At 44.2% G+C, this 72089-nt stretch overlaps 4 non-coding genes across 4 annotated transcripts; 3 read left to right on the forward strand and 1 right to left on the reverse strand.

Annotated features, from left to right (window-relative positions):
- The first annotated feature begins 6131 nt into the window (after nt 1-6131).
- TRNAA-AGC (transfer RNA alanine (anticodon AGC)) lies at nt 6132-6204 on the forward strand. Its single transcript has one exon. It is a non-coding gene; the product is annotated as a tRNA-Ala (tRNA).
- A 6088-nt stretch (nt 6205-12292) lies between these two features.
- Nucleotides 12293-12366, reverse strand: TRNAT-AGU (transfer RNA threonine (anticodon AGU)). The gene has a single exon. It is a non-coding gene; the product is annotated as a tRNA-Thr (tRNA).
- An 18509-nt stretch (nt 12367-30875) lies between these two features.
- Nucleotides 30876-30967, forward strand: TRNAC-GCA (transfer RNA cysteine (anticodon GCA)). The gene is given in 2 exon segments: nt 30876-30912; nt 30932-30967. It is a non-coding gene; the product is annotated as a tRNA-Cys (tRNA).
- A 23179-nt stretch (nt 30968-54146) lies between these two features.
- On the forward strand, nt 54147-54219 carry TRNAA-AGC (transfer RNA alanine (anticodon AGC)). The gene has a single exon. It is a non-coding gene; the product is annotated as a tRNA-Ala (tRNA).
- The last annotated feature ends 17870 nt before the right edge of the window (nt 54220-72089 follow it).

A 72089-nucleotide genomic window follows, 5' to 3' on the forward strand; every position in this document is an offset into this window, starting at 1 on the left:
TAGGCAGTGTGGCGTAAGAAGTTTTCCAAAATTTGTAATGCAGTCTTCGAGTCCGTGAATATATAATATATAATATAATATATAATATAATATAATATATATATAACATATAATATATATTATATAATATAATATATATATATTATATTATATATATATATATATATATATATATATATATATATATATATATATATATATATATATATATATATTATATCATATATTATTATATTATATTATATTAATATATATATAATATATATATTATATTATATATGATTTATATATGAAGCGTCAATATATACTGCCACCCTAAGTAGCACTAAGCGTTCTTTCTCCCCCGTCCAGTCCTCCTTTGTACTAATGATGTGGCTTGTGAGGTTGCTTGATTATGACCGACCATCCAGCTCTATGCTTCAGTTCGTAGAATAAAGCATTTCTTTTACGCTTAATTATTGTTTCTAAGTAGGCTGTTAATGCAAGCATGCTATCAGTGGTTGTACAGGAAAGGGATAGAACGGTCAGCTGCAGCGGCTATTCTCCCCACTAAAGCAAAATGGCCCTACGAGCTCTGAAAACAATATTCAAGTAAAATACAAGACTTGTTACCAGCGTATGACACAGTAGATATTTCCCGCTGATGCCATGCACCTTCGAGCTCGCTGTATATTAAGCAACGTGTATCCGAGTCACCAGGGGCATGTTCAGGATCTTCACTTTCATTTTGAAAGACAGGAAAATTGCCTCCCGAACAGGAGCGACTAAGAGCGTTGCATGCGGTACTTGCAATTTACTTTTTGTCGTCATTGTACCATTACCATGGGTGTACTATCATAATTGCGGTTGCGTTTACAGAACAAGCCGCACAACGAACTATGACCGGCTTTACAACATTCACCACGACTGCATGGAGCAGGGTAGGGGGACACAGCTATAGAAGTATGCACAAAATGTGGGACAACGGAAGGCGGCATGGAAGCCTCGAAAACAACTGCAATCTTGATACAACTTAACTAACCATTTCTCGTGCTCGCTTGTGATCTCCTGTGAAATATGGGACTTTTCCCATCTCTGTATAATCTGTTTAACTGATAGGAGTAAGTGCTTACACTTTGTGTGATGGAGAATGAGGGATTATCAACACATAATTAACACTTGGACAAATCTGATGAACGTTGGGGTTTGCAGCAAACATATAATTTAGAATTTGGAAGAGGCCGGAAACATTGTGCTTACCTTTTAGGCCTTTTAGACTCATCCGTTTGCGCCTGTGCAACGGTTACCTGTCTGCGGTCGCGTTTTCTGGGCAGGTCTCCTTTCCGTCGCTATATTTGGCCGCGGCTTGCAAGAGTTTCGCTGTTCTTGAATTGTTTTTGCAAGCGGCTCCTCGTTGTGAGCAACAGCCGTTTTGTCTCCGTCTCTCGCGCTCTGTGCATACTTGAGGTACTTATGTCAGGCAAGACGCAGGGAAACGCTGGTATTGTCGATTCCCGCTGCGTCGACACTATCCATTGATTTCGACGGCTCGTCCAATGGATGGTTTCGGTTTCCTTTCGACGACTTCTCTGCAACTTCTCGACATTCCCAACGGCGCCTCTACTGTACACTTCGGACTTCCAGCCACCTCGTCATCTTATCTTGCAGACTGCGCAAACAAGAGTATCGAACCTGAACCGGAACCGAACCGAAAACACATATACACAACTTTTGAAAAACTTTTTTTCAGGGCTTTTCATTTTTGATCTTACACTTTCCGCAACCATGAGGCCAAACTACAACACCATATGGCAACACTGGGAAGAACCAATAAAAGCAAATGCTTCCCCTGTGGCCATGTGAATGGTCATTTTTGAAATTCTCCTTAGCAAAACAGTGCACAGGGTGACGGAACAGAGTCACGAAGACACAAACACCGACCTCACTAGCAACTGAATAAATTTATTGCTTGCAGGCAAGACATACTGCATGCTGCTTCACTAAGAGACATGTACCAACCGGCCAGGCTACTTTCAGTGATGCATTTTGGAAAGGCTCTTGTGCCAATGGCACTTAGGATACACATTTAGGTGTCTGTTCCAAGGAGCAGCCATCACAATACTTATATTCTGATAGTGAGGCAAAAGTTCCGGCATTGCACAACTTTGACCTGCAGCTATATTACGCATCGAGTATTTCATCAAGGTATCAAGGTATGAATGCAGTAAGGTATGAAGTAGAGCAGCTTCCAATGTCGAGAGCATACCAGAGAAGAAAAAGAGGTTCATATTCTTGATGTGCAAGATTCGACACCTACTCCTTGCTGCCAAGTATACTAACCCGGATAGCACTTTTGGAGCCACATAGACGGTAGGCAGCACTAAATGCAAGCAATGGTCACTCCAAATGCAGCAAGGTGCCAGTGACCACTTCACTTGGAGGTTGGATGAATGATAGGGGCAGGTCTACAGTAGAGGCTGAAGGATAATAGAAAACGTGGCTTCTATCACTGTCAACAATGTCTAGAAGTTTTCACAATTAGGAATCTGTGTTCTTGTCACCCTGAAAGACGGATAGAAATTTAAATCAACACATGTGATCTGAGGAGATGGCCACCAGTTACAAAGATACAGTTAAAGTTTCTTGTGGAAGCACGAACAAAGAAACAAAAGAAAGAGCTTGTGAGCAGAGTTGTATCCTCACAGCTGCTACTTTAATGGCGTCCAACCTAAGATTGGTGATGTTATCAAAAGACACATGTGGAATTTCCTGGAGTGTGTATAGCAGCGAGACTTCCGTCAGAAAAACAGTTTACGTGGCAGTTTTTATCGGTCACTTATCTAGACAGAGATCTTCCGTTTAGTAAGCTTGTTTCAGAGAGGGCCACAATCTGGACCACAGGTTTTTTTCAAGAATATTTTCAGTTCAGGTTTGTCCCAGCGCAGCTGCACTGCATTACAACTGGCACATTTCGCTGATTTTGAGTTCTGCAAAGTTCACCAGATCATATGCAGCCCAAAAAGCATTGCTTTCAAAGTGCTAATTAATATATACAAGAATAGCACAGCTGTAGGGAATTAGTTAAGGTGCCAGGTAATATCGCTGGAGATATGAACACCGGGCTTCGAACAAAATATAAAGAAAGGAAGGACAGAGCTTCATTTCTCAGCTCCCTAATTTGCACACCATAATCCCTTACAACGTCGATAAAAGATGCTGACTGGGGCACACACTAGGCTACAGCAGATTGTTTGCATGCCACTTATGACGTCTTGCAGTGGCCTGGTCCCTAGAACACGAACGTTTTTGCTATAGCAGTTTGAACTTGTTTGCACTTAGGGGACAGTAGAGACTGGATCAAATGCAGTTGGTCGAAAACATGGACATACTTTGCAGATGCAGAAAAACATCCATCTTGAACACACAGGTCATGCACACGGTCGACACGGCACGGTTAGATTTTGGGACTAGCAGCAAGGAACTTTAAATGGTGTAGTCGCAGCCAGTAGGAGCAGCTGTAGAAACCAGCTGGATAAAACAGCTGGTTTCGACAGCTGGCATAAAGTCCATTTTCCAAGTTTTTAGATCATGGATGAAACCACACAACGTGCAGCAATGATTCTTGGTACGAAACTTTGTCTAAGACATTTTGCATCTAAGGCAACGGGAAAGCATTTCAGCAAGCTCGATGGCTGCATGTTCTTTGAACCCGCAGTCAAAATTTCTGTGGCATATGCTGTTATGGCAGATGTCAGGACAACACAGTAGAACAGTGCACAAACCCTTCGTAGCAGTCAGTGAGCAAGGTCATACTTCATGTATCATGTCACACCTTGATAACACATCTCCTCTTATGTGGCTTGCAGAAACCAGGCTTTCACTGTGATGTTGGCAATATGAGATGAGAAAAATGCGACTTGCTCTTCTGTACGAACATTCATATGCAAGCCCTTGCATTGAAAATCAGCTGCGAGTCGGTGCTGATCCCAGTACTAGTACTATGGGCTCATAAGGAACATGATGAAGCTTTGCCTTTTGAAAATGATGCCTTTCTCCGTTGGAAAACGTGTCACCGAAATCCGTGCCATTCATTGCTTCAGAATCTTATTGTCCACATTGCTATACCAGCCACTATCTTGTCACTTCTCGTATCGCTGAGTGATGTGGCCGCGCTGGATTGTTGGTCATTCTCATGGTCTGGCAGCTCCATGAACCCACGACCGATTCCTTAGCACTGGCCTCCTTTCGTTGTCACTAGCCCCTTAGAAATGTTCGTGCTGGAGCAGCCATATCTTTCCCATAGGGACAGCACAGCCTTGAAGATGTGGCCGTATTGTAAGTCTGCAAATAATACAATAAAATGGCAATTATTTATGGTTTACCCATGTTTTTGCGTCCCTACTTTGCTACCTGAGACGAAAATCAGAAGGTGCACATTCCAAATAATATTTAGCGTGGTGTGGCGAATTTCATTTTCATTATCAACTGCGCTTGCCATGTGCGGGTTCAAGTCAGTGGGAAAAAAAAGAGCAGGGGGGGGGGGGGTGGTAAAAACACGTTTCATCCACTTTGTTGCGTCAGCAGACCTTGCGGCAAGGGACAGGGGAACGCGCGTGCTAGGGATGTACTCCGCGTAGTCCCCCCCCCCCCCCCCCCTCCTTTTTTTCCGATACTGCGGTCGGAGCCCAGGCAAGCCATGCTCTGAAAAAAAATCGACAAGCTTGCGCAAACTCTCTGACAAGCCACGCCATCGACAGTTGACCAATATTATATAATTCGAGGGGTTGTACGCAGCGCTCGACCGCAATTATAGTGAACGTTGCCGTAAAATTTCGTTGCCATTCCTCCTCATATTACCGCTCGAGCTCTCAAGTGTGCTTACGCACTCACGCGGCACGATCAGTTGACTGGCGAGAGAACAGTGAGCGGCTTTCAAGGTCGTTACTCGTAACGATGACTCTCTGAGAAAGTATACAACAGCAGTTAAAACATTGAATCCTTGACGGTGTATAAACTTCGACAGACTTGCTGACCACAAGCGTGGTCATTGGCACAACTTTCACTGCTCAGTCAGTCACGATACTTACGTCTTTGATCGTTTTTCGCAGAGCGCCTGGCATCGTTGCACCGCGTTGCTGCGTAGCCGCCGTTGCTTGTAGCCTACGGATACATGAGCTACTAATGAACGCTCGAAGGCGTCTGGAGTGAAGTGCGCCGAGCACGCACGCCGATTCGGTTCTTTCTCAATGCCCAGAGCATCTAACCACATTCTTTTTCGTTCATTATGGGAAGGAAATCTGTGGTATGACACTCCTCCAGCACCTTTGCTGCACGAGCAGCCTGGGACTGCGCACAGTTTCTTCATGACAGCACGAAATATAACCAGGCTTCACCGGCGAAAACCGATCGGTCTAGGCAGGACAGCCTACTAGGAAACGAAGAACCACCTACAACAAATCACGAGGTATAGTCAAACGTTAAACCACATGAGGCAAACACATGGCCAAACAGCAGATATATACCTTGGCAGCTACAGGAGCAGCTATTTCTACTAGAGGGACGCAAAATTCTTGGATTCGGAAAAATCGATAGAGCCTCTAGCGTTTTTTTTTTTTTTTGTAACATTTTATTTGAAGTGCTTTGATCTAAAATAAATATGTTGGTTTTGTAAGTGTATTAGAAAACGCAAGAACATGACAGAGCGTATTATTATTCATGAGTTCATTTAGCCGTGAATTTATTGTTCGTCCAATTATCAAATCGGACCCAATGTCGTCATATCTGCTGCTAAAAAATGGCCACTGTGTGCCGGCATCATCAGTAGTCCGAACTCGCTTTCATGAACAAATTAAAATATTAAATACTGGATAATACACAAAACAACCACCGTTTATAGTGTCACTATAACTCAAACTACGTAAACAAAAGGCATAACAATGTGCTTAAAAATCGTTTCGGGGCTCCTTTTAGTCCAATTTCCCACAATTTCAGTCTAAGGTCTAAACGCTCATACAATTAGGTTTCAACGGTACTCAAGTTTCGGGTGCAACCAGTTTCACTGAGCTGCTTCAGTTGATGTCATTCGACCTAAATCTTTTACCCAATCTAATTCCCTCTCTAGACGTGATCTCGTTACCATGCCGAGAGTGTATGGGGGTGTAGCTCAGATGGTAGAGCGCTCGCTTAGCATGCGAGAGGTACTGGGATCGATACCCAGCACCTCCATGGATCTTTTCTTTTTTCCGTCACATCTCCGGCAATAAGCTGTTTTTCTGACTTCAAGACTTCGATACACGTGTGTACTACTTCCACTGAAAATTAAAAAACTGTCGTGTATTTAACTTCCTACGGTGGTTTATGTAAATAGTGCGTACATACACCGCCATCCCCCGCAGCACAAAACGTTTATCCTCTGCAGTCCCGTTCTTTTTTGAACTAATTAAGTCATTTGTGAGGTTGCATGTTTATGACCAACCGACCAGCTTTCGTTCGCAGAATAAAAGATTTCTTTCGACGCTGCACTGTTAATTCTAAAAAGGCTGTTACGGTAAGCGTGCTATCAGTGGTTGTACAAGAAAGGGATAGAAATGACATTTGCAACGGTAATTCTCCCCACTATAGTAAAATGACCTGACAAGGTCTGAAAATGCTATGCAAGCAAAATATACGCTTTGATGCCAGCATATGACGCGGCTGATATGTTTCCGATGATGCCATGCGTTTTTGAACTCGCTGTCAATAAATCACTGTTAAGCTGAGTCAACAAGACCATGTTAAGGATCTCCGCTCTCATTTTGAAAGACGCGCAAATTGCCTTCCGGATGCTGGCGCGACTACGAGCGCTATTTACGATACCTGCCGTTTACATTTGTCATTACATGTACTGATACTATGTGTGTATCATTATAATTGCGACTACTTTTACAAAATGAACCGCATTCTCCACAATCAGTACGACAATCACGGCCATCGCAGAGGCAGAGTGGGGAGACACAGCTACAGAGAGAAAGAGGAATATAAGAATAGAAAGATAGAGTTTAATTAGGCGATGCCCAGCCGGCTACTCTGCTCGTACGGAAGAGAACAAAGGGAGAAAAAGGAAACAAAGAGCAACAAGGAAAGGAGCTTACCGCATGCCTGTCTATAGAAGTCTGTGGTTAAAGGGGGTAGAGGGCGCGCACGTAATGTCTAGAAGTCTACCCCGTGTCCAATAATAAATTAGGGAGCACCTTAACTTCTTTCCTTTCGAATGATGGTGTCGTCCATTAGCTCTTGTAAGAGGGCGAGAGCCCAAGCGGCGGGGCGTAGGAGCCAGAAAGGCACGCTCTCGTTCAAGCTGCGGGCAGTCACAAATTATGTGCGCAATTGTTTCATCACACCCGCAATACTCCCATGCGCTGTGCGAAATCAAAAAATAAAAATGTAGGACAGAACAAGCCGGCGTGGTAGCTGTAAAAAAGAACTTCAGTGCATTAGTAGCCATTTCGCGCGATTTTTGTGATCTCTTATCTTATACAGCATTTTCCCATATGTGCATAAATTCTCAAACAAATGGGAGTCAATGAACACTTTGTGAGATTGAGGGTCATGACTTAGCAAGAAATAATTCATACTTGGACAGATCTGACGAACATTGTGGTTGATAGCAATCATATTATAGAAATCAGAAGGGGCAGGAAACAACTACTGCCTTGCGCCTAGAAAGGCGATAGCGGCTGCGTTTGCGCCGGTAGAACGGGTGGACGATCGTACCACTTCGGCGGTGGCGGTTCGCCAGCAGATCTACTTTCTGTCGCAAGTTTGGCCGCGGCTTGTATGATGGTCGCCATGCCAGGTGTGCAGCGGCCTGGTCTCCATCGTTCCCGGCCTGTGGGTGCGTGCGTTTCGTCGCGAAGGGCGCACTGGATGCGCTGTCGTTGTCCATTCGTGTTACGGCAACGCTATCCATTATTGTCTGCGACTCGTCTAGCGTTAGACTTTCATTCTCCTTCGACGACTTCTCTGCCGTCCCAAGTGAGGCTCTTGCTGTAGGCTGGATATCCGGGCTTTCAGCCTCTCGCCGTCTTTTCTTGTAGGATCAGAAGAACCCTTCTTTGCTGCTTGTCCTTCCACCCTTTGCAATACTCGGGCACCCTTGACAGCTTCCCCAGCCTCTTCCACTTCCATCATTAGATCTGCTGGCTCGGTCCGTACCATGGATCCTGTCGCCACTGCATAGGTACTCACGCAGCCGGCGTCAGCATGCCCGAATTGTCTGCATTGCGAACACCGAGGGACCTTGCATTTCATTTCCTTCCGATGTGGCCAATGCCGCGGCAGTCAAAGTATTGCATTGGTCTGCCGGGTACAACAACGATGGAGGGCTACTTATCACGCGACCCGTTTCTTTAGAAGCAGGTCGTCCACTTCCATGGCTGTATTCGGCTATAAGAGTGCAATTAAAGTCGTTGACCCTGTTCAGAGGACACCCTGATCTCGCCAACGCTCTCGAGTAGCCTCGGTAACTTTACCTAAAGCTGCGAAGTCCGTCTTTGTGCCTTCGTCTACCACGCCAAGCAACATCTAATGCAGACTTATCTTCAGCTGATGGTACTCCCGATCAACAACGATGCTTCGACGGGCTTCTACTTTTAGTTCCTATGAAACAAGTGGACGCTTGATTGCCTCCGCGCTAATGAAGGTAGCTTCCCAGACGGAATTGATTAGTACGCCCCCAATGCCATCACGTCTGGCAGAGTACCAGTCTTGGCAAGACCGTCTCAAAAATCTTCGAACCTCGCATGTTACCATGAATAAAAACTTTGTTGCAAATACGTCCGGTGGGCAGCTGTAGCAAAATAATGTGGTATTCACATTTTATTCATCTTCAGCACCTAGCCTGTTTCCGTGGCTTGCACTGGCCGCTGTCGCCGCTCCTTTGGAGCCCATGATTCTACGTTTGTTTCAGACCGGTGGCCGGAACTTGAAAAAATATCTAAACTACACCTCCAATTTATTCCTTTACTGCCTGCTTCTTCATGAAAGCAGTACAACCGGCGAAGAACGCAAGGACGTGCCACTGCCACTGTTCACGAGTAATGACATTTTGCTTCGTTTTCCATCTGAGCTACACCCGCACCAGGTGACGAGAATATCGAAGCATCACATTGTGCCGCCAAAGTTGCGCAACCTTGGACGTTCCCAAGGACGCCTGAAGAGAAATATAACCCCCTTTCAATCTCTATAACCTCATTGGTGCTCGTTTTCGCTTTTTGACGTAAGCGCCTCGCTTATCCAGTGTGCGTTTCAGATCAGACTGACGCAGCAGCTAGACATTCATTCACGGCCGCCCTGTCCTCACTCAGTCCCCTCCTCATTCATATGTCGATTTTCAAGATAGAATGAAAGAGCACTTAAGAAGGGTTGCGAACTGAGGTTGCCTCTAAACCCTTGTTCAGCGCTCTTTCGTACTGTGTAGAAATCTGCTTTCTCTTATTCTATGCTAGATACTAAGCAATATCGATACATTTTTCGCATAAAGATATAACTGACATAATTTAATCCTGAACACTTCGTGCTGAAGTGATATTAAGTTGCTGAATATTCGTATCAGAAATAGAGAGCGACAGTAGTTCCAGCTTAGATAAACAAATCATGGGTAAAGGAAATTACCAGAGGGAATTTCCTGTGTTTGGCGCCATTTTGTGTCTTGAGCACACGCGCAGACCTATAGGAGCAGTCATCTCGTCGTCATAGTGCATTACATGCGGCCCTGGCATCCTTCTTGGGGAGCATATCTTGTAACACATACTCAGTGTTTTTCAAGTGGTTATATTTCGAAAGAGGCGGAGATGAAAACTTTTGTAATCTTTGTTTTCAATACGGTACAGTTCTGCTAAGCATGACCTATCATAAAACATCAACAATTGATGATGACATTTTGTAGCAAGGTTATGTAATAACGAAGTAACGATTAGCCTTTTATACCCCAGGCGCGTGCGGCGCCTGACCAAAGCCGTTGTATAATATGCATTCCAGCAGGTGCTCAGATCTCCTAATCCGAGACTGCCGCTCCTCTATCTTATAGATAGCAAACCTTTAGGCAATTATATAGTTTCCTCCAACTACCCCAATACGCTTATTGGAGTTTCTTCACGTATGAGACCCTATCCCATTAGTATTAGAAAGACTGATGATGCATATGGAGCATTCTACAACGAAGCTTTGTTCACATTACATTTCCACTGTTTCACGACTATCGGCGATTGATTCCGTTTGCCGCTGCTTACAAGAAATGTTCACGTTTTGGGAGAAAGCAGTGCACACAGTGGGATCCACTTTTTAGATCATCCTCTTTCTTTACCAGTTGAATGCCGCTCATATGCCAAGAAACAATTTTAGTGCAAAGCTTAATGCACGCTTTTAAGGAACAGGGAAAAAGCCTTGCATATTGAAGTTGTAGAAAAGACCAGCCATGAGCAGCAGACTGACCTTTCAATCAATAAAAGAAACTACACCCCCAAAATATTCCCACTTTCGACCGGACGATGACGCCATGCAGGGGTTGAACTAGTTTACAGTGGAGCGAGAGAGAAACACACAGCATTCCTTAACGTATACGCCTCCAGAACACATTGCCAGAGGCCACTCGGCGGGAAGTGAGCGTTCCGTCGATAGCTAGTTGGTAGAGCGGTGGACTGTAGAGGTTCTCTCACTGCGGACATCCATAGGTCGCTGGTTCGAATCGGGCTCGACGGAGAATGTTTTTATTCGAGTGAATGAACAAGCATATCTTTTAGTGTTTGCCATTCTGGATTTGCGGGCGCACAACGGAAAAAAATATTACGCCGTTTTAAACATTGCTCACTCAGGAGTTGCGTAAGCTTTAAAATTACTCTTCTGCACAACGGAAATACAAGCAACTCACGCCATTTACTCATACATTTCCGATGAAGGCTATTTACTCAAAAAAATAAGAATTGTCTCAAGCCTTTTCCTTCTAATTCTACTCGAGCAGCGCTCGAAGTGACAAATTTGTCGAGGCATTCTCGGCAAAAAACACTCTCATATGCTGCGTTGTCGCAAAGCCTTAGATATGGATATTTTATATATTCTAATGTCTCTAACATGCAGTAAGCGTAGCGTGACCGAAGATAAGGCGGACGATTATTGCCAGAAGCTATTTCACATTTTATGTTCAAGTTATGTCTACCCAGTCGCTAGTAGGAGTGATAGCGACGATAGCTAAGGGAAAACATTTACCTTTATCTAAAAATAAATAATAAAGTATAGGTTAATTGAAGCAGTTCTTCGCAGACAGTTAGGAAGCCTGTTAGTTTTGTGACGGATGGACAAGTTGTAATCAAAACTGAAAACACGGCAAACAGTTCTGACCCTTCTCTTGCATTTTAAAAGCATCTCCCAAGATCCATTGTGAAGACTGAATGTACTCTGCAGTTTTGCATTGGACCAATAAATATTGAGTGTTTTAAACATTATTAACCTATCGTCGCCCATGTCAGTGTTCGCGCACCTCATTTCCGCTGAGAATATTTTGCATTTGGTAAATTTAATTTCATTTGTCTTCGCTCTTATCGCTCGTCAGTTGACATCATTATAGCTCGAAAGTACTGAGCAGTAAGCACAATCTAAACATATCCTATAGCTTTTTCTATATTCTAGTGCAAAACAAAAGGAACAGCAACTTTTCCACTCATTAAGTAAACGTTTTTTATTTGAGGAAATTGACATTGCAGTTGTACTTGCGAACCTTTACACGCTTCATACAGCGTTGTTTTTTATTTCAGGTACAGTATAATTAGTGAATCCACTAACGTTGATTGTTGACTCGGCAAGTGTCGTTGGATGAATTTCGGTGCGTCACAACTTCGGCCGCATACGCCTGAATGTACACACGGCACTTTTCTTAGCAGAGCAAAACTGCAAAACTGTGGCCTTGACTCACATCAAAGATGAATGGAGGACAGCGCTACAGCATCGCCTCGCAACACATTCTCGCTATCGGCACTGCAGTCCATATCACCTCACATACGGCCAACGACAAAGTTGTTCAGGCGGAGCTTGGCATAGAGATATGCAGTTGCAGTTACTAGAGAAGAAACAGATTATAATTATACTACAGGAACAAAACAGTGAAGTCCATTGTCATATCGGATGGCACGAAAGATGTAAAGAACTCTACACGGATGCTCTGTACGTCATCCGTGTAGTCGGTACTGCAGCAGTCATATGTACTCTTGTTTTGGTACGGCTAGTCCGACACAGGAGCGCAAAATCGAGCCACCATGTGCAGAACAAAAAGAGTAAAACATTGAGGCACCGGCGAGATTCGAACTCACGATCTCCTGTTTACTAGACAGGCGCTTTAACCAACTAAGCCACGGCGCCGACGGAAGCACTGGGAACACTTCCAATTTTCGCGAGCTCGTTCTCAGCTAAGGCTCAAATACATCTGAAAAGCGAAAAAAAACACAGACTTTCCCAACGATGTAACTGGTTCTGTGCAACATTTCGCAAGAGGAAGGACTCAGGAAAGATACCGTAGAAACCCCCCACGGCAAGCTCATTTGATATGGAAGACATGCACTTAGATCGCCTGATATTGACGGCAAGAAACTTTGCTATTGAATATTTGTCACGAAATCGGCGCACAATTTCATCAAGCCGACACGGCGCGAGGCCCGCGCGGCGTCGCGTGGAAAGCATGTATAGAAAAACCCCATTCCCCGCGCGGGAGAGCGCGTAGCTTTGTACGCGTTGCCGTCACCCTCTTTCCCCTTGCCCGGGGAGGACGGTGGTTTATCGGCCTGGAATGTGCCCGGCCTTTCGAGAACGTTCTATGGGGCCTGGCCAATGACGACGCGCGGTTCAACGGGAGGAGAAGAGCGCGCTATAACCAGCGAAGCTAAGTGTGTGTGCGCGCTAGCTTTGACGCGTGTAACAAACAGACGCGGCGCGCCCTATTTAAAGAGACCGCGCCGCTTGATTAGTCAGTCAGTCAGTCAGTCAGTCAGTCAGTTCGTCAAGTGTTTTGCGACGTGCTCGCCTGTGTTTCGGCTGGACTCCCGGGGATCACCCGCTGCTGGCAAGCCCACGGACTTTCAAGGGAGCGGCGCTCGTCTCGTATGGCGGCCACATCGTGACTCTTGAGGCGTCGGATTGCAACAGTGCCCGGTGAACAATTTGGTGTTTGTTTATGTAACTCTCTCGTGTTTGATCTGTTGTAAAGCCTCTCTGTTATTGAATCATACTGTAGTTGCATGCTTAGCGTTTGTATTCTGTGAACCTCTCGTCTGTGTATTTCAAGCGATCTTGTGTATTCCTTTGTATCGTCTCTTGCTGTGCATAAATTGTGTTTTGTTTCTTACTTCTGACTCCGATCCTTACTCCGGTTTGAACCGGCGACAGCTGGGCACCAAACGACCACCCCCTTCTGTCACTACAAGGTAGTTGGATTCCGGCTGAGCTTGCCACGCAGGTCGAGGGCATCTCCTTTGCGACCGGAACAGCTACCCCCACTCACTCAAAGTGTGTCTGGGAGTGTGCGCACCGTTAAGGGCGCATCGTTAATAATACCCCCTTAATTATTAACGGGTGACAATATTAACACCCAACACTGGTAGCAGTACCAAAAATTTCATGCTATAGTCTGGACGCTCAGCATTCACAAACCACTACTGGTGTTTTCATAAAAGCATTATTGCCTTGAGACGTTTGCTCTGGTGAGTACAATAATCGCTTTGGCACCTCAAAAGTTAAATGCTGGATAATAATAATAATAATAATAATAATAATAATAATAATAATAATAATAATAATAATAATAATAACAATAATATAACAATAATAATCAACCAATCAATCTTTATTTATTGTGCGTATGAACAACCACGCGGTCTTCGTGCTGCAGCACAAATAAAAAAAAGGAAAAAAAGGAAAATGCACACACAGGTTTTACACGCAGAGATAGAACTAAAAAGAAGAAATAAATAACACATGAAATGAAACTGAGATGAAAGGAGTCCCGAAAATAAAGAAATCAATGAGTAGCATGCGTTATATACACAGCGAGAGAATTGTTGAGCACATCACGAAAGAAACAAAGAAAAGATAAATAGATAGAGAGAAAAAAAAACAAATAACTAACATTGATTAAACTAATATAGAAATATGCATAAAATAATCAGGTATTCCAGGCGCAACAAATGCGTGGTACTTAAAACACAGGCTAGAACTACAGGAAAATACTATAAAGAAATAAAATTGAACGTGGGACCGTAAGATTGATATCTAAAGTATAATGTTAAAATATAAATAAGAAACAGATAAAAAGTAGTTCAAGATACAGACAGCATTTAACTGGAGAAAAGGCAATAAGGGAAGTGAATACAATATTTTAGGCTAGGAAGTTGGAGTTATATGTGATAAAGTTATATTTACAATACAACGTTAGGAACATCCGATATAAATGAACAGAGCGAGTTTTAGAAGATGTCAAGGTGAGGACCAAAAGAGTTAAATAACCACTGCATTCTGTCCAGATGGGAATGGGAATGAAGAGACGGAGAAACTTGAAATGGTCTGAATTCCCTCAAGCTCTTTCGCGGAATGCGCAGAAGGATCTGTTTTAAGAGCTGAGGGCACATAATGTGGCCATGAAGGAGCTTGTACAGAAAACTTATATCTACTCTGACACGACGGCAGTTAAGAGAAGGAAGATTCAGTGGCGTACTCTTGGTGGAGCGAGAGGAGGAAGTTGAGCAAGGAAAGCGATATCGAAATATCCGTAAACATTTTTGCTGTACTCTGTCAACCTTGTCCAAGTTCGATTTGCAAGTGCCATTCGAAACAACCGAAGCGTACTCCAAGAGCGGCAAGCATATCGACAGCTACAGTTTTAAGAACGGAAGTGGAGTACGGAACTCTCTCAAAAGTCTGCAAACGAATCCGAGTGTGCGCATAGCCCGCTGAGCAATGCGTTTAGTATGAAAGGAGAAGCTGAGTGTGCGGTCAAAAAGTACACCAAGGTCATAATTTCATCAACCCTGTCAAACAGCACAGAATGCACGGAATAATGGTAGAGAAAGCTGTTCGTTTTGCGAGTAAAAGAGACAACCCTAGTTTTGGAAGAATTAAGGGTAAGACGATTCTTCGCACACCAATTATGAAAAGCAGATATTTCCGATTACAACAACAAGCAATCTTGAAAAGAATCTATGACCTTGAATATTTTTATATCATCAGCATAAGAAGAAACGAGAAGTTCTTGATGACGGAGCAAACATCATTAATAAAAACGGAGAAGAGACGCGGGCCTAATACAGAACTTTGAGGAACTCCACTCGTTGCAGGATAAACGAAGGAAGTCTGTCCATTGACACTCACAAAGCAGGAGTGATCAAGGAGATAGTTACGTAGGAGGGCTACGATTGAGGCTTCGACATCAGAAAGTAGAAGCTTTTCAAGTAGTAATGAGTGTGTAACAACGTCGGTACATTTGCTCAAATCACAGTACGCAGTGTCAACCTGACCTCTCTGAAGGACAGCTCCAGAGGCATATGTCATAAACGTGACTAGGTTGGTTGAAGTAGAGCGACCCGATATGAAGCCATGTTGATTCGGTGTGATGACATGTTTGAGATGGAAGGAAAGTACGGGGTGCAAAGCTAATTCGAAATGCTGAGAGGTTTCGCATAGAAGAGAAATCGGACGATAATTAGAAACTGAGATATTTTTCCAGACTTGAAGAAAGGAAACACACGTGCTATATTGCCCACGCGAGTAAAGGCAGCATTTTACAAACAGTTATTAAATATAGCAGTCAGTACTGGTACAAAGATACAACTGAAGGCTTTTATTATGGCGCCTGGAATGCCATCAGGTCCAGGAGACAAAGATGGTCTCTGACGCTTAAGACTCGCAGTTATTAACTTCTCGTCAAAGCGAAAAGAGTTATATGGTGCACCAGATGGGAGGCCTACGGAATCGCAGTGTGGAGGTTTGCATACGGAGGAAAAATGTTGGACAAAACTGTCGGCAACATCCCGAATTTCCGACCCCTGAGAGTCAACTAAGCTGATAATGGAATCCGATTTAATGGAACGCTTGCGAACGTATCGCCAGAACTGATCAGGACGATTACTGGTACTCCTCTCTAAAGACTCAAGATAAGAGTCGTGGTCCTGCTTGTATAAGCGTTTGCAAAGAGGACGCAAGCGGCGAAACGCATCTGCCCAACTGTCAAACCCAGGCCGTTTCGCTTCTGATAGGCCCGTTCCTTGAGTTTTAACGCCCTTCTCAGTTCTCTGGAAAACCAGAAAGAAAACTTCCTACGAGTAGGAGTATGCCGAGGTATGTACTGATGCATACCATCAAGAACTACTTCAGTGAAGCGACTGACTTGTCCGTCGGAACACTAATGTCATTTAAAAGGGATCAGTCGACAGAAGAGAAGAAATTGAAGAGACTGACATAGTCACCACGTGCATACGCGAAACGGGGCGAATTCCCCGCCGGATCTGAATTAGTAGAGGGTGAGGCAGAGACAGAAGTAGTCACAAGAAGTCGAGGGTGAAATTTGTCACAGCGAATAAGTGGTATGTCGGAATTCGAAACTCGAACACTTTCTAAATTTAATAGACAGATATCAAGAATGTTACCACAGCTGTTTTCAATGAAATTGTATTGCGGCAAAGAGTTGAAAACTACAAAATCAAATAGCATGCTACATTTACTTAATATATAATGATTATTGTGAGAAGAAGTAAATGAGTTCCAGTTGATACCTGGAGTATTAAAATCGCATAAAATGAAAAGTTTGTGTTTGCTCTGGCGAATTACAACATGCTCGATTGAGAGCAGAACATCATCATAGGCTGGAGGAGGAAGACTCGGAGGAATGCAGAAAGCTGCAAGTAAAAGCTTTTCATGTCGATTTAAAGTGAGCTGAAGCCACACACATTCTTCAACAGTTTCCAGATCGCAACGTCGAACACACTGCAGAGAACTGTCAATAGCAATGAGCACTCCCTCTCTTCTTTGTTTGGGCCCTGTTTCAGGGTGGTCGCTTCTAAAAACAGAGCAATTATTACGAACGAATACACTGGAAAGAATATCGCTTGACATCCAGGTTTCGGTAACTACAACAGCGGTGTAACAACTGGCCAAAACGCTAGAAAAGAATTCAGATCCCTTAGCCCGAAGACCTCGGGCGTTTTGTTAACAGGTGTCCAAAATAGGGGTCACTGCCCCTAATGTCTAAGTAAGGAGCCAATAATAATAATCAATCAATCAATCAATCTTTATTTATTGTGCGCAGGAACAACCATGTGGTCTTCGTCCTGCAGCACAAATAAAAAAATAAAAAATGAAAATGCACAGACAAGTTTACACACACAGAGAGAACACAAAAGAAGAAATAAATAACGCATGAAATGAAACTGAGACGAAAAGTGTCAGAGAGCAATCAATGAGTAGCATCTCTTATATACAAAGTGAGAGAATTGTTAAGCACATCACGAAAGAAGAAAAAAATGAAAGGTAGATAGAGAGAAAAAAAACAAATAACAGAGATTGATTATAGTAATATAAAAATTTACATAAAATAAACAACCATTCCAGGCTCAACACGTGCGTGGTACCTAAAACACAAGTTACAAATGCAGGAAAATACAATAAAGAATTAGAATTGAACGCGGGACAATAAGATTCGAATATAAAGTTTAAAGTTAAAATATAAGTAAGAAACTGATAAAAAGCAATTCAAGATACAGACAGCATTCAACAGGAGAAAAAGCAAAAAGTGAAGTAAATACAATATTTTAGGCTAGAAAGTGGGAGATTATATTTGATAAAGTACTATTTAGAATACAACGCTACGAACATCCAATATAAATGAACAGAACGAGTTTAATAATAATAATAATAATAATAATAATAATAATAATAATAATAATAATAATAATAATAATAATAATAATAATAATAATAATAATAATAATAATAATAATAATAATAATAATAATTCGCAAACAATGTGGTAGATAACAATCAACGAGCCCGTTCAAGCGCACATGCTTGTGAACGGAGCTGAGCAGCAGTTTCGTGCGTACGTTCCGAGCTTTGCACAAAATTAGCAGAATATTCAAAGCACCATTGATAAAAATACATGAATTGGAAAAAAAACCTGAAAAACGACAACCAGTTACCCATCAGATAAAAAAAATATATAATTTACCGCATTTTCTAGAGGGTGATAAAAACGATGTAAATCTTCTCTACAAAACAAATTGGCATACAATATTTCTTACGAACATATTTTTCAGAATTAGGAACCTCAAGTGAACCATAAACATTATGCATATTGCTCAAATGACCGAATGGACTGCCTAATTCTTTCGGAAAGAGACGTGTTAAGTATTGATTTCAAGCTTATTGAAGCTGCAAGGTACATAAAAAGTACGGAATTTTTTTCCCGTAGTTATAATGCACACGAGGAACTAATATTATTTTTTGCATGACGTAGAGGCAGCGTTTCCTATATTCTTACGTTTGAAAGCAACAGAAAAGCCGTTTTCTTTTTTAATTTCAAATAACTTTTTTTTCTATGGTTAATATGTTGATATGAGTCAGATTAAGTGCTATGTTTCTACTGTGAAGCTTCGTACAATAGCACAGACTACAGGCAGTTATTATTAATACACTGTTAATACTATCTAATTTTTAAATCGAAGCGGACGCCTATACGTTGAGACCATAGCGTAGTATCGACGCATCTAAGCTCTTGTAAACCACTTTCCTTGTACGTGCATCACATGGCGAGTTAAGGGAGCATATATATCCACATATCGTTCTTAATTCTTCGGCTACCTCCTCGATATGATTATATCATGATAATGTGTTATCTAATGTCATGCCTAAGTATTTTATGCTGTCAACTGGCAGAGTGGGGTAGTTGAACAATTTCTATAGCAAGTATTATGCAAGAAAATTTGTTCCGAAGCGTGTGTGACTTTATATGGCATGTGGAGGAATAAAAGATTTTTTTTCTTTCATTAATAAATAGCTTCTTGCGTTCAAATTAAGAAACAAAAAGCGTTTTGTATTTGTTTGCAGTATGCGTCCGAAATCGTTATACGATGCTGCAGGCAGTACAAGTGCAGTGCCGCCTTTATACAAGCATTGTTTGGATTGAAGTGGCATAGTGGCTGACTCCTTAATGTGGTTATCAAATAAAAGAAATAAAAGCAGTTTCAGAGCCGACCTTTGAAATGCACCAGATTTATTATCCAATAACTTACCATACCATTCACCATTTCTTTACACATCTTTGTCTGTTTGTGAAATAAATGTAAAAAAACGTTTTCGGGCGGCTCTCTGCAGCCAACTATACCTCTATTTTATCTAGCATAACTTGATCATTAATTGCTTCAAACGCCTTCTCAAGGTTAATAAACCGAGTTAGGACCACACTTTATGTACCAAATTCAAATCAAACGAGTTCATTAAAATGATTCTAAATGGTGAACACTCCTCTGGCCTGAATTCAAACCGTATAAAACGCAGTTTAATAAGCACCATTTTTATCAGACTGCTACCACATGACGTTGAACAGCTTTTTTTTTTTTTTTTTCAAGAATGCTTGTTTTTGAAGAATGGATCGCTACTGCTCTGCTGTTATTGTAAGTTTTACACGATTCATTCTTGAGAATGGGACTTACTAAACTAGTTTTCAGTGTATCATGAATCAGGCCTGTTTTGAGGGTTTCATTAATGATGTAAAGGAGAAGTTATTTTCATTTATCAAAATGTACAATAATATCCGCGTCTCTGATGCCAACGTAACCAGGTGACCTTGTGATGCGTATCGTTTTCGCGATATTCCAGAGTCCCGTTTCCAAGATAGAATTCAAATTACCTTTATTAATTCAAGGCACATAATAACTAGCGCTAAAGACAAGGGCAGAAGAGAGACGAACACAACGAACGCGAGACATCAGCTTGGCATTATTCCAGACAGACGCATTCAACATATAGGCAAACCATAAACAAAGCATCACGCCTTAAAGCCATGTGCGATGGCACCTACCGGTTCACGAATTACTAATTATTTGGATGATAAAGATAAGGATGGCTTGCTTACGCGCATGACTGTCGTTCCATGTAAATGAGAAAGGATTCTAGTATTTCAAGCTCCTTCTGGCCTGAACTTGAAAACATGACCCGTGTCTGATTGTATATCGGAGCACAATTGTCCTCACAACGTTTGCAATGTGCCGCCAAGTCCCGAGCCTGATCGTGCCTGGTTGTGCGCAGTTTATGAGCGCAAATACTCGTATTTATCGCATTTAACCCCGTCGCACGCCCTCCAGAAAAAAAAAGGCGTTCACACTGTCACCCAACTTATTCCGTGAGAAGATTTCAACTCATCTGCTGCATGCAGTTTGCTAAACTTACACAACCTGGCAACATATAATATCGCCTTCCTAATTTGTCAAATAGAATAGCTAAGCAACTCGGGGGATGAACTGCAAATAATGATTGATGACCTAGACAGAAAAAGTAGAAAGGTAGGCTTGAAAATCAATATGCAGAAGACTAAGGTAATGTTCAACAGCCTCGGGAACGAACAGCAGTTTAAATTAGGTAGCGAAATACTGGAAATAGTAGGCGAATATGTCTACTTAGGACAGATAGTAACCGCAGATCCGGACCATGAAAAGAAAATATCAAGAAGAATAAGATTGGGATGGAGCGCATTTGGCAAGCACTCGCAGATTATGACTAGCAGCTTACCGGTATCGCTCAAGAGGAAAGTATACAACAGTTGCATCTTGCCTGTACTCACCTATGGGGCTGAAACGTGGAGGCTAACCAAGAGAGTTTTACTTAAGTTGAGGACAACCCAGAGGGCTATGGAACGAAAAATGGTAGGGGTAACATTAAAAGATAGAAAGCGTGCAGAGTGGGTCAGAGAAATAACTCAAGTTACCGACATTCTAGTGGAAAATAAGAAGAAATGGACATGGGCAGGACATGTAGTGCGAAGAGAGGATAACCGATGATCGCTTAGGGTAACAAACTGGATTCCAAGGGAAGGAAAGCGTAGCAGGGGGAGGCAGAAAGTTAGGTGGGCGGATGAGATTAAGAAGTTCGCAGGGGTCAAGTGGATGCAGCTAGCACAGAACCGGGTTAAGTGGAGAAATATGGGAGTGGCCTATGATGAATTTGTCAAATCATTACCAACGCATTATATCTCCAACTACCTCTTCATTATTTGCCACGCACCCCACACAGCCTCAGCTCCTTCTTCCAATTATACTCGCCTATTACGGCGAAAAAACGCTATAATTCATGGGAACCACCTCTTGGAATAATCATGATTGCATTGCAAAATATTTCTCTTGTTTCGCGCATTTCAGGGACAGTTAAAACTTATCTGACCCTAGCTAAAATGTTGTTGCGTTTTGGTTCGCTCGCTGGGTATAAACTAACGTGTTTACTTAATTTATCCACCTTTCCCCAGTAAGACATTATGCTCTCGTGGAAGAAAAACTGTTTTAGTGTGTACGGATTGGAACCCTTAAATATTTTATTTAGTACCTGAAAATACATCCCTGTGTATTCGTTATTTTTGTTAATAAGCTGAACTTTCACACTTTCTACCGGACCTTTTCCATTCAAGACTTCATTCCAATTTCCAGCAATTTCAAGCGAAATGGTAAACACTCATTGAATTGCGTTTGAACGCTACTCAATATTCCGGTCGCAACCAGTTTCTCCGAGCTGCGTCAGTTGGTGTCATTCGACCTAAATCTTTTACCCAGTCTAATTCCCGCTCTTGGCGTGGTCTCGTTAGCATGCCGAGAGTGTCTGGGGGTGTAGCTCAGAGCAATAAAAAAAAGGGGGGGCGGGGGATGTAGCTCAGATGGTAGAGCGCTCGCTTCGCATGCGAGAGGTACTGGGATCGATACCCAACACCTCCACGAATCTTTTCTTTTTCCGTCACACGTCTGGCAAGCAGATGTTTCTCTCAGTTCATGACTTCCGATCAATCTGTATACAGGTGTGTTCTACTTCCACTGAAAATGGAAAACGTGTCGTGTATTTAACTTCCTACGGTGGTTTATGTACACAGTGCGTACATGCGTCGCCGTCCCCCGTAGCTCAAAACGTTTATCCTCCGCCATCCCGTCCTTCTTTCAACTGATGAAGTCATATGTGAGGTTTTTGATAACGACCAACTTTCCAGCTCTATGCTTTAGAATAAAAAATTTCTTTTGACCTTTTTAATTCTAGGAAGGCTGTTACGCTAAGCGTGCTAGCAGTGGTTGTACAGGAAAGGGATAGAAATGACAACTGCAACGGTCATTCTCCCCTCAATAGTAAAATGACTTCACGACCTTTGAAAACACTATGCAAGCAAAATATAGGCTTTGGTGCCAGCATATGAAACGCTGAAATGTCCCGATGATGTCATGCATTTTTGATCTCGCTGTCAATAAATCACTGTTAAACTGAGTCAACAAGAACATGTTCAGTATCTCCGCTATCATTTTGAAAGGCACACAAATTGCCTCCCGGATGCTGGCGCGACTACGAGTGCCATTTACGATACCTGCCTTTTACATTTGTCATTAGTTGTACTGATACCCCGCCGGGGTAGCGCAGTGGTTACGGCGCTCGACTACTGTTCCCAAAGACGCGGGATTGAATCCCGGCCTCGGCGGTCGCTTTTCGCTGGAGGCGAAATGCAGGGCACCCGTGTGCTGCGCGATGTCAGTGCACGTTAAAGAAACCCAGGTGGTCGAAATATCAGGAGTCCTCCACTACGGCGTCTCTCATAGCCTGAGTTGATTTAGGACGTTAAACCCCACAAACCAAACCAAACCAAAACTTGTACTGATACTATGTGCATACCATTACAATTGCGACTACTTTTACAGAATTAACCGCATTCACCACAATCATTACGACAATCACCGCCATCTCAGGAGCAGAGTGGGGAGACACAGCTACGGAGAGAAATATAAGAATACAAAGACAGAGAGGTTAACTAGGCGATGCCCAGCAGGCTACCCTGCACGTACGGAGGAGAACAAAGGGAAAAAAAGGAAAGAAAGAGCAACAAGGAAAGGAGCTTACCACATGCCTAGAGGTCTGTCTTAAAAGGGTGTAGAGGGCGCACGCTTAAAGTCTAGAAGTCCATTCGTGACCATTAATAAATTAAGGAGCACCTTAAACTGCTTTCCTTTCTAATGATGGTGTCGTCCAAAGGATCAGAATCTTAGCTTATGTAAGAGGGCGAGAGCTCACGTGGTGGAGCGTAGAAGCCAGGAAGGCACGCTCTCGTTCAAGCTGCGGGCAGTCACAAAGTATGCGCGGAACCACGAAACTCACATGCGCTGTGCAAGATCCAAAAAAAAATGTCGGACAGCGCAAGCCGGCCTCGTAGCTGTGAAAAAGAACTTCAGTGCATTAGCTAGCCATTTCGAGCATTTTTTTTTTTGGATCTCCGATCTTATACAGAATTTTTCCATCTGTGCTCAGTTCAGTCGTTCAGTCGTGTCCGACTCTTCGTGACCCTATGGACCATGTCACGCCACGCTTTCCGGTCTCTCACTATCTTCCTAACATCACACAACTTCATCTGCAGTGCCTCGAGGATGCCATCTAACCATCCCGTTCGCTGCCTACCCCTTCTCCGGCTACCCTCAACCTTTCCCAACATCAAATCTTTCTCCAGGGACTCCTCTCTTCTCATCAGATCACCAAAGTAGCTGAGCTTTAACTTTAGAATACGCTCCAATGAGCAGTCAGGGTTTATGGTCGACAATATTGACTGATTTGATCTTCTGGCAGTCCAAGGAACTCTCAAGAGTCTTCGCCAGCACCACAATTCAAACGCGTCAATTCTTCGGCGGTCAGCCTTTTTCACAGTCCAACTGTCGCATCCATACATCACAACTGGAAAACCATAGCACGAGTTATATGGATCTTGGTTGGCAAACTAATGTCTCTGATCTTTACTAGGCGGTCAAGGCTAACCATTTCTCTCATTCCCAGAAGCAGGCGTCTCCTAATCTCATGGCTACAGTCTCCTTCCGAGGTAATCTTGGAGCCCAAGAAGAGAAAATCTGTCACAGCTTCCATTTCTTGTACATTGATGCTCCAGGACTTGATAGGGCGAGACGCCATGATCTTTGTCTTTTTAATGTTCAGTTTAAGCCCAAACTTCTCACTCTCTTCTTGTACGCGCATCAGAAGTCTCTTGAGTTCCGCTTCACTTTCTGCCATTAAAGTGGTATCATCCGCATATCTAAGGTTGTTGATACGTTTTCCAGCAATCTTCACTCCAGCTGAAGACTCGTCCAGACTGGCCTCCCTCATGATGCACTCTGCATATAGGTTAAATAGGCAGGGCGACAGTATGCAGCCTTGCCTCACTCCTTTCTCAATCGGAAACCAATCAGTAAGACCATGCCCAGTTCTGACTGTGGCCTCTTGCCCTTCATACAGGTTCCTGGGGAGACAGATGAGGTGAATTGGAACTCCCATCTCTTGGAGAGCTTGCCACAATCTGCTGTGATCTACGCAGTCAAACGCTTTCGCATAATCAATAAAGCAGAAGTAGATGGGTTTCTGGAACTCTCTTGCTTTTTCCATGATCCAGCGAAGGTTGGCAACTTGGTCTCTAGTTCCTCTGCCCTTGCGAAAGCCAGCTTGCACGTTCGGAAGCTCCCGATCCACATACTGCTGCAGCCTTCCTTGGAGGATTTTCAACATCACCTTGCTAGCATGCGAAATAAGCGCGATCGTGCAGTAGAGTGAACAATCCTTGGCACTGCCTTTCATTGGAATGGGGATGTAAACTGACCTCCTCCAATCCTGTGGCCACTGCAGGGTTGTCCAAACCTTCTGACATAATGTATGCAGAATGTTAACAGCGTCATGGATGAGCTTTTGAAGCAACTGAACTGGAATGCGATCAATTCCGCTAGCTGTGTTCTAGCAAGGCTGGCTAAGGCCCATTCAACTTAAAACAGAAGCTTGGGCATGTTGGTAATCCATTGTGTAGAACAGCGCGAAAAAACGACAGGGACGAAGGAAGACAAGACGAGCGCTTTTTTTTTTCTTTTTTTTTTCAACGCATTATTTTCTCGTGTTCATAAATCTTACTTCACGTTCCGATAAAGCTATAGACGGGCTGCTGATACAAGTGTCCTTTATCCTGTTGATTTCTTTTGCTTCTAAAATCTGCCGAACTGTCTGGTCATTATGCCGATTGATTATTTTTGCTTCCTCTAGAAATGGCTGGAAAGCGTCGCTTTTACAGTCCCTGCAGTGTATTCCCTTAGTTTCTTTTACCGTACCAAAAAGATTATTGTGATGCTCCATTAGTCTTTCGTTAATACAACGCCCCGCCTGTCCGATATAATGTTTTCCACAAGACAGTGGAACAGAGTATACAACCCCCTTCTGGCAAACCACATAAGGGTCTTTGTGTATTATGGTACAGCCCGGACCTATGCCTCTCGTACCATTAACTTTTTTGCACATTTTCCCTAATTTATCGGGAGCCGAAAGGACAACTTTCACACCTGCCCGATTTCCTATACGTTTTAGTCTATGCGAGAGGTTATGAATATACGGAATGACCGCTATCTTTTCTTTCGTACGCTGGTTCGTGGATAAGCTCTCCAAGCTCGCCTGAGAAGATTTTATACTTGACAAAATAGTCTCCGCTACCGATACCAACAGCTGCTTGGGATATCCTGCGTTTTGAAGCCGTCGAGTTGGATACATGAAGCTATCTTTAATAGAATGGACGCATGATTTTCTTAAAGCATTAATATAGCATGATTTCACTACGCTACGTTTCACTAATTTCGAATGTGAAGATTCGGAGGAAAGCAACGGCTTGCTGGCGCGTGGCTCATATGTCCAACACGTGAAAACGACAGGGACGAAGGAAGACAACAAGACAGCGCTCGTCTTGTTGTCTTCCTTCGTCCCTGTCGTTTTTTCGCGCTGTTCTACACAACCCATTCAACTTCACTCTTCAGGATGCCTGGCTCGAGATCAGTAATCACAACCATCGTATGTTGGGTTTGCACATTCGGCTCCTTCTTGTACAGTTCTTCTGTGTATTCCTGCCACCTCTTCTTTATCTCTGAGGCTTCAGTGAGGTCCTTACCTCGTTTGTCCTTTATCACGTCCAGCTTAGCACAGAAGCTTCCTTTGGTATCTTTGATTATCTTATACAGAGCTCTTGTGTTCCTTAGTTGGCTGTTGTCCTCAACTGCATGGCACTGTATGTTCAGGAAGGCATTCTTATCTCTCCTTGCTATTTTCTGAAAATCCGCATTGAGAACTTTGTACCTTTCTCTTTCCCCCAAAACTTTTGGCATCCTCCTTTTCTCAGCTATTTGCAAAGCCTCTTCAGATAACCAGTTTGCTTTCTTGAATTTCTTTTGCTTTGGAACTACCTTAGTAGCAATTTCTTGTATTATATCACGAACATCAGTTCACATCTCTTCGGGCTCTCTGTCTTCTAGCACTAATTCTTGAAATCGATTCCTCACTTCCACAGCATATTCTAATGTAATTTGATCCAGATCATACCTGAAAGGCATTCTAGTTTTCTGCGTTTTCCTCAATCGAAGCTTAATTTTGGCAACAAGAAGCTGATGATCGGTGCCACAATTGGCCCCAGGCCTTGTTTTTACTGCTTGTATAGCGCTTCTCCATCTCTGCCGGCAAAGAATATAATCGATCTGATTCCTGTACAGACCGTCCGGTGAAGTCCGTGTGTACAGGCGCCTCTTGTGCTGTTGAAAATGAGTATTCGCTATGGTTAGGTTGTTTCCTTGAAAAAACTCTACTAGCCTCTGCCCAGCTTCATTTGGCTCGCCAAGACCGAATTTGCCTATAATTCCGGATATTTCTTCCCTCCCGACCTTAGCATTCCAGTCTCCTATTAGAAAAACGACTTCTGATGATGGGGTGCGGTCTAAAAGGCATTGTAGGTCCGCATAAAATCTCTCAACGTCAGCTTCTTCAGCAGTAGTGGTCGGTGCATAGACTTGGATAACTGTTATGTTGAAAGGGTGACCTTGGATCCGAAGTGAAATCATTCGGTCGTTTTTGGGGTTGTACCCTAGCATTGCTTTGCCCATTCTTCTGTTTACTATGAGATCGACCCAATTCCTTCTCTTGGATTCGTTCCCACAATAAAAGACATAATAGTCGCCGGAGTTAAATTCTCCCATTCAGGTCCACTTGAGCTCGCTGATACCCAAGATGTCAATGTTCAACCTGTCCATTTCTCGCTTGACGACATCCAGTTTACCTTGCGTCATAGATCTTACATTCCATGTTGCTATGTGATATATCTCCTTGCAACATCGGACTTTCCGGTCGCTTCCCGACACATCCACAACTGAGCGTCCTTTTGACTTTAGCCCAGCCGCTTCATTCGTCCTGGAGCTACTAGGAATCGCCCTTTGTTCATCCCCAGTAACATGTGGGACGCCTTCCAACATGGGGGGCTCATCTTCCGGCGCCATATCTTTAATGGTATTGTGACTGGCCATAGGGCTTTCTTGGCAGGAAATACTGGAGTGGGTTGCCATTACCTTCTCCAGTGAATCACATTTTGTCAGAACGCTCTGCCTTGACCTGTCTATCTTGGGTGACCCTACACAGCAGAGCTCAGTACTTCATCGAGTTTCGCAAGCCCCTCCGCCACGACAAGCCAGTGATCCATGAAGAGGTTCCATCTGTGCATTAACTCTCAAACAGAAGGGAAACAATGCGAACACTTTGTGCAATTGAGGGTGATGGCGTGTCAATAAATACGCTATACTTGGGCAAATCTCACGAACATTGGGGTATATAGCAATCATATTATAGAAATCAGAAGGGGCCGGAAACGTCTACCGCCTTGCGTCTAGCAAGGCCTCCGTTTGGGCCGGTGGAACGGGTGGACGATCGTACTACTTCGGCGGTGGCGGTTTGCCAGTAGATGTATACTTTCTGTCGCACATTTGGCCGCAGCTTGTAAGATGGTCGCCATGCCAGAGATGCAGCGGCCTGGTCTTGGGTGCGTGCGTTTAGTCGGAAAGGGCGCTCTGGATGCGCTGTCGTTGTCCGCTCGCTTCACGCAACGCTGTCCATTGTTGTCTACGACTCGTCTAGCGTTAGACTTTCATTCTCCTTCGACGACTTCTCTGCCGTCCCAAGTGAGGCTCTTGCTGTAGGCTGGATCTCCGGGATTTCCGCCTCTCGCCGTCTTTTCTTGTAGAATGCGAAGAACCCTTCGTTGCTGCCTGTCCTTCCACTCCTTGCAATCCTCGGGCACCCTTGACAGCTTCCCCAGCCTCTTCTCCTTCCATCATTCGATCTGCTGGCTCCGCCCGTACCATGGATCCTGTCGCCACAGAAAAGGTACTCACGCAGTCGGCGTCAGCATGTCCGAACTGTCTGCATTGCGAGCACCGAGGGACCTTGCATTTCCTGCCGATGTGGCCCATGCCGCGGCAGTGAAAGTATTGCGTTGGTCTCCCGAGTACAACAACGATAGAGGGCTACTTATCAAGCGACGTGTTTCTTTTGCAGCAGGTCATCCACATCCATGCCTGTATTCACCTATAAGAGCACAACTCTTGTCGTTGACCCTTTTGCGAGGACACCCTGATCTCGCCAACGCTCTCGAGTAACCTCGGTAACTTTACCTAAAGCTGCGAAGACCGTCTTGGTGCCTTCGTCTACCACGCCATGCAACATCTAATGCAGCCTTATCTTCAGCTGATGCTACTCCCGATCAACAACGATGCTTCGAGGGCTTCTACTTTTAGTTCCTATGAAACAAGTAGACGCTTGATTGCCTCCGCGCTAATGAAGGTCACTTCCCAGACGTGATTCGTTAGCACGTCCTCAGTGCCCTCCCATCTGGAAGAGTACCACTCTTGGCCAGGCCGTCTCAAGCACCTTCGAACCTCAATGGTCGCACTCGCATGCTACCATGAAGAAAACCTTTGTTGCAAATACGTCCGGTGGGCAGCTGTAGCAAAATAATGTGGTATTCACGTTACATCAGCATTTTATTACTCTTTAGCACCTAGCCTGTTTCCGCGGCTGGCAAAGGCCGCTTTCGCCGCTCCATTGGAGCCCATGATTCTACGTTTGTTTCAGACCGGTGGTCGGAACTAGAAAAAACATCTGAACTACACCTCCATTTTATTCCTTTACTGCCTGCTTTTTCATGAAAGCAGTACAACCGGCAAAGAACGCAAGGACGTGCCACTGCCACTGTTCACGTGTAATGTCATTTTGCTTCGTTTTCCATCTGAGCTACACCCGCGCCAGGTGGCGAGAATATCGAGGCATCACATTGTGCCGCCAGAGTTGCGCAACCTTGGACGTTCCCAAGGACGCCTGCAGAGAAATATAACCCCCTTTAATCTCTATAACCTCACTTGTGCTCGCTTTCCCTTTTTGACGTAAGCGCCTCGCTTGTCCAGTGTGCGTTTTAGGTCACACTGACGCAGCAGCTAGACATTCATTCACGGCCGCCCTGTCCTCACTCAGTCCCCTCCTCCCTCATATGTCGATTTTCAAGATAGAATGAAAGGGCACCTAAGAAGGGTTGTGAACTGAGGTTGCCTCTAAATTCCATTGTTCAGCGTTCTTTCATACTGTGTAGAAATCTTCTTTCTCTTATTCTATGCTAGATACTAACCAATATGGATACATTTTTCCTATAAATATATATTTATTGACATAATTTATTCCTGACCACTTTGTGCTGAAGTGATATTAGGTTGCTGAAAATTCGTATCAGAATTAACGAGCGACAATAGTTCAAGCTTAGAAAAACATTCCATGGGTAAAGGAAATTACGAGAGTGAATTTCCTGTGTTTGGCGCCATTCTTTGTCTTGAGCACATTCGCAGAACTATAGGCGCAGTCATCTCGTCGTCATAGTGCATTCCATGCGGCCCTGGCATCCTTCTTGGGGAGAATATATTGTAACATATACTCAGTGTTTTTCAAGTGGTTATATTTCGAAAGAGACAGTGGTGAAAACTTTCGTAATGCTTGTTTTCAATATGGTACAGTTCTGCTGAACATGACCTATCGTAAAACATCAACAATTGATGATGACATTTTGAAGCAACGTTACGTAATCACGAAGTAACGATCAGCCTTTTATACCCCAGGCGCCTGCGGCGCCTGACCAAAGCGGTTGTATAATCTGCATTCCAGCATGTGCTCAGAACACCTAACCCAAGACTGCCGCTCCTTTATCTTATATATAGCAAACCTTCACGCAATTATATGGTTTCCTCCAACTACCCCAACACGCTTATTGAAGTTTCTTCACGTATGAGCACCTATCCCGTTAGTATTAGGAAGACTGAAGAGGCATATGCAGCCTTCTACAACGAAGCTTTGTTCACATTACATTTTCACTGTTTCACGACTATCGGCGATTGATTCCGTTAGCCGCTGCTTACAAGCAATGTTCACGTTTTGAGAAAAAGAAGGGCACTAAGTAGGATCCACTTTTTATATCATCCTCTTTATTTACCAGTTGAATGCCGCTCATATGCTAACAATCAATTTTAGTGCAAAGATCAATGCACGCTTTTAAGGAACAATGGAAAAGCCTTGTATATTGAAGTTGTAGGAAAGGCCGGCCATAAGCATCAGACTGACTTTCCAATCACTTAAAAAAGCAACACCCCAGAAATACCCTGACTTTCAACTGGACGATGACGCCATGCTGGGATTGAACTAGTTTACAGTGGAGCGAGAATGAAACGCACAGCATTCCTTAACGTATACGCATTGAGAACACATCGCCAGAGGCCACTTGACAGCAAACGACCGTTCCGTCGATAGTTCAGTTGGAAGAGCGGTGGACTGCAGAGGTTCTCTCATTGCGGACATCCATAGGTCGCTGGTTCGAATGCGGCTCGACGGAATTTTTTTTTAATTGAATGAATGAGCATATCTTTTAGTGTTTGCCATTCTGGATTTGCGCGCGCACAACGGAAAAAAATATTACGCCTTTTTAAACATTGCTCACTCAGGAGTTTTGTAGGCTTTAAAACTATTCTTCTGCGCAACGGAAATCCAAACAACGCACGCCATTTACTCATACATTTCCGATGAAAGCTATTTACTCAAAAAATAAGAATTGTCTCAAGCCTTTTTCTCTTAATTCTACTTGAGCAGCGCTCTAAGTGTCAAATGTGTCGAGGCATTCGCGGCAAAAAATACACTCATATGCGGCGTTGCCGCAAAGCCGTAGATATGGATATTCAGTTCAGTCGTTCAGTCGGGTCCGACTCATCGTGACCCTATGGACCATATCACGCCACGCTTTCCGGTCTCCAACTATCTTCCTAACAACACATAACTTCATCTGCAGCGCCTCGAGGATGCCATCTAACCATCGTGTCGCTGCCTACCCCTTCTCCGATGACCCTCAACCTTTCCCAACATCAAATATTTCTCCAGCGACTCCTCTCTTCTCATCAGATGACCAAAGTAGCTGAGCTTTAACTTCAGAATTTGACCCTCCAATGAGCAGTCAGGGTTTATGGTTGACAATATCTACTGATTTGATCTTCTGGCAGCCCAAGGAACTCTCAAGAGTCTCCGCCAGCACCACAATTCAAACGCGTCAATTCTTCGGCGGTCAGCCTTCTTCACACTCCAACTCTCGCATCCATACATCACAACTGGAAAGACCATAGCACGAGTTATACAGATCTTGGTTTTCAGTCTAATGCCTCTATTCTTTACTAGGAGGTCAAGGCTAGCGATGGCTTTCTTTCCCAGAAGCAGGCGTCTCCTAATTTCATGGCTGAAGTATCCATCCGAGATAATCTTGGATCCCAAGAAGAGAAAATCTGTCACAGCTTCCACCACTTGTCCATTGATGCTCCAGGACTTTGATAAGGCAAGACGCCCTTACCTTTGTCTTTTTAATATTCAGTTTAAACCCAAACTTCTCACTCTCTTGAGCAAAGTAGAGTTCTGGGCTAGTTGGTAATACATGATAAGTGGGAGGCTTAGCGCGGAACAGACAAGGACAAGAGAGGCACACAGGACGAGCGCTCGTCCTGTGTGCCTCTCTTGTCCTTGTCTGTTCCGCGCTAAGCCTCCCACTTCTCACTCTCTTCTTGTACGCGCATCAGAAGTTTCTTGAGTTCCACTTCACTTTCTGCCATTAAAGTGGTATCATCCGCATATCTAAGGTTGTTGATACGTTTTCCAGCAATCTTCACTCCAGCTGAAGACTCGTCCAGACCGGCCTTCCTCATGATGCACTCAGCGTATAGGTTAAATAGGCAGGGCGACAGTATGCAGCCTTGTCTCACTCCTTTCTCAATCGGAAACCAATCAGTAAGACTATGCCCAGTTCTGACTGTGGCCTCTTGCCCTTCATACAAGTTCCTGAGGAGACAGATGAGGTGAATTGGAACTCTCATCTTTTGGAGAGCTTGCCACAGTCTGCTGTGATCTACGCAGTCAAACGCTTTCGCATAATCAATAAAGCAGAAGTAGATGGGTTTCTGGAACTCTCTTGCCTTTTCCATGATCCAGCGAAGGTTGGCAATCTGGTCACTAGTTTCTCTGCCCTTGCGAAACCCAGCTTGCACGTCCGGAAGCGTCCGATCCACATACTGCTGCAGCCTACCTAGGAGGATTTTCAACATCACCTTGCTAGCGCGCGAAATAAGCGCGATCGTGCGGTGGTTGGAACAATCTTTGGCACTGCCTTTATTTGGAATGGGGATGTAAACTGACCTCCTCCAATTCTGTGGCCACTGCAGGGTTGTCCAAATTTGCTGACATAATGTATACAGAACGTCAATAGCGTCATGGTTGAGGTTTTGAAGCAACTCAGCTGGAATGCCATCAATTCCGCTAGGTTTGTTCTTAGCAAGGCTGGCTAAGGCCCATTCAACTTCACTCTTCAGGATGCCTGGCTCGAGATCAGTAATCACAACCGTCTTATGTTGGGTTTGCACATCCGGGTCCTTCTTGTACAGTTCTGTGTATTCCTGCCACCTCTTCTTTATCTCTGAGGCTTCAGTGAGGTCCTTGCCTCGTTTGTCCATATTCTAAAGTCTCTGACATGCAGTGTGCCCAGCGTGACCGATGATAAGGCGGACGAGTATTTCCAGAAGCAATTATCATTTTTGTGTTCAAGTTAAGTCTACCCTGTCGCCAGTAGGAGTGATAGCGACGACAGCTAAGTGATAATAGTTACTTTTAACCAAAAATAAATATCAGAGTACAGGTTAATTGAAGCAGGTCATAGCAGACAGTTAGAAAGCCTGTTAGCCTGGTGACAGGTGGTCGAGCTGTAATCAAAATTGAAAACACAGCAAACAGTTCTCACCCTTCTCTTATATTTTAAAAACATCTCGCAAGATTTATTGTGAAGGCTGAATGAACTGTGCACTTTTGCATGGGACTAATAAATACTGTGTGTTTTAAACATTATTAATCTCTCGCCGCCCATGTTAGTGTTCGCGCACCTCATTGCCGCTGAGTGGCTCTCATGCCGTGACCTATTGGCTTAGTTGTGGCCAACCAAGGGGCCGAGTGCGCCGAGCCTAGATACTGAGTAGCCGCGCGAAGAAAATTATTCTTTTGGCTTCGAAAGAAAATGAGCCTTTGGACTACAAGTTTAAGTTCAATGTTCACTAAGCCCAGTCCGCCTCGCTCCATGCCCCAGAAGAGATTGCTTCGGCGCATGGGCTCTGCCGTAGAGCGCCAAACGAAGACTGCCCATGATCTGCGTAGCCTGCCCACGGAGCCCCTGTCGATTGCGGTCACTCTGGCTGAGTATAGTACCACCGGGTAAACCACCGCGTTGCATACATAGGCTCTCGTGAACATGGCTATGTGTCTCAGCCGCCATGAGTCTAACTTCCTTTCAGCGGCAACTAGTTTGGGTTGCCATCTGTTCATGATCGCTTTGCTAATATCTAGATTAACGCCTAGATATTCGGAAGGAGTGGGAACACTTTCAATTTTTTCCACTTCCCTCTCAAACTGCATTCATAGTTATCTGAAAGGCAAAAAAAAACGCAGACTTTGTGAACGATGTAACTTGTTCTGTGCAACATTTCGCAAGAGGAAGGAATCGGGAAAGATACCGTAGAGACTCCCCACGGCAAGCTCATTTGAAATGGAAGACATGCACTTAGATCGCCTGATACTGACGGCAAGAAACTTCGCTGTTATACATTAACGCCCAACACTTGTAGCAGTACAAAAACTTTTATGCTTTAGTCTGGACGCTCAGCATTCGCAAACCGCTCGGGGTGTTTTCACAAAAGCGTTATTGCCTGGAGACGTTAGTTCTGGTGCGTACAATAATCGCTTTGGCAGCTCAAAACCTAAATGCTGGAGAATTAAAATGATAATAATAATAATAATAATATAAAATAATAATAATAATATAAAATAATAATAATAATAATAATAATAATAATAATAATAATAATAATAATAAATAATCAATCAATCAATCTTTATTTATTGTGCGCAGGAACAACCATGTGGCCTTCGTGCTCCAGCACAAGAAAAAAAAAAGAAAAAAAATGAAAATGCACAAACATGTTTGCACACACAGAAAGAATTCACAAAAGAAGAAATAAATAATACATGAAACGAAACTGAGACGAAAAGCGTCACGGAAAGTAAGCAATCAATGAGTAGCATCACTTATATACACAGTGAGAGAATTTTTGAGCACGTCAGGAAAGAAAAAAAAAAGACGGTAGATAGAGGAGAAAAAAAAAACAACAACAAATAACTGGCATTGATTATAGTAATATAGAAATATACATAAAATAAGCAACCATTCCAGGCGCAACAAGAGCATGGTACTTAAAACACAGGCTAGAAATACAGAATAATACAATAAAGAAATAGAATTGACACGGGACAGTAAGATTCGAATATAAAGTTTAAAGTTGAAATATAAGTAAGAAACGAATAAAAAGCAGTTCAAGATACAGACAGCATTGGACAGGAGAAAAAGCAAAAAGTGAAGTAAATACAATATTAAGGCTAGAAAGTGGGAGTTATATGTGATAATTTGCTATTTAGTATACAAGGCTACGAACATCCAATGTAAATGAACAGAACTAGTTTTGGAAGATGTCAAGGTGAGGACAAAAAGAGTTAAATAACCACTGCATCCTGTCCAGAGGAGAGTGGGAATGAAGAGGAGAAACTTGAAATGGTCTGAATTCCCTCATGCTCTTTCGCGGAACGCGCAGTAGGATGTACTCTAAGAGCTGAGGGCACATAATGTGGCCATGAAGGAGTTTGTACAGAAAAATGATATCAAGTCTGATACGACGGCAATGAAGAGAAGGAAGATTCAGTTGGGCGCTCCTGGTGGAGCGAGAGGGGGAAGTTGCGCAAGGAAAGCGATAATGAAATATTCGTAAAAAAATTTTTTGTACTCTGTCAACCTTATTCAAGTTCGATTTGCAAGTGCCATTCCAAACAACCGACCCGTACTCCAAGAGCCTTAAGCATATGGACAGGTACAGTTTTAGGAACGGAAGTGGAGTATGGAACTCTCTCGAAAGTCTGCAAACGAATCCGAGTGTGCGCATAGCCCGCTGAACAATGCGTTTAGTGTGAGAGGAGAAGCTGAGGGTTCGGTCAAAAAGTACACCAAGGTCATTAATTTCATCAACCCTGTCCAACAGCACAGAATTCACAGAATAATGGTAGAGAAAGCTATGTGATTTACGAGTAAAGTACACAGCTCTAGTTTTGGAAGAACTGAGGGTAAGTCGATTCCTCGCACACCAATCAGAAAAATCAGATATGTCCGATTGCAACAACAAGCAATCTTGAAAAGAATGTATTACCTTGAATATTTTTATATCATCAGCATAAAGAAGAAACGAGGAGTTCTTTATCGCCGAGGAAACATCATTAATAAAAACGGAGAAAAGAAGCGGGCCTAGTACTGAACCTTTAGGAGCTCCACTCATTGCAGGGTAAACGAAAGAAGTCTGTCCATTGACACTCACAAAGTAGAAGCGATCAAGGAGATAGTTGCGTAGGAGGGCTACGAGTGAGATTTCAACGCCAGAGAGTATAGACCCTTTACAGCGCGAGCGCATGGGCGCTGCCATATTTGATCATGTGACCCTTCCGCCATCGCCGGCCTTCTGGTTTGACGGCTTCCGGCACGCTGGTACAATCTCTTTCTCTATGCTGGTACTCGGCTGCACGGTGCGGCGTACCAGCTTTCGCTGGGGACAACGAGCTTGTAGACAGGCAACAAACTTCATGTGAATGCCTATAGTATGTGTAGGTGCTAAAAAATGTTTAATTTAACCACGTAGTTCATTTATTGCGTCCTCCTAAATGTCTGCATTGGCTAGAACGTTTCGACAAACCCATCAGCCGTCGACTCTGCTTTTTGTTTTGCTTTTTTTGATCAATTTCCTCTCAAGTGATCTTTGTGGAAAACGTGACTTTCTGTGGAACTGAATAGATTACAAACTGATTATTCCCTCAAACTTATTTTTTTTTTTTAATTTTCTGGCGCGAAGGGCGAACGCATGCTCAGACTATGCTGGCTGAGACGCATTATGAATGTTCATTTAACATTGTGCACAATATTTACTGCTCAGTATGGACGCGCGTGTAATCCCCGACAATTGAAAAGATATAATTTATCTCCTGTAAACGTCCTGGCTTCAAAAGACTATTACGCTGCTTGAAGGCCGCATCAGGCGCTCAGCGGCGTTCACCTGCGCTCGGGCGAAGGTGACTGGAAACTGCACCGGAATTCAGAACGCACAGTACGCAGCCCGAGCAAGCGGCGATATTAAAAAACCTTATCATGGTAAATTTCATCATTGGCCCGTGCATTACTTTCATAAAAGCAGCAGTTATTACATGTATTTCAGCAGTACTTGTCTCATTAAAGTTTGGTTTTGTTTGTGCGGTGTTACGTCCCAAAGCGACTCAGGCTATGAGTGGACGACTGCGGAAATTCCCATCCCCTAGGGGTTCTTTAATGTGCATTGATATCGCACAAAACACGGGCGCCTAGGTTTTTGGCTCCAGCGAAAAGCAGCCGCCGAGGCCGAGATTCGATCCCGCATATATCCTAAGGAATAGTACCTAATTAAAGTAAACAGATTCACTTACATGCCCACACTAACATTCCTTCTCTGCGCAATCAATTCGTATAACTGCATAGACATTATTAGCAACGTCAAAGTAACTCTTAACGCCCTGCGAAAAAAACTCGGCAGCAGTGCAAAGACTCAATATCCAATTCCTGAGAAAACGTCAGGGTCGTTCTCGCATTCCCATGGCTACTGGCGGTGCTAAAACGAGCTGGTGCGTGAGGTATAGCTTTTCTTTGCAATTAACAGGCGCTTTCTTGTCCCAGAAAGGAACATGAACTCGTGATACATCTCCCAGAAAAACGGTTGCCTAGGCCATGATGTGCACCTTATGTAGAAAGCGTCTTCTGTTCTTCCGCCAATAAACAACAAGGTCATTAGCTCTACTTCCTCGCAGAATACTTCGACAATACAGATGACACCTGCATCAAAGCAGCGCTGTTTAAAAGTCAGCTGGTATTCTTACACAAGATACACAGCAGCAGTTAGCACTCCGCGCCGATGCGTTCCGAAGGCCAGCAATGACGGCCGTCCTAGTGGCGCCACCTGTTAGGGAAGAGTGGAACTACTCGCTGTAAACGGTCTATAAGTTTTTCAAGAAGTAGTGAGTGAGTAACAACGTCGAAAGCTTTGCTCATATAACAGTACTCAGTGTCACCCTGACCCCTCTGAAGGACTGCTGCAGAGGCATTCGTCATAAACGTGACTAGGTTGGTAGAAGTAGAGCGACCCGACATGAAGCCATGTTGATTCGATACTATAATATGTTTGAGAGGGATGGAAAGTACGTTGTTCAAAGCTAATTCGAAAAGCTTAGAGGTTGCACATAGAAGAGAAATCGGACGATAATTGGAAACATCAGATTTGTTTCCAGACTTGAAGACAGGAAACACGCGTGCCATTTTCCACACGCGAGGAAAGGCAGCATTTTTTAAACACTTATTAAATATGGCAGTCAGTACTGGTACAAAGATATAACTAAGGCTTTTATTCCGGCGGCTGGAATGCCATCAGGTCCAGGAGACAAAGATGGTCTCAGACGCTTAAGACTCTCAGTTATCAACTCCTCGTCAAAGAGAATGGAATTAGATAGCGCACCAGATGGGAGGCAAACGGAATCACAATGTGGATGTTTGTAAACGGAGGAAAAATGTTGGGAAAAACTGTCGGCAACATTCCGAATTTCCGAACCCTGAGAGTCAACTAAGCTGATACTTAAATCTGATTTGATGGAACGCTTGCGAACGTAACGCCAGTACTGAATAATAATAATAATAATCAATCAATCAATCAATCAATCAATCAATCTTTATTTAATGTGCGCAGGAACAACCATGTGGTCTTTGTGCTGCAGCACAAAAAAAAATGAAAAAGCACAAACATGTTTACACACACACAGAGAACACAAAAAAAAGAAATAAATAATACATGAAATGAAACAGACGAAAAGTATCACGGAAATTAAGCAAACAATGAGTATCATCACTTATATACACAGTGAGAGAATTTTTTAGCACACCAGGAAATAAAGAAAAAAAAAAGAACGGTAGGTAGAAGAGAAAAAAAAACAGATGACTGACATTGATTATAGTAATATAGAAATATACATAAAATAAACAACCATTCCAGGCGCAACAAGTGCATGGTACTTAAAACACAGGCTAGAAATACAGAATAATACAATAAAGAAGTAAAATTGAACAAGGGACAGTAAGATTCGAATATAAAGTTTAAAGTTGAAATATAAGCAAGAAACGGATAAAAAGTAGTTCAAGATACAGACAGCATTGAACAGGAGAAAAAGCAAAAAGTGAAGTAAATACAATTTAAGGCTAGAAAGTGGGAGTTATATGTGATAAAGTACTATTTAGAATACAACGCTACGAACATCCAATGTAAATGAACAGAGCGAGTTTTGGAAGATGTCAAGGTGAGGACAAAAAGAGTTAAATAACCACTGCATCCTGTCCAGAGGGGAGTGGGAATGAAGAGGAGAAACCTGAAATGGTCTGAATTCCCTCATGCTCTTTCGCGGAACGCGCAGTAGGATGTACTCTAAGAGCTGAGGGCACATAATGTGGCCATGAAGGAGTTTGTACAGAAATATGATATCAAGTCTGATACGACGGCAGTGAAGGGAAGGAAGATTCAGTTGGGCGCTCCTGGTGGAGCGAGAGGGGGAAGTTGCGAAAGGAAAGCGATAATAAAATATCCGTAAAAATTTTTTTTGTACTCTGTCAACCTTGTCCAAGTTCGATTTGCAAGTGCCATTCCAAACAACCGACGCATACTCCAAGACCGGGAGGCATATGGACAGGTAGAGTTTTAGGAACGGAAGTGGAGTATGGAACTCTCTCGAAAGTCTGCAAACGAATCCGAGTGTGCGCATAGCCCGCTGAGCAATGCGTTTAGTGTGAGAGGAGAAGCTGAGGGTGCGGTCAAAAAGTACACCAAGGTCATTAATTTCATCAACCCTATCCAACAGCACAGAATTGACAGAATAATGGTAGAGAAAGCTATGTGTTTTACGAGTAAAGGACACAACCCTAGTTTTGGAAGAATTGAGGGTAAGTCGATTCATCGCACACCAATCAGAAAAAGCAGATATGTCCGATTGCAACAACACGCAATCTTGAAAAGAATGTATTACCTTGAATATTTTTATATCATCAGCATAAAGAAGAAACGAGGAGTTCTTTATCGCCGAGGAAACATCATTAATAAAAACGGAGAAGAGAAGCGGGCCTAGTACTGAACCTTGAGGAACTCCACTCGTTGCAGGGTAAACGAAAGAAGTCTGTCCATTGACACTGACAAAGCAGAAGCGATCAAGGAGATAGTTGCGTAGGAGGGCTACGAGTGAGACTTCAACGCCAGAGAGTAGAAGTTTTTCAAGAAGTAGTGAGTGAGTAACAACGTCGAAAGCTTTGCTCATATCACAGTGCACAGTGTCAACCTGACCCCTCTGAAGGACTGCTGCAGAGGCATACGTCATAAACGTGACTAGGTTGGCAGAAGTAGAGCGACCCGACATGAAGCCATGTTGATTCGGTACTATGATATGTTTGAGATGGAAGGAAAGTACGTTGTGCAAAGCTTATTCGAAAAGCTTAGAGGTTGCACATAGAAGAGAAATCGGACGATAATTGGAAACATGAGATTTGTTTCCAGGCTTGAAGACAGGAAACACGCGTGCTATTTTGCACACGCGAGGAAAGGCAGCATTTTTTAAACAGTTATTAAATATGGCAGTCAGTACTGGTACAAAGATATAACTGAAGGCTTTTATTATGGCAGCTGGAATGCCATCAGGTCCAGGAGACAAAGGTGGTCTCAGACGCTTAAGACTCTCAGTTATCAACTCCTCGTCAAAGAGAATGGAATTAGATAGTGCACCAGATGGGAGGCAAACGGAATCACAATGTGGATATTTGTAAACGGAGGAAAAATGTTGGGCAAAACTGTCGGCAACATCCCGAATTTCCGAACCCTGAGAGTCAACTAAGCTGATACTTAAATCTGATTTAATGGAACGCTTGCGAACGTAACGCCAGAACTGACTAGGACGATTTGTGGCACTCCTCTCTAAAAACTCAAGATAGGAGTCGTGGTCCCGCTTGTATAAGCGTTTGCAAAGAGAACGCACACAGCGAAACTCATCAGCCCAATTGTGAAACCCAGGGCGTTTCGCTTTACGATGGGCCCGTTCCTTGAGTTTTAACGCCGTTATTAGTTCCCTTGAAGACCAGGAAGGGAACTTCCTACGCGTAGGAGTATGCAAAGTTACGTACCGACGCATACCATCAAGAACTATTTCTGTAAAGCGACTCACTTGTCCATCTGAATCATTAATGTCATTTAAAAGGGACCAGTCGACGGAAGAGAAGAAATTGAAAAGACCGACATAATCACCACGTGCATACGCGAAACGGGGCGAATTCCTCACCCGATCTGAATTAGTAGAAGGTGAGGCAGAGACAGCAGTATTAACTAGAAGCGGAGGGTGAAATTTGTCACAGTGAGTCAGCGCTATGTCTGAACTCGAGACTCGAACACTTTCAAAATTCGATAGACAGATGTCAAGAATATTACCACAGCAGTTTTCAATGAAATTGTGTTGCTGCAAAGTGTTAAAGGCTATTATTATTATTGTAAATAATAATAATAATAATAATAATAATAATAATAATAATAATAATAATAATAATAATAATAATAATAATAATAATAATAATAATAATAATAATAATAATAATAATAATAATAATAATAATAATAATAATCAATCTTTAATCAATCAATCAATCTTTATTTAATGTGCGCAGGAACAACCATGTGGTCTTTGTGCTGCAGCACAAATAAAAAAAAAAGAAACAAAAATGAAAAAGCACAAACATGTTTACACACACAGAGAGAACACAAAAAAAGAAATAAATAATACATGAAATGACAGACGAAAAGTATCACGGAAAGTAAGCAAACAATGAGTAGCATCACTTATATACACAGTGAGAGAATATTTTAGCACACCAGGAAATAAAGAAAAAAAAAAGAACGGTAGATAGAAGAAAAAAACAACAACAAATAACTGACATTGATTATAGTAATATAGAAATATACATAAAATAAACAACCCTTCCAGGCGCAACAAGTGCATGGTACTTAAAACACAGGCTAGAAATACAGAATAATACAATAAAGAAGTAAAATTGAACAGGGGCAGTAAGATTCGAATATAAAGTTTAAAGTTGAAATATAAGTAAGAAACGGATAAAAAGTAGTTCACGATACAGACAGCATTGAACAGGAGAAAAAGCAAAAAGTGAAGTAAATACAATTTAAGGCTAGAAAGTGGGAGTTTTAAGTGATAAAGTACTATTTAGAATACAACGCTACGAACATCCAATGTAAATGAACAGAGCGAGTTTTGGAAGATGTCAAGGTGAGGACAAAAAGAGTTAAATAACCACTGCATCCTGTCCAGAGGGGAGTGGGAATGAAGAGGAGAAACCTGAAATGGTCTGAATTCCCTCATGCTCTTTCGCTGAACGCGCAGTAGGATGTACTCTAAGAGCTGAGGGCACATAATGTGGCCATGAAGGAGTTTGTACAGAAATATGATATCAAGTCTGATACGACGGCAGTGAAGGGAAGGAAGATTCAGTTGGGTGCTCCTGGTGGAGCGAGAGGGGGAAGTTGCACAAGGAAAGCGATAATGAAATATCCGTAAAAATTTTTTTTGTACTCTGTCAACCTTGTCCAAGTTCGATTTGCAAGTGCCATTCCAAACAACCGACGCATACTCCAAGACCGGCAGGCATATGGACAGGTACAGTTTTAGGAACGGAAGTGGAGTATGGAACTCTCTCGAAAGTCTGCAAACGAATCCGAGTGTGCGCATAGCCCGCTGAGCAATGCGGTTAGTGTGAGAGGAGAAGCTGAGGGTGCGGTCAAAAAGTACACCAAGGTCATTAATTTCATCAACCCTATCCAACAGCACAGAATTGACAGAATAATGGTAGAGAAAGCTATGTGTTTTACGAGTAAAGGACACAACCCTAGTTTTGGAAGAATTGAGGGTAAGTCGATTCATCGCACACCAATCAGAAAAAGCAGATATGTCCGATTGCAACAACACGCAATCTTGAAAAGAATGTATTACCTTGAATATTTTTATATCATCAGCATAAAGAAGAAACGAGGAGTTCTTTATCGCCGAGGAAACATCATTAATAAAAACGGAGAAGAGAAGCGGGCCTAGTACTGAACCTTGAGGAACTCCACTCGTTGCAGGGTAAACGAAAGAAGTCTGTCCATTGACACTGACAAAGCAGAAGCGATCAAGGAGATAGTTGCGTAGGAGGGCTACGAGTGAGACTTCAACACCAGAGAGTAGAAGTTTTTCAAGAAGTAGTGAGTGAGTAACAACGTCGAAAGCTTTGCTCATATCACAGTACACAGTGTCAACCTGACCCCTCTGAAGGACTGCTGCAGAGGCATACGTCATAAACGTGACTAGGTTGGTAGAAGTAGAGCGACCCGACATGAAGCCATGTTGATTCGGTACTATGATATGTTTGAGATGGAAGGAAAGTACGCTGTGCAAAGCTAATTCGAAAATAATAATAATAATAATAATAATAAATTTTTATGTTAATGCGCGCAGGAACAACCATATGGTCTTGGTGCTGCAGCAGAGGTACAAATAAAAAAAATGCACACGCAGGATTTACGCATCCATATAGTGAAGAGAAAAAGAAGGTACAAAGAACACATCAAATGGAATTCAGATGAGTCGCGTAGAGAATGAAAGCAAGCAGGACGATGTCTTGAAAAACATAACATAAGAAAAATCATCCAAAAGAGGAAAGAACACAGTCAAATACAATACATGTTTCATTGAAAGCGATAAAAAGGATCAGATACGAATACCCCGTGCTAAAGTGAAACTATCAACAAAAACAGACTAAAGCAATTTTGAGACCACAGACAAATATAGGGAGGAGGAAAAGCACCAGTGAAGTAAATACAAATGACTTGAAAGAGGAAGTAATATGTGATAAAAAGGAGTGTTCAGAATGTGACGCTACGAAATTCGAATAAAAAGGAAGGGAGCGAGTCTCCGAAGACATCAACATGAGGTAAGTGAATTAAACAGCCTGTGGATTCTGTCCGGAAGGAAGTGACAATGCAGAAGCGGAGAAATAATCATATAATAATAATCAATCAATCAATCTTTATTTAATGTACGCAGGAACAACCATATGGTCTTCGTGCTGCAGCACAAAAGAATGAAAATGCACACACAAGTTTTACACACACAGATAGAGTAATAATAATAATAATAATAATAATAATAATAATAATAATAATAATAATAATAATAATAATAATAATAATAATAATAACGAGAAGAAGAAGAATATAATATTCATATTATCAATTCGCAAACAATGTGGTAGATAACAAAAAACAAGCCCGTTCAAGCGCACGTGCTTGTGAACGGAGCTGAGCAGTAGTTTCGTGCGTATTTTCCGAGCTATGCACAAAATTAGCAGAATATTCAAAGCATCATTGTTAAAAATACATGAATTGGAAAAAAAAACCTAAAAAACGACAACCAGTTACCCATCAGATAAAAAAAAATATAATTTACCGCATTTTCTAGGTGGTGATAAAAACGATGTAAATCTCTACAAAACAAATTGACATACAATATTTCTTACGAACATATTTTCCAGAATTAGGAACCGCAAGTGAACCATAAACATTATGCATATTGCTCAAATGACCGAATGGACTCCCTAATTCTTTCGGAAAGAGACGAGTTAAGTATTGATTTCAAGCTTATTCAAGCTGCAAGGTACATAAAAAGTACGGGATTTTTTTTCCCGTAGTTAGAATGCACACGAGGAACTAAGATTCTTTTCTACATGACGTAGATGCAGCGCTTTCTATATTCTTACGTTTGAAAGCAACAGAAAAGCCGTTTTTTACAAATTTCAAATAACTTTTTTTTTCTACGGTTAATATGTTGAAATGAGTCAGATTAAGTGCTATGTTTCTACTGTGAAGCTTCGTACAATAGCACAGGCTACAGGCAGTTATTATTAATACGCTGTTAATACTATCTAATTTTTAAATGGAAGCGGACGCCTATACAGTGAGACCATAGCGTAGTATCGACGCATCTAAGCTCTTGTAAACCAATTTCCTTGTACGTGCATCACATGGCGAGTTAAGGAAGCATATATATCCACATATCGTTCTTAATTCTTCGGCTACCTGATCGATGAAATGTGTTATCGAATGTCATGCCTAAGTATTTTATGCTGTCAACTGGCAGAGTAGGGCTGTGTAACAATTTTCATAGCAGGCGTAATTCAAGGAAATTGGTTTTGAATTTTGTAATATTGGAAGGCATTAAGGTATTGTTTGTTTTAAGCTTATTTCGGGCAAATTATGAAATAAAGCGTTTTGTAATTGTTTGTAGTATGCGCCCGAAATCGTTATACGATGCTGAAGGCAGTACAATGGCAGTGCCGTCTGTATACAAGCATTGTTTGGATTGAAGTGGCATTGTGGCTAACTCATTAATATGGAAGGGTAGATACTTGGGCTTGTTGGTACATGATCGACATGGTGCGCTACATTTTGTTCCCTTCGATCATTAATTTGGATGATAAATAAAAGGGGTTCTAGAACCCACCCTTGGAATGCACCAGATTTAATATCTAATAACTTACTGTAACAGTCACCAGTTTTTTTTACACATTGATTGTTGTCGGTTTGTGAAATATTTTTAAAACCAAAAAGTTCGGTATGGCCCTCTGGAGCCAACTACCTCTATTTTATTCAGTACAGGTTGGTGATTGTTTCAAACGCATTCTGAAGGTTAATAAAAATTGTTAGGATAATTTTTGTTTTCATCACGTTCAGATCAAACGAGTTCATTAAAATCATTCTGAACGGTGAACTCTCCTCTTACCAGAAATAAAACCGTATAATGCGCGGCTCAAAAAAAAAAACACATTTTTATCAAGCTGCTTCCATATATGAGCATGCACAGATTTTTTTTTTTTCAAGAATGCAGGCTATCGAAGAAAGGATGACTACTGGTCTGCAGATATAGTAACTATTACGTGGTCCATTCTTAAGAAGGGGTTTTATTCAGTTTATCATGAATTATGCCGGTTTTGAGGGTTTCATTATTGATGTTAAGGAGTAGTTCTTTTGATTTGTAAAAGTTTACAATAATATCCCCGACTCTGATGCCATCGTCACCAGGTGACCTTATGATGCGTATCGTTTTCACGATATTCCAGAGTTCCCTTTCTGAGATAAAGGCAAATGACCAGAATTATTGTTCGATGTAATAATGTTATGCGACTGGAACAAGGCGCAAATAGGAGGAAGTGTCTTGCTAGCAGATTCAATGAAGTGCTCATTGAAATTCTCAGTCAGCTGAAAGCTGTCAACATTCGGTTTGATTTTTAGTTGATTTGTGGAGTTTAACATCCCAAAGCGACTCAGGCTATGAGTGACGCCGTAGTGGAGGGCTACAGAAACTGTGACCACTTGGGGTTCTTTGACGTGCACTGACATCACACAGCAAACGAGCGCCTTACTTTTCGCCTCCATCCAAAAGCGGCCACAGCAGCCGGGATTCAATCCGCATCCTTCGGCACAGTAGTCGAGCGCCCTAACAACGCTGCCTGACACCGGCAGGGCTGTCAATATTCGGAAAAGCACATGTTACTGAGCATCATCCGAAAGCCTGCATGGGTGGTCTCTTTAACACCGTGTTTATTAAACTCCAGGTCTTTTAAGAATCGTAGACAGAATCAGAAAATTTCTGTGAATGATAACGTTCCATAGCTAGTCTTAATTTTGCGGTTATTTTATTTCTAATTTGTCTAAACTCTCTGGTCGTCGTTAGATAATTTGATTCTTGCAGTAGTTTTTTTTCTCTGAATTTTGCTCCTAACATAACAAATTTCAGGTACTTCTTCGTCAATACAAGGGCTATGACAATTTCTATGCCTGAGCCTAATTTTTCTTTGTGACTTGGTGCAGACGTCTGAAAAAGTGTACGAATAACTCCCACTATTCCAAATGTCCCGCAAACATAAACGAGACCGAAACAAAAGACCTAATTTGGTTATCTACTTATATATTGTACGTCTACTTATACAGCAGAGTGCACAGACACAATGCTTACCCATTGTCTGTTCCCCACGCAGTCCGTCGACTACCTGGCTGCCTTCATCATCCTGAATGCTACGGCGCATGTCCCGGACGTCACGGTGCGCTTCCCACCTTCGGGTTTTTCACCCGGTTCACTGGATGTGCCAGCCAGCGAGTACATTGACTGCTGTTTCTACCTCGCGGATGACATCCATGGTTGCTGTGGACATAAAAGTAAAACGTCACACTTTGGCATCCATTTATCGACAGACCGAGTTCTTCGATGTCCCGGATCACTATTATAACCATGTTACGTTATAAACAGCCACCGGAGGCCGCGTTTCGATGGAAGCGGTACAAAGAGGCGCATTTGTGCTGTGCGATGTCAGTGCATGTTAAAGATACCCAGGTGGTCGAAATTACTCCATAGCCCTCCACTACAGCTCCTCTTTCTCTCTTTCAACTTTCCTTGCCCCCTTCCGCCCTTTCCTTACGGCGTGACTTAGGTGCCCACAGCAACAAGTGTGACATATACTGTGTCTTTCCTTTCCTGTGAGCCAACTAATAAAAGGACGGTGAACTTCAATGCTTTGTAACGCTGGTTGTGTTCGACAAGAGGCGCGCGATGTACCACGTGCAGCAGCAATACTCGGGCTTTAGTATTTCTCCACTGCAAATATGCACTTCTATCGGTCTTCCTCTCCCTCTTCTTTTCCTCCTTTCTTTTCTCTTCTGACCGCACGAGGCAGCGGAGGCGGCTCAGCTACAGAGCCAGTAGCAGGCCCGTGCATTTTCATTTCCTCCTTCGTGCAGTAGCAACAACAACTTCTATCGGATTTGTTGTTTTCAATCCATTCATTTCTTACCTCTCTCCGGGCAAACCTTATCAAAGCGGGGGGGGGGGGGGGGGGTATGGTGTTTCACTGGGATAAAATACTGTGCAGTGACTCAAAATTCATATCACTTGGCTGCGAAAGATTAAGCTTTACAGCAATAGACCGCAAGACTACTCTGAAGCCTACATGACCATTTTCTTTGACATCATGTATTTCAAAGTTCTTTCTCCCGGAGTACATCTCAAACCTGTCTACATCCTGTTCCACTGACAAGAGGGGAGCACTGTTTGCCCTCTTTTGTTTTTCTAGAACAGCAGTCTTTTTCTTTAGTTCATCCAAATACTTTCCTTTGTATTAAAGAGTGCTTAAAATATCGACATATTTTGATTAGTGCAGTTCAATGAAAATTCAATTCCCAAAATTTTTATTTGTAGCGATTCAAGCTTGCTGTTCGTGAGCTTGTGTTTCGTCAGTTGTTTTTCCTGTATCTTTCTTTTTTTTTTTTTCAAACCTTCGATGTGACTCAGGATGGTATCCAACTTACACATTTATGCTTGCCAACGAACGATCTGTCAGATTTTCATTACCTTTGTTATCGTCGTCATAGTTATCGCTGGCTGCACATGTCTCACACAACCACGACTGTATTTTATCAAGATACATCTGTTTCAAGAACTGTTTTAGATACGTAGGAACACTTTCCGGTGTGACAAGTGTGCTTGCATTTGTCATATTTCGGGTACTGGCTATCAGGCGATATCAATGTCTTACAAGCTTGACAGTCAGGTTCAGACATTTCGACAGACCGAAGATGCCGTCCGGCGGAGCAAAAAAATATGCGATAAATTATAAAATGCAGGCCTTGTCTAGCATAAACAGGCGAAGCAAGATGTGTCAGCTCGGCTCGTACACTCCTCCAGTCTGCACACGATACACTGAAGCCTGTCGCTTTTAAGCGCAGTTTATCCTGGTTGAAGGAAAGGGTGGGCTGCTTCCTGTTGGACATAATTCATTTCCACGCTGTCGAAACATGCAGCCCTGTCTGTATGATTCGAATACGCCATGTAGAGAAAGGACATCCGAAACTTCAATTCTTGTCGCCGTGAATGTCGCAGAGGACTGGTTTTCAGTGCTATACAGGCAAAGCAAAATGCGTCAGCTTTGTCCATGTGCCCCGCCCGAAACCCTGATGTGAAGAAACAAGAGTTTAGGTACCTACATGTGTTTAGGCACAAGTGCTGGGATAGGACGCAAGACTAAAGCAGCCTAAAGTGATCCTAATCGCTTCTTAAACTTATTCTCCAGATGACACTCCTTCACAATGTCGCATATTTGACTGCCTCGACAGACACCACGTCGAAGCAGTCAAAGTTGTTTCTAATCACTCAACTATGCGATCTAGTTTTTTGCGCTAATCTTTACCGCATGATTTGTGCTTCTTTAATGGCAATTCATCTGTAGATATCATGGACGATTTCAATATGAACTTATGATAACATCTCGACCTAAATGTGCTTGCTACAGCACCAGTTACGGCTACACGTGCCTTTACGCACTCACCCACGAGAATAACTGAACATATAGGGCTACAATCGTTGCCCATTTGTTGAAAATATTCCTGTTTGTAGTTCATTTGTTAAAGAGGCAGGCATTATGGGTCATTAATATGTGCTATTCATCTAGACAAGCGCCCTCAAAATGGCTTTCCACCATTCCAATCAGTTCTTTTTCATACAAGATTTGTATATAGTGCATATTCTATTGAATAGCCGTCTGTATACGTATTCGTCTAGCTCCGGTGATGAGGGGTATAACCCATTCATTGAGCTGTGCTCAAAAGCAATCATCTCCTCTTCCGCTGCTACTGCTAAGCGCAGGACTCCATCGAATTCTTGGGTCTCCCACTTCATGTTATGTTGCAACAAAAGGGAATGCAAAATGCAGTGCGTATTAAAAACTAAAGAAGCATCTTAATGCATCGTTGAAATACCCGTATTCTGAATTGACAATTCTAAACAATGCGGTTTTTGTTCAGGAGAGGCTTCTTTCAGCGGTAAAGTTCTCATGAACAGAAAGGACTCCAAGAGAAACTGGACCACTGGGAACAATTGAAAATTTGCTTGATAAAAGGACACATATGATAACACGACACATAAGCTCCCAAGTGACATTTTCAACGTCTTTAGCGACTGCATTTCCTCAATAGAAGAAATTAATTGAAACGAACTTTGCGACGCGTGCCTTTTTCAACCAATGTCCTCATTCTATATTTATAATGCAATAAGGTGATACTTCTTGTGGCATTGTTAAGATTTAGTTTCACGGAGTTAAACTTGTCAATGGAAAAAATTTCACTTATTATTTCTAGCTCACATCGTCCGTTTAAGTTTTACTACTGGCGTTTTCCAAGAACTATCATGAAAGCAGCAAAAGCCATTCCGCAGTTTAAGTGAAAAGACGAAGAAAGTGTTCAGAAAGTGTTCAGTATGACCGTTTCTTTTTGAACTCACTGAAACTTTATTGGCGGCAAGATTTATTAACCGCCTCCAAAAGCACTGGCCAATTTGGTTTCAGAAAAGGACATCGAACAACATCCTCAGTTTCCACCTTCACAGACAGAAACGTTTTGGATTCTGGTTACCTTGCAGTGGGCATTTTGGTCGAATTCTCTAAAGCGTTTGTTTTGCTAAACTATAGTAACCCCAAAAAAAAGCTAATGCAACATGTCATAAACAGCATGACCCTAGTACTAGTAGGAATTTACTTATATGGCCGACGTCAAGTTCTGGCTCTTGGAAATTTACAGTCCAGTTCCAAGATAAAGAATACATTGGAGTTCCTCAAAGCACTGTTTTGAGTCATTTATTTTTTCTTGTTATAGGTATGTAAACCATGGTTGTTCTCAATTAGCATATGCCAAAAAAAGCCCTGCACAGTGATAATATGATACTGCAACTAGCAGACCGCGATAAAAGAGCTTTAATTATTAAAGCAAACAGAGAAATACACAAATATACATATATGGTACATTGCGAATGCAATGCATTCATTATATTTCTACTCTGAAAACCTTTCGCAACAATCGGATGCAATTTACGACAGCAGGCCTATTGAGCATGTGCCTAGCAGTCTTTGGCATTCTAATGGGTAGCAATCTATATTATTTTATTTGCTCGGCAGCTCGATTGTTTAAAAAGCCTGACAACGGCCTTCACGCACTCTTAAATACCAGTATTTCTTTAGACTAGATGACCTTGCACTAGATGCATTATATGTGCTTCCCACTAGATATATTTGGGGGTACTCGTGTTTATCGAATTTAACCCCATGATTCACCTTCCAGAAAAAGGTATTCAAACCGTGGTCCAAGATATTCCATAAGAAGATTTGAATCTGTCATCTGCAGCATGCGGTGTGCCAAATGTTTACAACCTGGCTACATATAATATTGCTTTCCTAATTTGTAAACTCATTAACAATGCATTAGATTTACAAACTGCCTCTTCATCACTGGTCACGCATCGCACGCAGCATCCAATTATACTCGTCAATTACGGCCAACAAATGCTACAGTTCGTGGGAACCAACTTGTGGAATAATCGTAATTATAATTTAAAATTTTTCCCCTTGTTTCGCGCCTTTCAGAAACAGTTAAAGCTTATCTGACCCTAGTTCATATTCTGTTGTTATTTTAGTTCACTTGCAGGGTATAATAAAATGTGTTTACTTAATATATCCATTTTTCTTCAGTAAGACATTATGCTCTCGTAAAAAAAATGTTTTAGCTTACATTGATTGGAACCCTGGAACGTTTTATTGAGTACCTACAATAGCATTTCTGTATATCAATTCTTTGTTTAATCAGTTCAACCTTCCTTTTTTATATCACACCTTTTCTGTACAGGACTTGACTTTTACGTCCCATGTCCACACAGTTACAAGGAAAAGCCTACACGCTCATAGAATAGCGTTTTAACGTGACTCAAGATACGGTCGCAACCGGTTTATCCGAGCTTCTCCAGTGGCCGTCGTTCGACCTAGATATTTGCTCCTTCTTCTAGTGGTCTCGTTACCCTGTCAAGAGTGTCGGGGGGGGGGGGGGGGGGGGGGTGAGCTGTTCGGCAGTTGTAAAGATCCAAATCAGGGTTTCGATTATAATTCCTTACTTGAGAACTTTCCTCGACTAGACGATGAGAAGTGTGCTGTAGTAGAGGGACCCATCACTTTAGACGAAATTAAATCAGCCATTTTAGACCTTCAGAACCAGAAATCTCCTGGCCCAGATGGTATTATTAGCGAGTTTTATAATACATTTTCGCATTGCCTAACGCCTGTTTTTATGGAAGTATTCCAAGCATCTTATGATGTGGGTTTCCTGCCTCCCACTTTCTATTCAGGCCACACAATATTAATTCCCAAAAGCAAAGATACTAATTGATTGAAAACTGTTGAAGGATATCGTCCAATTTCCTGCTGTAATGTTGATTACAAAATTTTTGCCAAGGTCCTTTGTTCTCGTTTGCACCTGGTTATCATGGACTTGATAGGTTCGCATCAGGTATGTGGTATCAGAGGGCGCAGTATTCAAACACACATCCATATTGCACGTTCAGTAATCGAGACAGTATCAGATGAGACAGGCCAAGTAGCTCTGATTCAAATTGACTTGGCGAAGGCGTTTGATAAAGTTCGGCACAATTTCTTATTCGCGGTCTTGGAGAATGCAAACATTGGTGACGTTTTGCTCAAAGGCATAAGGCTGTGCTATATGAACTTGTATACAAGACTAATTGTTAATCAGGAGCTAACGAAACCAATACCACTGGAATCATCTGTTCGTCAAGGATGTCCACTGTCTCCACTGTTGTTTGGCTTATATCTGGAACCCCTCTGTCTCAGTATAATTAACAGTGCGGCCATCCGTGTTTTCTCTCTAGCTCAATGTGAGGTTAAGATATTAGCTTACGCAGACGATATCGCCCTCTTTTGTTCTAACAAAAAGAGTGTACTTGAGGCTTTACACTTGACAGAACAGTTCTGCGATGTATCAGGTGCGGCACTTAATTTAGATAAATCCAAAGGTTTTTGGTTGGGACACTGGGGCACTAGACCAAGCCAGTTTGGAGGCATATGCTGGGACTGTAGTCCTCTTCAGTACTTAGGGGTTCCGCTGCACCAAGTTCGTAACAGCGCAGCCTACTGGGATACCAAGTTCGTAACAGCGCAGCCTACTGGGATTCACAAATCGTACCTATGCGGCGACAAACGCAGGCTTGGATGGGTAGGGAACTCTCAGTGTTTGCTAGGGCACAGGTCTGTAACATATTTTTGTTTGCAAAGCTTGCGTATGTCCTTCAAGTCCTGCATTGTGCGAGGAGGAAAGTACAAGTTATACACAGAATATTCGCAACATTTGTGTGGCGCTCTCAATGGGAGCCCATGCGGCGTGACAACTTGTTTCTTCCCTTGGAGTCTGGTGGAGTGGGCCTTGTTCACTTGTTTGTGCATCAACTTGTTTCTCGTTTTTTTTCTTTTTCAAATCGGCAAACCACCCGTTTCTTGTAACTGTGCTCATTAGGCGTCTTCCACATTTGCCTTACTTATTCGCACCAACTGGGCAGGCTCGTGAGGGGCGTTTATGGGAATTCCTTAAGGAGGTTGCTGACACTTTCAATTTTCTCACTGTGCGTTTTTCTGTAGATTACCTGTATAGCCTCTCGAGAAAGCAGATAACCCAGGCTCCCACTGAGTCTTTGTTCCCTACACCGTTGTATCGGCAGCCTTATCAGGGGTTTTTGGACACCATTGTTCTAAAGCGTGTTAGGCAAATGTGCATTCAGGCAGCTGCAAAAACGTTCTTTTTCAAATTACACACAGCGACGTTGCCTGTCAAGACATTTCTTCACAATAAGGAGATGTTTGTGCCTTGGTCGGTAAATTGTCGTCTCTGCAACGTGCCTGAGACAATTGATCATTGCTTTATTCTGTGCTATGATGCTATGTTCTTTTGGACATACTACAAAGAACTCTTAAAAAGGACATTGAAATTACGCCTTATACAATTAGATTTTTGCCACCTGACAAAAACTCTGTCGTGCCTTACGATCTATTTGTGTTGATGGGACTGTTCAGCCTTTGGAAAAGCCGCATGATCGACAGGCATGCAGAGCCACCAAGATCGTCCAAATCCGTGTTTCGGGAGCAGTGTGCTTTGGTGAGAAGTGTATATGCTGCACGTGAAGAACCTCCAAACTGGATGCCGTATCTAGACGCATGTGTTTGCCTCCCAGACTTTTGATGTTCTGATGATTGTGCATTGTCGGGCTGGGGATATGACGGGCTCGTATTAAGCAGCCCGGTAACTTTAAACATGGACATGTTTAAGTAAGTGGAGTTGTTCCTTCTTTACGGAAGTTTTTCCATGCAATAAAGAAAAAAAAGGGGGGGGGGTGTAGCTCAGATGGTAGAGCGCTCGCTTAGCATGCGAGAGGTACTGGGATCGATACCCAGCACCTCCACGGATCTTTTATTTTCTTCTTTGATCCCGTGTCTGTAAACAAGGTGTTTCCATGAGTGTTCTACTCCCATTAAAAAGAAGAAAAGCGTCATGTATCTTGTTTCGTACGGTGTTTTATATACGCAGTGTATACATTGTCATCAAGTATTCAAACGTTGTCTCGCCGCCATCCAGTCCAATCCTCCTTAGAAAGTCATTTTTGAGGTTGCCTGGTTATGCTCCGTAAGAATTGAGATAGAGGGCAAAGCTTGAAGTCTCGCATATAGCATCATCTAGCGTAAAACCTTCAGGAGTAAGATGGTTTGTTAATGACGAACAGCTGCCGCTAGGTGTTCACCTAATTTGAGTTAAAAATCGCGGTAATCTTGCGGTGCGTATTTCGGACAAAATTCTGCAGTGACTTTCGTAGGGTGCCTGTCCCGCAAAAATGGCGCCAAATCCCGAGGTTCCCTTCTTTTGGAGGCACGCAGCAACGCAGTTGCGAATTACCATGAGAAGGTATAAACGGGGCACACTTTTCGGTTCAAATCAACATCACGAAATCTGCACTGGAAATAAGAAAATAATAAATATCCAGTGAAAGGGCTCTGGAATCTACTAGCGGTTCGCATATAACACGACTGCTGATTTTAATTATGGAAAACAGGAAAAATTTTAGAAGCAAATAACGTGGTCCGCTTACTTTTGTCCGCAGGGGTACGTAAATCTATTGTTACTGCGTTTCCTTGCCTAGCTGTGGAGAGAGAGTGGCATAAAAGAGCAAAAAGACCTGGAGGTTAACTAGGCGATGTCCAATAGTCTACCCTACACGCGGAGACGCGCCTTTTCATCCCTGCAGTAAGACCTGTCTTTTCCCTGTGGTGTCTGCGATTCCCGTGCGTGCTCCTTGCTAATACGGGGATAACAGAGAAATAGAATTTACCAACGCCAGCCCTTAAACGACTGACAGTACTGACCAATGACAGCACGCGAGAAAGCACTTCCCTTCTTTTCTCATTAGGAAAGCGAGGAGGACGGCGCCTGTTTAGGAAACGGTGGCGAAGTTCCATCGTTTTCGCTACTTTCAGAAGTCATATAGAAGCTTTACTTTGAACCATGAGCCCATCCATAGTGGAATGGTTTGACAAATAGGCGTGATAAAATAGGCTGCGCTCCTGTGATGCGCGACGCATCATTGCCGATGTTATGATCCAAAACGCCTCCGCGCACCATTTTTACGCCTCCTCACGCGGGCAGCTGCGTCGGTGCTCGCACAGCAGTGTGCCTTTTCCACTCAAGTGCTCGTGGCATCCACGTGAATGTCTGCCGCTTCTACTGTGCATTCAAAAACCGTACGTTGAACTTTTTTGTCTTCATCACGCATTTAACTGGGATAGACATATGATGGTAGCACGAAACCTTAATCTAAATTTTCACCCCCAAATGTAGGCACTAGTCCGCGCCTGTTGGCGCGGCAGAGAAGACGTGTTTCCTCATTTGTCATTCATGAATCATAAGACACTCTCTCCGGCGCTTGTGAGCTCTTCTGCACTCTGTCGATAATCAAAAGCTTATCACATCGTTTTTAGGTTATATCCCTATTGCAAAAACCAGCGTCTCCTAGCATCTTCCAGTGCGAAACCAGTAAGATTTTCGCACTGGTTTTGCACTGGATCTGCTGGGCACGCTGGAGGTCTGCGATATTCACTGGAGCAATAACGGGAAGGCACTGGTTGCACTGGTACGATGGGAGAAAAACGCGGGGATTAGCTTTTTGACGCTGGGTGTGTCGCTGGCATCCGCAATGCACTGGGAGAAGCGCTGTATGTGCGCTGGGGTCGCACTGGTCTCAGTACAGCCCGGCCCGCGGCGTCGACCGGTTAGTATCCCTCAGGGGCCAACATGGCAACACCATACTCGCAATCGACCATCGGGGCGCATATGAAAAATATGGTTCAAGTAAGCGCTTTTGGCTGCGAAGTCGTTGCGCACCTGTAAGAAAACAAAGGCAGTATCGTTTTTCTAGAGTTTGCATGTTTCGATAGGTCGTTTGGAGCGTTTCGAGAGAGACCACGATCGCCACGCCTCTGATATCTCATGACACACTATTTCGCACAACTAAAACTGGTATTGAATAATGTGGGCTACCATGCATATCAAACTTCACCGCTGATCTTGAGGGCACTCTAACACACTCATTACTGCCAAAATGTTCAATGCGGACTCAATCACAGGCTCCAAACAGGGCCTACGCATTAGCGACCGTAGCCTGCACCGCGGCCCAGTACAAACAGCAGAAAGAAAAAATGAAACAAGGAAGAGAGTAGCATATCGAGAGATGGGCCCATGAGAGAAAAAAAAACATACAGCGCTTGTAATGCATAATATTTTGCGTGTTTCTCAAGCTTTTGCACTCCTCCTTGCTCTGCGTATAAAGCAGCCGAGCCTTCGGTCATCGCAATGCTTTCCGAAATGTTTACATAGAAATAAAGTTTGGTTACACGCAAAATAGTGTCGTCGCTGCTGCGCTTGCCGGTATTGATGCTTGGTCGCACTTTTTTTTTTGAAGGTTTGTACTAAAGCTTCGTGTTCAGCGAAAATTACGCCCACGGTAGCAGAGACCACCGAAGAGCCGGCGTTGGTAAATTTGCCAGCGATGTCAAACTCTACATGTTAAAATGATTCGAGTGCACAAAATAGTGCGCATAGGCATCCAGAACATTAGTTGCAAGTCGTGAGAGCTGGCAGCAAGCTTCAATGGTCAAGCAGTTGTAATTGTTAGAGCGGCAGCAATGACCTGTAGACTGCGAAACATAAAGTCCCAATTTTATAAATGCTGTTATGACATAAAATGCAAAAAAGCTTCAAAGACTTCCTGTTCTAGCACGCTGAGTGGTTAACGTAGAGAGCTACAAATTGAGAGGTAGCGAGTTCGAAGTGTGCTAGGTGCCGCTCTTTTTTTTAGCTTTTTAGCTTTTGTTATCTACTTAGGTGCTTCGTTACTTTTTAGCTTTTAATTTTTATCCTAGGCCTTTTTTTCTCCGGGAGACCAGTGCCGCCAGTACGGAGCGTGCCAGTATGCCGCTTCCCAGTGCGCCCAGTGTCCAGCGTCATACTGGGCCCATAATCAGGTATGGCGCTGGGGCGCTGGGACCCAATGGCACTGGTTTTTGCAATACGGATGTAACAGAGAGGCCTGAAAAGATTATTTTCAAAGGAAAATTGGTGCCAATGACCTAGACGGAATGCGCGCATTTATAAACAAACCATTTGATGTTTTTTTATTTGTTGGAAAGAGTGGGGCTAGGCGCACACGCGTGATCATCGGACCGAAAAAGATAGCCCAACTCGGAATTACTTGTGCAAGTATACTCCTTCGATGACTCTGTCAAAGAACAGAGCTTCATTATTCTATTCCAGCCGACTGCATGCATGTCTCCTGATGTAACTGCGGCATTGCGAGTATAAAAACGTGTGCGCTTTAGCGATAAATTTCTTGCTAGTTAGCGCTGTGACTGTCCTCTTGGTTCCTTGTTTATTTTTTGTTCGCTGTCTCTGGACTTGATACTGCCTTCCTTTGGTCCCAGTTACCTACGCTACTAGCACACAGTTTAGCATGGCAGGAATTTATTTATTTCTAATTTAATTCAAGATACTATAAATACTTAAGTGGATTTTAATAGTGGTGGGCACAAAAAGAAATGACACACTGTTGTTAAACTGAGCAAACAAGAGAACCAATATACCAAGGGACACAAGGCGGCAGGATAGATGACTGAAATTGTTATAATTCGAACCAATGGTGAGTACAAAGAACAAAAAATACAGAACTTCGAGTTTCAACATAGATGTATAAGCAGATGGCCACACACGCGGTACAACCAGCAGCACTGAAAACTGAATCGCCACATATATAAATTCGCAAAGTGAATGCTTAAAAGCTTAAAATTGGTGAAGGACTTTTGTTCTGTGAGTGCTAGGGCTGTGAACTGGAATAAGTGTATGGGTTTCTGGCATGGAGAGTGGCTCACAACCTCGGCGAATTCGTGAACATGCCTTAAGTAACAACCCCAGTGAAGTATTTAGGAGTGCCACTGGAAAAGTACCGAGACAGTGAATCATATTGGAACCAGCAGGTTTTAGAAGTACGTGAGAAGGCCGACAGACTAAAAGGATTCGGTTGGTCTATGTTTGCCCATGCTACAATTTGTAATTTATTTCTTGTTACCAAGATATGGTACGTGCTACAAGTACTGCATTGTTCTCGTGTGAATGTGAAGAAATTTCACCGAGTGTTCGCCATTTTTGTGTGAAGAAGTACTTGGGAGCGCACCCGCCGAATCAGCTTGTTTCATCGCGTCCGCTCGGGAGGTGTTAGTTTGGAGCATTTGTATTTGCGCCAAGTGGTTAACCGTTTTATGTTCTTTCGCGATACGAAGAATCCATTTTTACGAACTATGTGTCAGATTAGGTTGAACAAAGTGCGACCAAATATAGTTGTAAGTTCGGCGAGCAAGCAAGGGAGGATTTTCGGAATCCTTAAAGTAGTTTTAGAGGCTTAAAAATCCTTAAAGAAGGACGAAGAATTCAGACGAAAAGCAGGGTCAGCACGTAAGAGACGGCAGCAACAATAAGAGCTAGGCACTCCAGAAAAGCTTGTTACTAAGCTAGTTAGCGCATATTCTTCAGTAACAATTTAGCGAAAATCAAGAACACGAGATGCAGATGCAACGACGCGCCCTAGCTAGCTGCCTATCTCGTATTCGTCTTGTTTTACGCTAAATTAATATTGCTATCGAAAAGCTAGGCCAGGTGACCAGATAAGAAGACGGCCACAAATCACTTCAACAAGGCATTTATTCAAATCCACTTAGGCAGCAACTGTAGTATCTGCCGTAGATCGTAGTTCGTCCACTCGACTTGAGTTTGTACAACTTCAGTTTTTGATTACTGCCTCTGCAAAAGCGGACACATTCGAAGATAAAACTCGGCTGAGGTACAGGATCACTTTCGCATTGCTCGTAAGGATTTTTCCATTTATAGTGTTCCGTTGATTAAATATGTACAATTATTTAAAAACCCTTGGTAAACGTAAATTTTGTTTTTGTGGCTCGAAAGATGCGCAGTTATCATATCATTATCATCACCGTCTCGAGGACCAACAGCGTGCGTCGTTACGAACATTATGTGAGCATGAGATTGGGACCGACCGCAAAACAGCAAGTGTGGGGTGGAGCGTGGCCACTTAGCGGTCGCGCATTCCTTCACCTTCTACATGGTAGTCACGCTGCCAGTTCTTCCCCTCGCAACCACCTTCCGCGGTTGCGTATTCCTTTACTCTCATCATAACATTCAACGATAGCTACCCTTCTGAGCTTTCATTATGGCAGCCACCCTCCGAGGTCTTCCAAGGCTATCCTCCGGTTGCACATTCCTCTACTCTCAAGACTTCTTCCTCCAACAACAGTCACCCTCCTAGATTCTTTCTGTGACAAATTTGGTTGTGCATTCCTCCACTTACCCTATAGTAGCCATCATCCGAGTTCTTGCCATGCCAACCACTTCCGCCGGTGCCGCATCTCTCCCCTCTCCACAAGACCTTTTTCAATGGCAACCACCCGCGACAACCAGCCTGAGATGCTTCAATCATCCACTCTCACCATAACCTCCTTCCAGGACAGCCATCTTGGGTCTTACAGACAATCATTGTCCAGTTGCACATTGCTGCGGTATCACCAAGGTAGCCACACTGCGAATTCTTCCTTTCAATGCACTCTGTTATGCATCTACACTGGGACGACGCAAACCATCAGCAGGACCCCATCTCTTGGCTATATGCAGGCTCGCGACTTCACATACCATTTAAACGTATACGACGTCAAGGAACTCTGCTACATCGGTTACGGCGTAGAATTGCGTACACCAAAGGCTACCTCTACAAGATCGGAGTTGAAGCAAGCCCAAATTACGTGAACTGCGATATTCCAAAGACAAATTTTTCATATTTGTGAGTGTCCTACCTATAGTGATGCGAGGAGGGCCTTGGAAAATACTCTCAAGCAGTTGGTCAGCCGCCCCCTCTCCGAGAAAAAAGAAGCTCTAGGCGCCAGGGTGAAAGAAACGAATAACTAGTGCATGATGAAGGCCCTGTTCGATTTTTTTCAGTGAAACAGGCCTAGATTCCCGCCTGTGACATTTGGGTGCGCTGTGAAGTGATCGAGTATCACACGTGCATACGCGCTCGTACTGAAACATGTGTCAGTGCACTTTAAGCTTTTTCTGCTGAAGTGCCTCGTGTGCGTGCTTCCGCGTTTGTGCCGGCATGTGTGTTCACCGAGAAGTGGTGCGTGTCCAAGGAATATGCGGCATGTTGCGTTCTACGAGTGTTCATGGTCCTCTCAAGTGCGCGAGTACCACAGGTGTATGTGGTACTTTAAGGTTTTCTTGTGAAATGCATCGTGTGCGTGTTTCTGCGTTTGTGTTGGCATGTGAGAGTGCAGAGTTCTTTGTAATTGTGGCGGTCTTTGTTCAGTGACAAGTGGTGTATGTCCACGACATATGTGCGGCATGTTGCGTTTCACGAGTGTCGTTAACTGTGTGCATGGTCTCCTCAATAACTCGGACCACAAGTTAAACCTCACTATATTATCATATCATTTCATATCATATAATTTATTCAAACGTCAACTTTACAGATGCTGAGGACCATGAACAAAAAATTAGAGGGTCTCTTAGATGTCTCTTAAGAGGAGAATGGCGAAAGCCTACCCTTCTTATCCTGTAATTTGCTTCCCATCGTTAGCTTCTTGTCGGCATTCGTTGCACTGCTACATATAATTATAATTGACTTACAGGAAAGGAAAGGCGCAGTATCTATTACACTTTCTCCGGCAAGTGTGAGTTTGGACGGTACACCATCGCTCCTGTCGCGTGGCGTTCCTTGGCGCGCGTTCAAGTGTGGCATTGTAGATGGCAGGGACGCATCTCACCTCAGCCGATCAGAACGACGCAAAAGCGGGACACACTTTGTCCAACACAGCATGAGCCATTAAAGGTCTCCTCGTGACCTCGGCGGCTGCGTTTCGATGGAGGAGAAACGAAGAGGCGTCCGTGTGCTGTGCGATGTCAGCGCACGTTAAGATCCCCAGCTGGTCGAAATTACTCCGTAGCCCTCCAATACGGCTCCCCTTTCTCTCTTTCACTCCCACCTTCCTCCCTTCCCTCACGGCGCGGTTCAGGTGTCTGCAGAAGACGTGAGACAGTACCGTGCCTTTCCCTTCCTATAAAAATCAATCATCCATTAAAGGTTTTCGCCTTAATAGCCTCTAACTGGGCTTGACGGAGTTCACGGCCGCGTCATGACATCATCATCCTTCACTGACACCCTACCTCTCTTTTACTTCCTCGTCCCCCCTTCCACAGTGTATAGTAGCAGGCCAAAGTCTACCGCCGGCAGACCTCTCCATCTTTCTTCTCATTAAATTACTCTCTCTCTCTCTTGAAAGCTTTCCTCCGGATGTGAACTGCTCCGCTCTCACCATAGCCTTCCACAATATTCACCTCACGGATTATTCGTGATAACCATCCTCTGTTGCACATTCCTCCACTATCGCAATAGCGACCGCCCTCCGAGTCGCTCCCGTGAAAGCCATCCTCAGCTTGCGCCCCGCCGCAGTGGGTCGTCGTTATAGAGCTCGACAACTGAACCCATGGTAGCAATCTTTTAATTGTTCCGTGAAGCCATCCTCGGGCTGCTCATTGCTGAGCTCTCGTCGTAGCCTTCCACAATATGTACCCCCCAATTCTCCGTGTAATAGTCATGCACCGGTTGAGCATTCTTCGCTCTCACCATGACAGTCCAAATTCTTCCCCTTGAAGCCATCGTCCGGTTACGCATTACTCTGATCTCATCATAGCCTTCCACAGTACCTACCTTCCCAATTCATGTGGCAAACACCCTCCTGCTGCGCATAATCCCCGTCGCCATGGTAGCCACGCTCCGAGTTCGTCAAGTGAAAGCTATAATCCAGTTGCGATTTGTTCTGCCCTCATCATGCTTTCCACTGTATCCGCCTCCCGGATTCTTCCTGTGTATGGGGTCACACTACACACAGCAGGCGGGGAAGGCAAGCTTCCGTTCCAACTACGCCCAAGCGTTTCTCATACGCGATGCGTTTCCCCATGGAGGAAGGAAACAACTTAAGAGGCCCTTGCCATTCTTAATGCATTGGAAAAAGTGTGGCGGAAATGACTTCAAAATTTAGGGTTAGCCAAGTCGGGCCATTAGCAACGGCATAGCTGTTGCTAGGAAAACTCGGGCCAGTTGCTAAGGGCCCGGGCTACGTGTGCGTCGCGGAGATAGAAAATGCGGAGGGTAAAGGAGGAGGAAAGATATTGCAGCGTCCGGTCGCGGCGCGGCCGCGCCGGCTTCAAAAACGTGACGTCAGGGCCTCTCCTAAGTTATTTCCTTCCTCCATTCGTTTTCCCAACCCGTGGAACAGAGTCGCCGCCACAGCAGCTTCGGACGAAACAGGCTACAGCAAAGCACGCTAGGTAGCAGTTTATTACTGTAAAACGAGACAAAACACACACAGCACAAAAATGTTCTATCCAATAAAATAGAATTCGTGTGGCTCACCAAGCCATGGTCGTCAGTCGGGCAGAGGAAGGGGGGTCCGCTCGAGGGTGTAGGGAGCAAGCGAGGCAAGAAGCCATCTCCCGCCGCGAGCTCCCGGTTTTATTCCTCGGTACTGCACACCGAGAAGCAATCAGTTGCTCCTCAGATTTTGACAAAGAGAATCAGTTCCCGCTAGCGTTTAGAATGCACCCTTTCCTGACCAGCGCGGTACCGTTTCGTCGCGGCATTGTATGGGGAGCGAGGGAAACTCTAAGTGCCTTCTCCCTCACTGCCCGCTGACAGGCGCGCGTCCTCTCGTGAATGCCGCGCTCGTTGCTGGCTAGGAAGGAGGGCGGCATACACGTGTATGCCCGCACGTGACAACCACCTTCTGAATGTATATTCCACTGTGTCGCCATGGTAGGCCACCCTCTGGATTCTTCCCCTGACAGCCATTTTTTAGTTGCGCATCCCTCTCATCTCCAATTTCCCCGCGTGACAGCCACCCTCCGGTGCATAGTGCGCCCTCTCATCATAGCCTTCCACAAAATCCATATCCGATTCTCTCGGTGCCAACCATCTCCCCCGGTTATGTATTACTCTTCAAGATAGCCGGAGTGTGAGCCGACTAGATTTCAACACCGCCGAACCAAGAGTGGTTATAATGTTTGAGGAGCTCTTCTCGCGCGTCGTTGCCAAGATGGGACAGCGCAGCGTATGCGATTCCATCTGACCCTGGTGAAGACGAACGCCAACATATTGCAAGAGCAGAATCGAGTTCCTCGCGAGAAAAAGTGTCATCCATCGCTGATTCCAGTAAGGCATGAGGAACACGCTTGGAACCCGAGGTGGTAGTTGCACCCGCAATTTTCTTACAGAAGTAAAATGCTACCTGAATCTGTTTACGATCTTGATATACAGCCAAAGCCAGGGGAATCTACGCTCAAACTCACGTCCTTCAGGCCAATAGTTTTGGCCAGTTTCGAGGGAAAGGTAATTGAAGGAATGGTTTTGACGAGCCTTGAGTGGTGTCTCGAGCGCTATACAATATACCCCAAAGTAATGGCCGGCTTACGGCGGGGTCGCTCCTCAAGTGAGAATGTCGTTGACTTCGTGTCCACCGCTCAACAAAACAAGCAAATGAAACGTCTGTCCGTGGCACTCTTTCTTGATGTGGAAGGTACCTACGACAACGTAGCCCATGAAGCCATCTTTGATGCGCTGGAAACTGTGGGCATCGGTGGTCAGGTGTTGCGTGGATAGAGAACTATCTGACAAGAACATTTTTCACTCAGTGTGAAGGTAGCTCGACTCCAGTGTATTATACCCAACATGATGTGCACCAGGGTAGTGTGCTCAGCCCTACTTTATTTAATCTAACACTCATTGCCCTCCCAGAGAACCTCCCTTCGGCCATCCAGATACAAATGTACGCAGATGACATCTGCATTTGGGCCTCCTCTGTGGCGCGTCTACAGGTGCGTTCAAGACTTCAACGGTAAGTCACACTAACTTCATATCTTCAAAAGCAAGGTATCAGCGTTTCACCGGAAAAGTGCGCGCTAGTGGCATTTACACGCGAATCTTTGAATTCATACCCGTAAGCGCCGACGGTCATAAGATTTCGTACTATAAAACTCATCGTTTCTTAGGATCCTGATAGACCGCAATCATGGCGCCCGCATTGCACCCTATTGAAAAAAAAAAGCTAACATCCATCGCTCCCTTCCTCCGCTTTCTTGGCAGAAATTCATAAGGCTCGTCGGTACAGTCGATGCTGCAGTTGTACAGAGCACTATTTTTTAGAATTTCTGTGGTACAGTACACCCGTGCTTTCAAACACATGCAAGGCTAATTTGCGTGCCCTTCAGGCAGTACAGGGTCAGGCCCTTCGCACATGCCTGGGCCTCCCTCGGTGCACATCAACACTGGGAAGTATTGCACTCGCCAAATACCACCCGCTTTCAACGTATATTGTTCTAGACTCTGCGAATGCACATACGACATATTTCAAGGGTTCCACAGCATCACCTTGCGCAGATGCCTCTGCAGAGACCACATTCTGCATTATCAAAGATCATAGCAACGCACCAGTCATGTATCCCGAAACAGTTCACTCGGGCAGCACGACCTCGCCACTGTGGTGTCTGTGGCTCCCATGTGTGCACTTGCTATTCCGGGGATATCGAAGAAATCGAATTTATCAACGCCAGCCCTTCAGCAACTGACACTGTTCATGCTACATAATGACTATTGGGACCTTATTCATATCTATAGGGATGGTTCGATATTCCCTACTATAGTTCTGCATGTGCCTTCGTCGTTCCTGCGAGACAAGCAAACATTTACCATTTAATTTCGCACAAGACTACCTCTACTGGAGCAGAACTGGCCGCAAATCGTGCTGATGTAAAGTATATCTCTGAACAAACTCCTCAAAAATAGGCTGTTTTCTGTGATTCTAAACCTACCCTACAATGTGTTCGATTGGTCTTGAGCCATGGCGATTATGAGAAATATGTGGCGGAGGTTCGACATTATGCATCACCAGGCATTACAAGATACTCACAAAATCATCTACCATTTTATACCAGGCCATTGGCAATGATTTGGTGACGATGCTGCTCGATCACCTCACGATACAACCAACATTGTCGAGATACCACTGACAGGAGCCGACGCAGCAAAGCGCCTTCGACTGATCCCCTGAAACGTGACTAGACAATCTTGGTCTACGCCTGGAGGCTGAACATCCCACTCGTACCAATTTGACCAATTACTTCAACGGCAGATACCACTCGGCCTCCCCCGCTGTGATGCTACAATGTTGTGTCGCATGTGGCTAGGAGTGGCATTTACAAATGCCCATTCCTGTCTCATCGGAATGGTAGGCTCTTCAACATGTGAGCAGTGCGGGTGTGTTGGAACGATTGCGCACATACTATGTGACTGTCAAAGCAGAAAGCTGGGCTAGTTGGTGTGTCATCATCCTATGTCTGTGTTATTTGCGCTAGTCTTTTTATTTATGTGACTGCCATTAATTTGAGCGTGAGCGTGCCTTCCTGGTTGCTTTACTCCGCCGCTTGGACTATATATCTGGACATGTGGCAGACTCCTTTCCTTGGCGCTCTTTCTTTCTTTTTTTCTCCCCTTGGTCCCATTCCCACGTGTAGGGTAGCCTACTGTGCATCGCCTAGTCGTCTAGTTAACCTCCATGTCTTTACATTCTCTCTCTTCCCATGATAGACGTCTTCCGAGTTCCCGTGGCAACCATCCTCCGGTTGCGCAGATCATAGCTTTCCGTGGTACCCACCTCCCGAATTCTTCCTGTGAAAACCATCCTCCAGTTGCGCATTCTCTATTTCCACGATAGGCATCGCCTGGGTTCCTTCCGTGACACCATCTTCTCGTTGCACCTTGCATCGCTCTCATGATAGCCTACCACAGTATCTACCTCCCCGAATCTTCCCATGAAAAGCCACCCTCCGGTAGCACATTCGTTCTGTCCTCATGGTAGCCACCCGTCGAGTTTGCTGCGACAGCAGTCTTCAGGGTACGTATTGTTCCGCTGTCGCCATAGTCTTCCACGGTACCCACGTCCGATTTCTCCTGTGACACCCTCCGCTTGTGTATTCCTGTCCCCTCCCAATTCTTTCCGTGACAGACATTCCCCAGTTCGTTTTGCTCCGCTCTCGTAATAGCTTTCCACTGTATCCACCTCAAGGAATCTTCCCGCGACAACCAACCTCCGGTTGCGCATTCCTCTGCTGTCGTCAACGAATTGCCCCCCCCCCCCTCGCTCTCACCTTTCGCCTCGCCGCAGCAGCTCAATGGTTAGGGCACTCGACTACTGAACCCAAGGACACGAGAACAGATCCCTGCCGCGGTGTTCGCTTTTCGACGGAGACGAAATGCAAGACAACCTTGTACTGTGTAATGTCAGGGCAGGTTAAGGACCTCACGTGGTCGAAATTTCTGGAACTCTGCACTACGGCTTCCCTTATAGCCTTAGTCGTTTTAGGACGTTAAACCCCTCCGTCCACAACAAACCATCCTCCGAATGTGCATTTATCAGCTCTCCCCATCATAGCCACCACGTGTGTTTTGGTCAAATATTTAGGAGAATCCCCCAAGGTGGAGTGGATTTGTAATATGGAAGTAATTACTCATTGTCATCCACCCAAGCGCAGGCAAACGGCCACAAAAGAAAACTATACAGCTTTCTCAGAAACTTCATAGAGAACTTCTTCGTGGTCTAGGGATACAAACCCGGAACCACCGCCTTTCCGGGGAAATCGCTCTACCAACTGAGCTAACCAGGACGGTCGGCAGAGCAGATGATGAGGCGAGAGCGAAGTGATCAATAACTTGAAAAGGGAATGCTGTTGGTCAAATATTTAGAGGAGCCCCCCAGGGGGAGTAAATTTGTAATATGGAGGTAACTGCTGATTTACATCCCAAATGGCCACAAAGGAAAGCTATAAAGCTTTCTCAGAAACTTCGTAGTTGAAGAAAAATTCGTCCTGGTCCGTGGATCGAACCCGGGACCACCGCCTTTCTGGGGTACTCGCTCTACCAACTGAACTAATCAGGACGGTCAGCAGAGCAGATGGTAGGGCGAGAGCGAATTGATCAATAACTCGAAGCGGGAATGTTTTTGGTCAAATATTTATGGGAATCCCCCAAGCTGAAGTAGATTTGCAACAAGCAAGTAATTACTAATTGACATCACCGAAGCGCAACCAAATGGCCGGCCACAAAGGGAAGCTGTACAGCTTTCTCAGAAACGTCGTAGTTAAAGAAAAAATCATCCTGGTCCGAGGATCGAACCCGGGACAACCGCTTTTCCGGAAAAGTCGCTCTACCAACTGAGCCCTTATTACAAATGTGTTTTGTTGACAATTCCATCCTTCGGTTGCGCATTGATTCGCTCTAGCCAGAATCTTCTCGTGACAGCCACCCTCCCGCTGTGCAATCACAACTCTAGATATCCACCCCAACTGGCACTTCTCATGACAAATACTCTTTCTGAATTCCTCTGCGCTCATTGTATAGTCGCCCTCCGTGGTCCCGTCGCCGCAATTCTCCGGCTGTTTATTGCTCCAGTCTCGTCTATTCTTTCCACGATAACTACCCTCCTGGTTTATCCAGTGATAGCAACCCTCCCGTTGTGCACTCACTCCTCTCACAATAGCTACCCCCCCCCCCCCCTTGGTTTTCATAATTGCTCTCTGTTGCGCACTCGGCATTGACTGAACAGGCGCCCCAGGTCACTGTGTTCCGGTGGCAGCTTACTCTGGTTACGCGTTGCTCCGTGCTTGCTGCAACTTTCTCCTTCCATAATAGCCACCCTCAGTTAATTCTTACAAATAAACAATCACGGGTGGCGCATTCCTGTACTTTCAGCCATCTTCCGAGTTGTCCCATGAAGCATCCGCTTGCTCACTGCCAGCCGGCCTTGTCATAGCCTTGCAGTAGCCGCCAACCCCCCCCCCCCCCCCCCTCTTCCGAACCTTCATGTAACCACCACCTTCCCACCTTCCGGCAAAGCATTTTCTGCAGTCGCCATGGTAGCCACCGTCCGATTTCTTCTCGTGACAGCTATCTTCTGGTTAATCCAGCGGTTGCCAGCGGGAGTATAGGAAGAGGGCCATGGAGGTCTATGCCAATGCGGTCAAACGGGCAGACAGGAGAGGGTAACGGCTGCAGCGAAGCAGGGGTCTTAGGAGATTTTTGGCATTGACAAGATTGGCAAGATTGGCAAGCGCGCACGAAAGGCCGTACAAAGCGGTACATTCCATGCCAGTAAAATCGTAGACGGAGGTGCGTGTAGGTTTTCAATACGTCACCGTGGGCACACTATGGGTCAGCATTGAAAGCAGAGCAAATGTCGGCGCGCGGAGATGACGTGGGATGACTAAGAGCCATTTCCGTCCGTCGAGCAAATAATTACGGAGATAGAGCAGGCCGTCACGAATGGAGAAGTAGTGGACTTGGCGGACGAGTGCTCTAGATGATTGACCGGGAGTAGGACTTGAAAGCCCAAAAGTGCATTGCACTGTTCGGTGGCCATGTCGACAGTGCCAAGCGACGACAAATCGTAAGGACAGATGTGGTCAGACGAGGAAGCGCTAGGCAATGCTGAGCGGGAAAGAGCGTCGGCGTCCGTATCCTTCAGGCCTGATCGATAAATGGCATGAACGTCATACTCCTGGAGGCGGAGAGCCCAGCGAGCAAGGCGACCGGATCGGTCATTCAGAGAAGCCAGTCAGCACAAAGCATGGTGATCGGTAATTACATAAAATGATCGGCGATACACATAAGGAAGAAATTTTCCGATGGCCCAAATAATGGTCAAACATTCTATTACACTCCGTTTTCGTCAAGGTTCGACTGGTGTATGCCACCACATACTCGCTGAAACCAGGTTTTCGCTACGTGAGGACGGCACTGAACCCAATACTGCTGGCGTCGTTGTGAATCCCCGTTGGTGCAGTCGGATGAAAGTGGCGGAGAATGGGAGGCGAAACCGAAAGGCGGCGTAAAGTGTCGAATGCGTTATAGCAGGCTGGCGTCCAGGCGGAAAGGTCGGAGCTGCCGGCAAGCAGCTGGGTCAGAGGGGCGATGATAGAGGCGAAATTAAAGATGAAACGTCGAAAGTAGGAACAGGGGTCGATAAACATGGGGAGCTACTTCAGGGAAGTTGGCTTCGGAAACTCGGCAACTGCACGATGTTTGGTGGAGTCGGGGAGAATGCCGTCCTTGGAAACGTGGACTAAAACTGAGTTTTCGGGCGGCAAAGTGGCACTTTATCAAATTAAACTAAAGCCCTCCATCCGCGAAACACGTGAGGACATGTTTTAGGTAGAGAAGGTGAGAAGAAAAGTCGGTAGAAAAAACTACGATGTCGTCCAGATAGCAAAGACAGGTCTGCCACTTGAGTCGCGGAGAACAGCGTCCATCAGGCGTTCAAAAGTAGCCGGGGCATTGCAAAGCCCATTACGTTGAACTCGTATAAGCCATCCGGTGTTATAAAGACAGTTTTCGAGCGGTCAGCGTCAGTCATTGGCACCTAGTAGCCAGGGCGTAAATCCAAAGAGGAGAAATACTCGGCTTCATGCACAGTCCAGGGCGTCATTGAATCGTGGCAGAGGATAGACGTCTTCGCGCGTGATCTTGTTTAGCCTATGGTAATCGACGCAAAACCGGGTGGAACCATCGTTACTAATGACCAAAGCAACCGGGGAAGCCCATGAACTGTTAGCTGGCTGTATGACACCCCGACGAAGCATATCGTCCACGTTACCAGCAATGACTCGACGCTCAGAGGCCGATACGCGATAAGTTGCGTTTTCTCCGCTATAGATTGTGTGCGTAATGAGACGTGCGACCCAGAGTAGTGTTAGGAAGGTTGAAAGAAGAAGTGAAGCTCTAGAGGGCAGCGAATTTATCGCGTTTCGAGGGTGAAAGATCTGCGTCAATGGCCTGTTGAAACACATCGTGTGGTGTTGAAGTGGTCGGTATATCGCAACAGCTGAGAACATTAACGTCGAATGAAGTAGGCATGTCAGGAATTGAGTATTTACAAGAGCAAGATCAAGTTCTTCAATATAGCCGAGACACGGACGGACGGGCAAGAAAATGGGTTCGAGACGTGCATTGTACTATAAGGCCATCTTCGAACTTCAGAACAGCAAACGGAAGCAGGAGGCAGGTATGGCGTGAAGCGTCGTCGGAAGGTGTGAAGAAGACAGTCGAAGTAGTAACGCTTTCACAGGAGAGTGGAACGAGGGCAGGAGAAAATGGAGGAATGTATGTGTCTCTGGCAACAGTAAGTTTTGCAGACCGGGCAGGGACATCATACAAGGTGGTATAACAAAGAGGGAAAAATGAAACTTGCGCACGGGCGCAGTCAGTAACGGTCGATGAGTGGAAAGGAAATCGTAGCCCAGGATGACGTCGTGTGAACAGTGAGACAGTACAATAAACTCGATGGTGTATAAAACTTTTCGATAAAAACACTGGTCGCGCACGCCGCTGAGGGATGAATGCGCTGTGATGAGGCGGTGCGAAGCGAAAAGTCGGAATGCGCGGTGGTCACCTTGCGAAGTCGACGGCGAAGAGCTTCACTGATGACGGATACGGCAGCGCCTCTGTCGACAAGAGCGAGTATTGCGACGCCGTCGATGAACACTTGTATTGCGTTATGGTATCGGGAGAATACGGAAGACTTGAAGAGTTCGAACCAAGCGGAGTTCTTGCCCCGGGAACTGCGACTGTTAGTTTCCCTCAACCGGAGCGGTAGAACGTTGGAGAAGCAGGGATGGTGAACGGCGACGAGGGGAAGATGATCGGAGAGTGGTATGCGTGTGAAAGTCGCGAGATACAAAGTCGGAACCGGGTGGATTTTTTGGCGAGGGCTGCTCGGTATTGTAGTAGTAGTTCTGGAGGTCAGGGCAAGAAGGCTGAAGACGGTGGCGGCAAAGGCGTGCGACATATGTCCCGGCAGCCCACAAGAGTAGCAGATTGACGGGTTGTACGTGGTACGCCAAGGGTTCGTGGGGCGTTGTGTACCCTTGGAATAGGAACATGGAATGAAGACCAAGCTAAAGGCGAAGGATGGAAGGGAGCCGGCTGGTAGGAATCAGTTGCGGATGACAGCGGCCTGGCCACAACTGGATGTAAAAGGAGCCGTTACTTGCGGGAAGCATGGAGCTGAGCGGTAGAAGGGGGCTTGGCGGCAGGACGTCAGCGATGTGGTCTTCTACGACACGCCGTATGGTAGGGGACAAAGATGGAGCCATGTCAGGAACAAGGCGGCCAGTCTCTTGTAGTTGAGGGATCAGGGACAGCTGGCAGGCGACCTCTTCACGAACGAAGGCTTTGATTTGTTGAATCAAAGGTCTGTCCTCTGATGGAGTAGAGCCGCTCAGGGCTAGTGTAGAGATGGTGTCGTCGCAAACACTGGACCACCGGGTAGAAGCGAGCTGCTTACGGAGCTCGTCGTAGCTCGGGCAAAGTGTAATTACATCACTGACGGTGACAGGATTTTTTGCCCAGAGCATCCGACACGCGTCCTCAGAAATGCCGTTCAGGATGTTTCTGACTTTCTCCACTTAAGAAATTAGTGGGTTGATACGTTTGCACAGGTCAACGATGTCTTCAATATAACTGGTGAAGGTCTCTTCAGCATGCTGAGTGAGCTCACGCAAGCATTGTTCTGCCTGGAGCTTGCGAACTGCAGGACGGCCGAACACTTCAGCAAAATTAATCTT

The sequence above is a fragment of the Amblyomma maculatum genome, chromosome 11, assembly GCF_055883805.1.
Source record: "Amblyomma maculatum isolate TAMU_Amacu chromosome 11, ASM5588380v1, whole genome shotgun sequence".
Lineage (NCBI taxonomy): Eukaryota > Metazoa > Arthropoda > Arachnida > Ixodida > Ixodidae > Amblyomma > Amblyomma maculatum.